Below are 72089 nucleotides of genomic sequence, written 5' to 3'. Positions count from 1 at the left end.
AAAAAGGATGATGTCCCTTTTCTGTTTCCATGCTGATTGTTTTCTAACATGACACAAATCTACACTTGATTTTCATTATTTATAAACAAAGAGCCCTTCCTTCCTCCCATTCTTGCACTTGGCCCATGCATTTAGTTTTCTTACACAACCATTCCCAAAGTCTCATTCCACACATTAAGGGATTTATTTCAGAGCAATCCTGGCCCCCCTTCCACGTGCCAATGCATGTCACAAATCTCTGACATTCACTGGCTTGACTAAAAAGGACACAAATCTCTCAGACACTGCTAGGGGGGATTTACAAAAGGGAATCTTTCATTTGGGTAAAATAGAAAAAAAAATAGAAAAGAATATAAAAATCGATTTTCCCCAGCTGGGGGTTGAACCCTTGTCAATTAGCACTCATAGACCCTGTGAATTGCCCTGTACCATCTGTTCCGAATAGATCGTCTCAGGCCAAAGCCTTTGTGTTTTGGATAAAGGGTGATGTCCTTCTTCTAGGCCCATGCTGTTTTCCTTCTAACATGACACAAATCTACACTTGATTTTTGTTATTTATAAACAAAGAGCCCTTCCTTCCTCCCATTCTGGCACTTGGCCCATGCATTTAGTTTTCTTACACAACCATTCCCAAAGTCTCATTCCACAAATTAAGGGATTTATTTCATAGCAAACCTGTCCCCCCCTTCCACGTGCCAGTGCATGTCACAAATCTCAGACATGCATTGGCTTGACTTAAAAGGACACAAATCTCACAGACACTGCTAGGGGTGATTTACAAAAGGGAATCTTTCATTTGGGTAAAATAGAAAAAAAAATAGAAAAGAATATAAAAATCAATTTTCCCCAGCTGGGGATTGAACCCTTGTCTATTAGCTCTCATTGACCCTGTGAACAGCCCCTGTACCATCTGTTCAGTATAGATTTTTACAGCCCAAAGCCTTTGTGTCTTTGAAAAAGGATGATGTCCCTTTTCTGTTTCCATGCTGATTGTTTTCTAACATGACACAAATCTACACTTGATTTTCATTATTTATAAACAAAGAGCCCTTCCTCCCTCCCATTCTGGCACTTGGCCCATGCATTTAGTTTTCTTACACAACCATTCCCAAAGTCTCATTCCACAAATTAAGGGATTTATTTCATAGCAAACCTGGCACCCCCTTCCACGTGCCAGTGCATGCCAAAAATCTCTGACATGCACTGGCTTGACTAAAAAGGACACAAATCTCACAGACCCTGCTAGGGGGGATTTACAAAAGGGAATCTTTCATTTGGGTAAAATAGAAAAAAAAATAGAAAAGAATATAAAAATCGATTTTCCCCAGATGGGGTTTGAACCCTTGTCAGAAAGCACGCATAGACCCTATGAACTGCCCCTATACCACCTGTTCTTCACAGATTTTCTCAGCCCAAAGCCTTTGTGTCGTGGAAAAAGGGTGATGTCCCTTTTTTGTTTCCATGCTGTTTTTCTTCTAACATGAGACAAATCTACACTTGATTTTCGTTATTTATAAACAAAGAGCCCTTCCTTCCTCTCATTCTGGCACTTGCCCCATGCATTTCCTTTTCTTACACAACCATCCCCAAACTCTTATTCCACAAATTAAGGGTTGTCTTTCATAGCAAACCTTGCCCGTCTTCCACATGCCACACCATGTAAAAAATGTCTGACGTGTACTGGCTAGACTAAAATGGCCACAAATCTCCCTAGACACTATTTTGGGGGATTTAAAAAAGGGACATCTTTCATTTCGGTAAAGTAGAAAAATTAAGGGAAATATTAAAAAAACAAATTTCTCCTTGTGGGCTTTGAACCCTAATAAAAACATATGCGTTTCCCTCAGTAATGACTAGTGCACCATATATAACCATGATGGAGTATACTACACACACTTGTTTTTACAACACACTTTTTCTTCTTCCCATGTGCCACAGCATGTCACACATTTTTTACATGGATTGGCATTACTTAGGGGGCTCTTGAGAGCCAACGAACAAGATTACCGCACTGCAGTGAGGCTCTGATAGCCCATGACCATAAACCGCCAGAATCCTCCTTCCTAAAGTGGCGAAAACTGCCTTTAAACACGTTATGCCCAATGTGGCTCACCAGGGAGCTGATGAGAAGAGTGCGGACTCGCTGACACCGTCTACGTGATCACACGCAGCGCATCCCTGTTTTGCAGCCTACGGCTGTTCATGATGGCGGCAACGTGATTGAGCTAACCGGGTCTGCATCGCCTTGCCCTGCTGTACGGAATCGCTGCGAAGAGACCCCGGCTGTACCACCGCCAGGAACCAGGAGCTGCCCAACGCGGAGCTACACTACGGGGAGAGGGTCGCCCGCTGAGTGAGATCGGGACCAGCTGAGGTAGGCTTGCTCCGACGCTAAGGCTGAGCCCACGCTGCTTCCCCTGAGCTACCTTGGGCCTCGGCTGAGGTGATGGGCCGCTTTAATATGAGTTGCGAGATTGCTGATGCGGCTGGCTCCCCGATCCTCATTTGCACACTCACCTGGGGCGTGAAGGGGTCAAGAGGAGAACCCTGTTGAGACGCGCTGCTAGAAGGATGCTGATAGACCTGTGCGACCTGTACAGCGCCTGGAGGTGGCGCATGGAATGGTGAGTCCTTGATCCTGGGGCACAGAGCAGCCTTGCTGCCTTGTAATACTCGGTACGACAGGCTGAAGTGGACATTACCTGCAAAATCTCAAGCAAGACACGCTGCTTTTTGTGGGCCCGGGCCCTCTTCAGCAACACAGGAATCAGGGCGGAGGGTGAAGAGTTGGGCCGTGGCAGAGCCAGGGCTCACCTAAATAACTGCACAAAGGCACAAACTGGCCTGTATAACTGCCCAAAGGCACAAACTGGCGCATGTTGACCTGAGTGGGATCTGCACACCCTGAGGGACAAGCAGAGCTAGCCGCTGCATCCTGATCTTCCTGAGAGGCATACCGTGCCCGCCCATACCACGTAGAGGGGAAAATCATGGGCCCAACGGATGGCAAACAGGCCAAACTCCAACTCCCGGCCTGGAAAAGCACTACAAATACTGCTGAAGACACAGACTCATGCCGGGAAGAGGAAAGCACAGCATCAACTACCCCACAAGATACAGATATAAAAGAACCTCTCCTCATGATGTGCCAAAGCCTCACTTCCATCGAGTCCAAAATGGACACCATGAATATGCACATGGACTACATCACACAAATGTTGGAGAAGCATGATAGCCGCATTACCAAAACGGAACAGTGGATATCCACCCTCAAAGACTCTTCCTCTGACTGCCGTGAACAACTCCAAGAGATGGATAAACTGTTAAAAATTATTGCTGCAAAGACTGAAGACTTGGAGGGGCGTTCACTCAGGAACAACATGCTTATAGTGGTGATCTGGGAGTCTACCGCAACTGGCTGCATGGTGGATTGTGTAGAATCACTGCTGCTTGGGAACTTTGGTGCGGAGGCAATCTTCAGAGTTCTAGTGGTGGCAGAGCCCATCGCTCACTTGCAGCCAGACCGTCATGGGGAGCGGCTCTGCGGCCCATACTGGTGCGGTTACCCAATTACAAAGACTACAACACGGTGCTGAGACTAGCAAGGGAAACGCAAGAACTGGTTTACGAAGGGAACAAGCACTCGATCTACCCAGACTTCAGTACGGCAGTACAAGAAGCGTGCAGGAAGTTCCTACCAGTTAAACGGAAACTCCAGCAAACCAACATACAGTACTTGATGCTCTACCCCGCCAGACTGCAAATCCCCTACCATGGGATGACACACATCTTTAAGACCCTGCAACAAGTGTAAGATTTCTTAAAAACTGTTAAGAGACGGTCACCCATAACCCGGATGGTGATCCCGGCTCCCGACGGACGCCACCTGCTCATGAAGAAGACTAAGGCCAGGTCATTGTATGGAATTGGTCACCTGCATCGCTGGTAGGACTATGCATTCCTTGTTTCATTGTTAATCGGTTTGAAAATATGCGCCGGCCCTGGGGGAATGGCCAAGCACCGCCTCTGAAGGAGCCTGCATGGGTGGTACTCGCCAAGCAATAACTACTTCCCGGGCATCCTCGCTCCTGCGAGGTGCGCTGACAGACTCTCTGGTGCATTCCCTCAGTGGGAATTCCCTGAATGATGTAGTATGTTGAAGTTATGTTACTAATTGACTAATACGTTAGTATACTGCTTTTACCAGTCTTAGCTTTGTATAAGACACACCTCTTGCATGTTACTAAATTGTCATTAATAACATCCATCCTTGCACAACACTTTAGGCAGAACACATAATGGGGGGTTTGGGAGGGATACTATTTACCTACTGGTTTGGGCTCCAGGTATGGGTGGGGGGCAGACTTACTTTTGATACACACAGCGGTGCTGCACAGACTAATACTGAGCACATACAATTACAAAAGCATACAAACTCACCATGGCAGAACACATTGACCCCTCCGATCTCAGAGAGGACAAGACAGATATAGCGGAGCATAGAGCAGACAAGACCCACGTGTACACTTCCTGAGATGGTTCATTTGAGGATTCTGAGGCCCTCGCAAACGCAGGCAGATCCTAGGATACTTAGAAAGACACCAAGTGCAGGTGGCTATGTTGCAATAAACACACTTGAACCATAAAGCAGCACCCACTTTTGGAAAGAAATGAGCAGCACACAGCTGCTTCTCCTCCTACTCGACATATGCTAGAGGTACAGCAATCCTCATCAAAGATAGCATAAGATACTGCCCTCTAGGGACACTACAAGATACACAGGGCAGATTCATCATCATGTGGGGCAGATTAGAGGGACACACAGTAACCCTTGTTAGTTGCTACACCCCCAACATTGATGATGCCAGCTACTTTGACATAGTATGGGGTCGCATATTAGCAATAGGTTCCACTTTCATTAAATGGGAGCTGATTTCAACTTAGCACTAGACTCTCTTTCCGATTGCTCACATGGCACCTCATCCTCACAGCCGCAGGCAACCAAACACCTCACGGGCATCATGACAGATCACCAGCTATTTGACCCCTGGAGGTCCCTCCATCCATCATGAGGGGAGGGCACCTATTCTAGTGTGCACTCCAGCTGGTCGTGAATAGACCTATGGATACTGTCGAAGGGACTTAACACTTGGATCCAGGCAGTGACGCACTTGGCGCAAACCTCCCTTGGCCATTCCCCCCTGCTCATGAGACTAAAGCCGCCGGACAATGAACCTCCATATCGTTCCTGGCGACTCCAGCCATCAACCTTGCAAGATAGAGCCTTCTGTGAAGAAATACAGCAGGAAATTCTTCAATTCTTCCCTCGCAATAAAAACAGTGTCTCTACACTTGCATGTGTATGGGAAAGCTTCAAGTCACCATTCGGGGGCTATGCATAGCCAAAAGCAGAGGGATCCTACGTTCCATCAGGGGAACACTAAATAGACTATAAAGAGACATCAAAAAAACAGAGGAGCTCCTAACTTCCGCCCCTAGCCCAAAGAGAAGGGTTCAGCTTAAAGATCTAATAATTGAATATTCCAATGAGGCGGAAGGTGAATCTAAATTCCAATCTAAATATCATGTGGCCAGATTATTCGGCGAAGGCAGGCAGCCCGGCAGAACTCTGTCCGAGGAAACCAGAACTCCTAGATTCGCTAATCAGATTTTGTAAATAATAGACGAGGAAAGCACTAGGCATATCGAATCGTAGGAGATCCTTAATACTTTGACTGCCGACTATGCAAAACTAGCACACATAGAAAAGTACCTCCTGACATAGCGTCCTACTTAAAGGACACTGCTCTTGGGTGGACCAACAACTCTCGCAGAGAGTTTCTGTCTGCCGCTATAGCGGAGGATGGAATACGGGCCGCAATAATGGGCCTGCATTCGGTCAAGGCCCTGGGACCACAACATTCGCATTACTACACGACATTGACCCGGAGATCAGAGCAGGAGTTATGGGATTACATGTTCATAATATCGGGTAGAATGGGCATTCCCCAGCCATTTCTGGCATGCATAAAGCTGCTCTATGGCTGGCCTAAGGCCATTACACAGATTAAGGGTCTATACTCCAATCCAACCCCCCGGGCTACACTCTGTCCCCTTTGCTTTTTGCTATCGCCATCGAACCTGTCACAGCCAAGGTACGGCAACATCATGGAAAGCATGCTATACCAGACCCCTCACATCAGATACTAATATCATTATATGCGGACAATGTCACCCTTTATTTACGGGACCCACAGATCAGCCTCAAACCGATCCTAAGAGCGTTCATCAGATTTGGTTTCCTCTCCGGGGTAAGGATAAACTGGAGTAAATCGCAGATTTTCCAGCTCACGCCCAGTACTGTTCAGTTCCCATTGAAATGGTGCGAAATGGAAATAAAATATCTAGGCGTGATAATAACAATAAATAAATAAGAAATGCTTCGCGCTAACTGTGGCCCTGCGCTTGAAACCATCACTAACTGGGTTTCTCGATGGATCGCAATGCCATTCTCATTGGCTGGCAGATTGGCCTTGATGAAAATGGTCCTATCACCGAAATTATTGTATCTATTCAATAATATACCCTTTAACCTGGGACGCCCCTTCTTCGATACTCTCTGGTCATTACTCATCAGACTAGCCTGGGGCGAGAAACAACCCCGAGTGGGATGGCGGACCATGACGCAACCATGCCTCAAAGGGGTTTGAGGCCCCAGTTATGGAGCTATATTTTCTGGCTGCTCAAGCCCACTACACAATATATTGTCTCCATCCGACACCCTTTATGCCACACCTGGCCATTGAGCAGGGATATATGGCTCCTACGCCTATGACCTACTTTCTGGGAACACGTGTTCCTGGAGTAGCCTATCACACAGGACCTGCACTAACCAAGCCTGGGATCGCCTAGCTAAAATAGTGGGCAAACTGACACTGTACTTCCCACCTGTGTCTCTTCCATACCTCTCGTGTGCGCCAGTCACACATGAGGCAGAATGCCGCGAGATGCTCCGTAGGAGAGACCTAAACCGCTGGGGCGACCTTTACCGGGGGGTGAGTTTGGGGTAAGGCAGGAGTTATTGACTGGCAATAATGTCACTCCATTGGAGATATTTCTTTGTATAAGACTGAAACACAAACTTAGGGCCAATGTCCTGGGATTCCCTCAAGAACCCCCAACTCTATAAACACTACACACCCTATTCAAAATGGCTGGACTGGAGCACGCGATTTCCAGCATATACCGGACTCCACTGCTCGAGAAGATCAACCAAAACACGGGGTCAGGGAGGTGAGGGATCATGACCTGGAGCTGGCCTTGATGGATGGGCGGTGGACTTATTGCTGCACACAGACGTAAGCTATTACACCAAGCAGTTGCGTACAAATCATACACTTCAAATACTTGAATGAAACTTTCTATACACCCATGTGGCTCTACCAATACAAATTGAGAACTGACGACCTATGTGAGAGATGTCGTCAAGCGCAGGCCGGCTTATTACACCTTGCATGGCAGTGTTGTGAAGTTCATGGGTATTGGTATGAGTTGATTGCTGCTCTGTCCCAAACGATAGACACCCCTCTTGGCGTGTCCCCCCTACTAGCACTTCTGGGCCACACAGCTGAAGTACAAACATCATATAGAAAATTTGTAGCATTGTGTCTGTTGCTGGCCAAATGGAGGGTGGCGTGCAGATGGGGCAGAGGGCGGATTCCCAAATTTAAGGCAAGCAGGCCTTATTTATTGTAAGGATTAGTTAATGAACTATGCGGAACTCCTGCCAGCCTTGTCTTGCCCAAGAGACATCTGGTGGCCCTTGGTGGATTATCTGAGGGAACACTCGATCTGAACTTGTGCGCTTTGGGTTTGGGTGTACGAACTGGACATTCAGCTGGGGGCCATGCGGGTAGGGAGGAACGCAAGACAAGTGTATTTAATTTGTCTGCCTATGACACCTTTGGGACGATGTGCCCATATCATAGAGAAGGTCTGTGCTTAATTAACAAATGCATGTTAAAATGCTATTGCGTTCCGCTGTAGATACTACATTGCAGAATTACCTCTAGCAGTAGGTATGCTTATTGCCCGTGCCGTGCATTTATACACTACATTGATGTATGTCATGTTTCTATGTAAGTTGAATAACCCAATAAAAACATGTAAAAAAATGGATTGACATAAGTTAATAGGCCACAAATTTCTCTGACAATGCTCGTGAGTGTTTACAAAGACATTCGCTTTCACATCAGGAAAGTAATTAAGAATTTAAAAAATAGATGAGAGGCTAGGACCCTGGTCAAAAAGCATAACAGCAATCTCAGGGCCCTTGTGATAAAATAGAGAGAGAGTAACAAGAGGAAATGACACAAGAAGGACAAAACAAAACTCAGAACTTCCTCAGAGGGTCAAACACTTTCATTATAAATTGGATTTTACATAAATGTAGAAGTTTTGAAATTATTACATTCTGGCAAAATATACTTGAACAGACTGCACTATCTGATGAGTTAATAGTGACGGAACCCTTTGGGGTCCTGATTGTCTCCCTAGAAACGTGACGTAAGTGTTAGAGCGTAATGCATCGATTGCTGTTTCAGTTTTGTGAGTTGCAGTTACACATACACGAATAAAGTCTCCCTGTGTGGCATAGTTATTGGCGAGAAACTGGGCTAGGAAGCCACTGCAAAGAACATATTTTATGATTTCTACTTCTCTTACTATGCTGATTTTTTCCTACATGCCACAAATTCTCAAGATTTTTTTAGAGCTCAGCAGTACTTTCACACAAGTACTTATAAAATATTTCTGACATGCTTTCTTGTATCTAATCATGTAATAAACCTCTCACACTGTGCCAGTTAGTGATTTCCAAGTGCATCACTTACACATGGGTAACACAAGAATTAGAAAAATAAGAAAAGGCTCTGAATTAATTGGTTAACCCTGGCCATAATATATCACGTATTAGTATCTTTGCCGCTGTAGTGATCTGCTGAACACAGAACTTAACTACCGTTCCTTAGCAGTTTTATTGAAACCAATCCATCACACGCATCACCAGGTAGGTGACACTGCCAATAACAGGGGCTGGGTGCACAGGTCTGGGGCAAGTTCCATGATGTAACCTGTGTCACTTTATTTACTAGCATATGGGCTGAGGGTCGATAACACCATAGCCATGACACTAAGGGGCCCAGTACGATACGGCTCGGATGGCGAGCCACATCGTAATGGGCCTGTTGGCTTCCTTTACAATAGCCTCATTTTGATGGAAGAGGTCGGAATGGAATCAGACCAGTCATTCCGGCTGGCTTCCGACTTGCTTGGAGAGCCCGTCTGCCAGTCTGAATGCGGCATACAATCTCAAGGTTGGCTCTATTCACCCTTGAGATTATGATCATGGTTTCTGACATGGTTTCCATGCCGGTCTGTTGGAGATGGAAACATGTTGTAAAGCATGTTCGGGGGCCCCAGCAGGGCCCACTTTGGTGCACGGCCTCCTGTTTGAGGCTGCGAGGATCTCTTGAGGGGCCTACCAGTGGTACAGGGATGAACTACACCTTCTATTTTACTACGGGAGCATGGATTACGGCTGGTTTATGGCCGAAATGCATGCTCCCATAATAAAATATAGGAATGAGACAGAACAGTGTTTGTTTGGTCGCATCCTAATGGGGCGGTCGGGCCGACGACTGGGTGTCCGTCGGTCAAATAACTGAGTCAGTGTCTGGCGGAAGTGATAACGCCCAACATTCTCATGAGCCCCTATATCTTTTTGGAGTTTGGTGGGTGTCCACTGTTCACAATGCTTTTTGTACCTTCATAGGACCCATTGTGACAGCTGTTCCTCTAAAGATACAGAGAAGAGATCATTGCTGGGCTGGAGTTTAACTTTAAATCTGATGTGCTGTAGTTTATCATAGTAGCGTATGAAATTACTTCCACCACTCTGACTGACAGACTACCGCCTATCAAACTATACATTAGGCCCTTAAAGCTCAAAGATCTTTCACTAGTTCAGTTCTGACATAATGCAACATTTTAGTTACATTTATTCTGTAATGAAAGACACAGTCATCAAATGAATACAATGTAGCCTTTTTAGACATGATACAACCAATATTCTCTCTGTTACCGGACTAATACTTCATTCTAGGTGCAAACCCTGAACTTTGAAGAGCTTGTAATGTGCGCTTGGAGCTTTTCTCTTCCTTGTTGTTTTGCAGAAGAGTTTAAAGTTGCTTTGTGCTGGTGTGTGTAGGCAGGATTTAGGACAGCCTATATTAAACTTTCACAAACTCTGAGATTGTTGATAACTCTGAAAATCCAACAGTTGCATATCAGGGTGACAGAATGTAGTGTAGATAAGAACCACATAGAGTACCTGTAAGACAATGAATTATAACTTTTGAGTGGGTAACGGGTCAGCAAAGTAATAAAGTCACAAACATTTTTGGTTCAAGCTAAGGTTTCAGTAATTTAAATCTAAATTATTCCGCTGGTAGATATAGCACGAAGCAAACACTGTCAAATTGAATTTTCAGGAAAGGGGGTGCATGCAGAAAGTGCCCCCGGGCATGCATCCCATGGCCCTGGGGGAACCGGGGGCCCTGTAACCCCCACCAAGTTGCCTCACCGCCACCCTTTATATGCGGGGCTCACCAAAATGTTGGATGTGAGGAAACTAGTAATATGTTTGCCGGTGCTGTAGAGGTACTGTCAGCTTATTGTGGTCCTCAGGCCACCGATCCACCACCAACAGGGATCGCGGATCTCTGGTGGTTGTGACGGCCCTATGTCGGTCTCACTGCCATCCTTGTAATACGGCAGACCAACCACTGGTGTGGCGGTTACTGCACTGCCACAATGGGTTTGACAGTCCATCTAACCACCAAACTCAAAATCAGGCACTAAGTCTCTTTTCTCAGAGGTCAGTATATTCCATCTGACAAGGCTAAAGGTTCTATCTGATGATGAGTTCCTCCAGCCTGGAGACCTATAGGACCAGCAGAAACAGATTTGCTGCTGCAGAGAAGCTCCTTGCATGAGAAACCTTTAGCTTTAAACTAGTGAAGCTGCACTCTTGTGGGATTGGCTCAGATGGGTGCTCTCAGTTCTCCTATGGCTGGAAGTTCAAAACCATTCTATGTCCCAACTTTTCAGAGATTGCAGCAGACGTCCAGTTAGATATACCCAGGTGTCCCACGACCTCAGGGACAGCCCTTAGAAGTTTAGGCTCAGACCTACTAACATTTTTCATTATGGTTGTGCCACTTTTTAGAGCAGCCACACTTCAAAATGATATTTGAGATTTAGAAAGCCACTCAAGGACCAATTTGTGTCACCTTGCGTGGCTCTGTAAAACACACAAAAAGTGAATCACCTTGGTTACACCGTGTCGGGTTGATGTTAAAAGGGAGGACAATGAGCATTGCCATACACCCACCCTTGTATTTTAATGCATTCATAATTTACTGAAGGTAGTACACCTGATTTAATGTGAAAATCGTGCACCTACCTGAGAGAGCAGGAACAGGGAGAAATAGCTTCATTTTGCTTTTTTACTTCCTCTTAGCATTTGTGCTTTATTCTTGAGCTCACATATTCAATCAATCAATCAGGCATTTTTGATGCATGCTACTCACACGTGTACGGGGGGGAGAAACATGCAGCTACGTCTTAGCCATAGATCCAGGTCTTGAGGCTCTTCCTGAAGGCATGCAGAATGGGGGAACATCTGATGCTGAGCGGGAGTTCGTTACAGGTCTTTGCCGCGATGTAGGAGTAGGCTCTCTCACCCGTTCTGGCTTTGCTGATGCAAGGGGTTTCGGCAAGGGCAAAGTCTGCAGAGCGGTGGTTATGATGGAGCAAGGTAGAGAAGCAAAATTTTGTGTACCCTATGCAAAGTCACACTTCCATAACTATAACATGAACTAATGGAATGCTGTGTGAAATTAATCACTCTAGAATAAAATTGCACCTACACAAGTACACGTGGGAATTAATTTTGCTTATGTTGCAATTATAATTAACTAATTATGTGATTTTGTCGTGTCCTAAACAAATAAGCAGCTTTGAGATAATGAAATGCGGCATAAATGTGCTTTTTGTTTACGTATTTTGTGGCAGAAACCAAAGGATAGGTGAGTATATTACGCCTAAATGTTGCCTATTTCGCTAGGTAACTACAAATAGGCAAAACCTTAGTATGGGGGAGGTAAACGTAAGGGCTAGATTTCTAAAATTAATGTTCGTTTGTGTTTGTTTCTATGATAGTTCCCATTTTGATTCGTGAGGCCTACCAGAAAAATTGAGTCACTTGATTATTGTGGCCATGAGAGAAATACGCATGCGCAAATAAAGCCAAGAATGAATGTGAGCTGACTGTGCCTGGACAGTGAGGTTCAAGGCCACCATGCCCCGAGAATACAGATGACTGCCAGCAATTGTGGATTTCACTTTTGTATAATGTGGGAAAATGTTCGAATCTATCAATTTGAGAACGTGACTAGGCCGGACGCTGCCTAAAACAACGACCCTTTTTAAAATTTAGCTGACGGAAGAAAAACAAATAATGTAACGATGAGGTGATGCTCATCCACCCCAATTTGTCCAATCAGAACTTGAATTTATGCTGAAAGTTACTCTTTTAATAGATAGAGCGAGTGAAAAGGTATAAAAAGTGCTGGTTTTAGTGAGAGAAAAACTTCTTTTCGATTTCCTCGAGAGCTGCTGTCGGAATGCTGACTTATCCTGAGATGTAAGACTTTGAATAATTTTATATTTCTTCTGAATGAGATCTGAACTTTAGGTGAGGTCATTAGACAGGGAAGTTAGGGAGATAGGAGAAAATGAATGTGGGAACTATCTGTTTTTGCTAATACTTGTATTTCTGAAATCTAAATAAATATCTATTTCTGAATTTTCCTGATTAAATCAAATTAACAGTTTGAGATCAAATTATTATTCCTTTAAATGTTGTTTTTGAATAAAGAAATAAATGAAGTGAATAAACTTTTGGACATATTAAATTTGCTTTTAATAAAAATTAGATAAATGGAGACTTAAGCTGGTCTTGAGTTTTCCTACGCCTAATTTTTTAATAGCAGATCCGTCAACCTTAGTGGTGGCATGTCTAAATAAATGTTTGTTAATGAAAAACCATGGTAGATTCATTTAAACTGCAGGTGTAAATAGTATAAATATTTAGAGCTCCATTAGGATATCGGGCGGATTGCCTCCGCCAGGGTGGCGGTGGCCACCGCCACCCTGGCCGAGGCAATCCGCCCGACAACCACTCTCGTTTACCCCTCCGCCAGATTAGGATGGCGGAGGGGACAGCGGCGGACGGAAAGACCGTCCGCCACTTTACCGCCGCGGTCGCCTTGCGACCGCGGCGGTAATAGATGTATATGGTGGCGGTGTCCATTGGACACCGGCAGCCATATTACAATGGCAAAATGTGTGGGCCTTTCCGTGGCGGCAATGCCGCCACGGAAAGGCATGCGGTGATTGCTGCGGGGGCCCCCTGCAGGGCCCCCAGGTTGGCGCCACTGTCGTGGGGGCACATTGGGGGTACCTATGGTACCCCCCCATATGTACATATGCTAAGCGGCAGGCACCGCGCGGTGCCTGCCGCATTGCATGTCTGAATGCTGCAACTTATGTTTTGCATGGTGGCGGGCGGTGCAGAGAGCACCGCCCGCCACAATGTAAGACATATGGGATGTGCCCGCCACTGTGGCGGGCACATCCTAAATACCCACAACGGGACCCCCGCCCTTATGGCGGGCGGTCCCGAGCTCCGTTAGGGTGGCGGGCGGACAAAGTCCGCCTGCCATCCTAATGGACCCTTAGTATTGATGTAGACACTCCACTATAATACAGCAGCTCTCCTTTGAATTTCACTGATCCATGAAGTAGGGTGTAAGTGTGTTGTGAGTGACTCGCGGTGTCATGGGCCCCACTGTCGAGTATATGTATCATTTTATACTTCAGGGAAAGGTGTCGTGGTTCTAGGAATTATTTCTGGAGTAGCGCTGCATCAGTTTCTTTAGGGTGCGTAGAAGAAGACTCTTTCGTTGAGGTACTAAGATCCGGTGTTATGGAGGGATTTTTAGGCATGAGCGAGTAGCTTGAAGGTCACTCTCTTCTCGACATGGGGCCAGTGGAGGTTTCGTAGGTGCTGGGTGATGTGGCCTTGTCGTGGGATGCCGGGGACACGTCTGGCAGGGGTGTTCTGGATGGTCTGGAGTCTTCAGAGCAGGGTTTTGTCGATTCCGTCGTAGAGGGCGTTTCCATAGTCTAGTCTGCTGGCTATGAGTGTGTGGGTGACGGTTTTCCTGGATTTGTGGGGATCCATTTGAAGGTCTTATGGAGGATGCGGAGGGTGTTGAAACAAGTGGGGGTGATGACTTTGACCTGTCCGGTCATGGTGATGGAAGAGTCAAGTAAGAGGCCGAGGTTGTGGGCATTGTCCGTAGGCATGGGGGGTTGCCGAGGGTGGTGGGTCACCAGGTTTTGTCCCATGTGGAGGGGGTGGGTCCTAGGACTTCTGTCGTCTTCTCTTAATTAAGCTTCAGGCAGCTGCTGCTCCTCCTGGAGGCAACGTCTTTCATTCCTACCTGGGAGCTTAGTCTAGCGGTGTTGGGTTCCATCGTGAAGGAGAGGATAAGCTGGGTGTCGTCGGCATAGGAGACAATGTTGAGTCCGTGCTGCCTGACGATGGCAATCTACAGGGGCCATGTATATGTTGAAAAGCGTGGGGCTGAGCAATGATACTTGGGGTACTCCACAGCTGATCTCTTTGGGTTTGGAGAGTAATGGCGGGAATCTGATTCTTTGGGTTCGGCCGGTGAGGAGAGAGCAGATCCACTCGAGGGCAGTTCCCTCTATGCTGGCATCGTGGAGTCTGGCGGGGAGTGTGTAGTGGGAGATGGTGTTGAAAGTTGCGGAGAGGTCAAATAGGATGAGGGCCGCCATGTGGCCCTTGACGAGGAGAGTATGGATGCATACACTTCTCCTTCTCTAAACCCACTGCACACAAACTTACACCACACCCCATGCATGAATTGGAGCAATGTCACCGAAGAACACCTCAACTCCACCCTCAACCACGCGCCCCCTCCTCTATGACCAACGTCAACTCTGCAGCTCACAAACTCCAAAAATGGATCACCGACTGCACATACAGGCTCGCTCCCCTAAGTAACTCCAACAAACAGTGCTGGTCCATCCAAAGGAGTTGTGTAGTGTGGCTGAAGGGGATGTTGTTCACTTTTGCGAAGATGGGGGTTGAGGGAGGGTCCTGCCTTGTGGGTGGGGGTGGTGACAAGCTGCTTTAGTTCGAAATTGACATGGTTGTCCAGGAGGGCGGTGGTGTTGGGGGTCGCTGAGTTTGTTGAGGTGGAAATTCAGGTCTCTGAGCAGTATGTAGTCCATGGAGATGATGGTGTGGGGCACGATGAGGTCGGTGATGGTTGCGCTGAACGCGTTTCGTGGTCCAGGAGGTCTGTAGGTGAGGGTGCTGCATAGGGTCATTCTAGGGTTGGTCTGGATCTGGAAATAGATATGGTCTGTGGGGGTCAAGGAGTTGTTTGTGCTGGATGTGGGGAGCCGGAGGGAGTTCTTGTGTGTAATGGCGAGTCCTCCTCCCAGCTAGGTTGAGACGGTCCTTCCTCTGGATCTTGTATCCGTCTGGTATGGTGATAGTGGTGTCGGAGGAGTTAAAATTATTATTCCCACTCCAGTAATTGCAACAGTAGGGAAAGTGTTGGATAGCTGGTAGGTAAAAATTACTATTCCCACTCCAACGAGTTCAACAGTAGGGAAAGTGTTGGATAGCGGGTGGGTTAAAAATACTATTCCCACTCCAACAAGTGTAACAGTAGGGAAAGTGTTGTATAGTGTAACTGTAAATACTACTTTTACCACTCCAGAGAGTGCAAAAGTAGGGAAAGTGTTGGATAGCGTAGAGGTAAGAATTACTATTCCCACTCCAACAAGTGCAACAGTAGGAAAAATGTTGGATAGCGGGTGGGTAAAAATTTCTATTCCCACTCCAACAAGTGTAACAGTAGGGAACGTGTTGTAACTGTAAAAATTACTATTCCCACTCCAGAGAGTGCAATAGTATTGAAAGTGTTGGATAGCGTAGGGGTAAAAATTACTATTCACAATCCAGAGAGTGCAACAGTAGGGAATGTGTTGGATAGTGAAGGGGTAAAAATTACAATTCCCACTTCAAAGAATGCAACAGTGGAGAAAGTGTTGGATAGCATAAAGGTTAAAAATAACATACTTATACATTTTTTTTAAAGTTATTAAATAATGAATTATTAGTAAATTAACAATTCATTAATTAAAAATACCAATAAATAAAAATGTAAAATTACTTTAATAACATTAAATTACTTCCCACCCTATTCCTCAATAAACACACACATAAAATGTCACATAATTAATATAATGATCAATTATTCAATTAATATAAATTAATTACCAATTAATAATTAACAATAAATTAAATATCAATCCCCAAAAATAAAATGTAATAATTACTTAATTACAGTTAATTACTTCCCAGACTATTCCCATTTAAACCCAGAACGTGCACAAATAATAATTAATACAAATGAATTACCAATTAATAATAACAATACATTAATTATCAATATCAATAAATAATATGTAATAATTACTTAATTACAATTAAAATAGTTCTCACCATATTCCCCTATAAACCCACAACACACTCCTAACATATTCACAAATTAATTGTTAATAATGAATAAATAATTAATATGCGTACACAATAAACATAATTACCAATACGTTATCAATTTATAATTAATTAATAATTAATTAACACAATTAACAATATAAATTATTATATACAGAATCAATTATTTATTTTTTAATAAATTAATTTAAATTAAATTACTTTCCACCCTATTCCCCTATAAACCCACAATCCGCTAAGGAATACAATTACCCCAAAATCAATTAAGTTCTAACTAATTAATTCAAAAACATTCTTAATTAATATTTTACAATTAAATTACTTCCCACCCTAGTCCCCTATAAACACACAACCCGCTACGGTACTAAAATACGCAAAAATAATTTCTCATAAAATTATGTTGTTTTAAAAAATTTCCAACATACATTACAAACATTATATAAACTTTTAACACATATACCAACACTTAAAACACCCCCAAAAAATTAGTTATTTTTAACTGTATTATGACTGTCAATATTACTAACTTTGATATTATTTAAAACGATATTTCTTACCTGCATTTCAATATTCTGCACCACTATATTTTTGTAAGTCGATATTTTGGCAACTCGATATTTAAAATGCTATATTTTGGCAACTCGATATTCATAATTCAATATTTAGATTGTTCACCTTTTTGAATGTGATATCTTTAATTGTATATGCAGGATTTTTGGTGTTTTATTCTGATAAATATTGGTTATTTTTCTAAATTGGACTGGTCTACTTTTGTAGTGTTTTCACGGTTGCTGTGTTTGAATGAAAAGATGCTTTACAAATGCTTTACAATTGCTTTGAGTGCTCCAGCCATGCTACCAAGGGGTGTGAGCAGGGGTTTTCTGAGCTGTATAATCACCATACCCTGACTAGAGTGAGGGTCTCTACTTGGACAGGGTGCAAACCACTATCTGACACTGTATTTCTTAACACCCCAGTCCCCTGTGGATTTCAGCTCAAGCTCAAGACCTCTTTTGCACTGTTAGTATTTCAACTTTAACCAAAGAAAACAACAAGCTGTGAAACTTATTTATGTTCCATGTATTGCAAAAGAGTTGATGTTCAGAAATTGTATTTCCAAACAGAGCAGGATTTGTGTGAATCTTTATGCGCTGCTTAAGTATTACAAGCTCCAACATAAATGTACCATGTAAACAATCATATAAATATTGTATTGTATTGTATTGTATTGTATTTGACATTTGTAGAGCGCATGGCTACTCGAAGGCATCCCAGGGCTGCATGTGTACGAAGGGAGGAAAGAGAAGGGATCTATATGAAGAAACAGGTCTTCAATTGTTTACGGAATTTCAGATGATTAAGTTCGCTCCGCGGGTGAAGTGGGAGGGCATTCCATAATTTAGAGACTTTTAGTGAGAAGATCCTGCCTCCACTTCTAGCCTTTTTAATCCTAGGAATCGTTGCAAGGTGGAGTTCATTTGAACAAAGTGCCCTGTTTGCTCTATATGGGCGAATCAAGTCCCTGTTGATTAGTGGCCCGTGATAGTTTAAGGATTTGTGTGCTTTGAAGTGTACACACTGCTGTACTGGGAGCCAATAAAGAGAGTGCAGTGCTGGTCTTGCTGAGCAGCGAGCGGGGGTATCAGAGAGCAGCCTTGCGGCACAGTTCTGTATGACCTGTAGCTTAGAGATGACCTCTTTAGGAGCACCTAAGTAGATGTAAATGTTTGTATTTTATATAGCGCACTTCTACCCGGAGGCCTCGTAGCGCTGTATTCATACCGCTGCGGAACCCATCCTGGCTTTCCTGTGAAATGTCCACTCCTGGGCACCCCCAAGGTGAAGCCAGGCATCCACAGCGCTGCTGGGGCCGTTGTGGAGATTAAGCAAGCTATTGCCCAGAGTCACAGAGTGGGACCCATGATTAGACTAGGCACCGAGGCGAGAAATATCAAGTCCGGGGAAATTGAGCCCAATACCCACCGAGGCAGGAATCGAACCCTGGTCCCGGGCCAGACCTCTGCATCAGGGTCTGCCGCTCTAACCATTGAGCCACACTTCTCCATTGCCATAGTCCAATCTAGACAAGATAAGGGCCTGAGTGAATAATCTTTTTGCGAGAGGTGGTAGAAGGGGAAGGATTTTACAAATAATTCGGAGCAAGCCATAGCAGGAGGCCACTGTCTTTCTTGCCTGGGTTTTAAAAGTGAGGTTCTTGTCTAGCCATATTCCTAGGATTTTTATTTCTGTTTTGGGAGTGGGCAGTGGTCCCATTGAGGGTGGCCAGAGCGTATTTAGACCGGGGCTCGGATGGTCGCCCAGTATCGTGAGTTCCGTCTTCTCACCATTGAGTTTCAGGTGGGAGAGACTCATCCACTTTACTACTTCCTCCAGGCATGGTAGAAGGCCCTTAGCTTATTAACCGGGGTGGCTCAGTGCTATGACCAGTTGCGTGTCAACAGCATAGGTCACCACATGGATTCCGAATGGAGACACTATTTCTGCCAGAGGGGCCATATGTACATTAAAAAGGGTGGGTCTAAGCAAAGAGCCCAGTGGTATTCCGCACCCTAATGGCAAGGTTTGTGAGGTATGTTTGTCTTGGAAGACCTGGAAAGATCTACCTACAAGGAAGGGCTGGAGCCATTTTAGCACTGTTCCTGACACTCCTGCCCTCCTAAGGTGGTGGACCAGGAGAGGGTGGTTGACCGTGTCGAATGCCGCGCTGAGGTCAAGGAGGATGATTGCGGCTGTACCTCTGTTGTGAACCATTTTAGGACACTATTGTAAATTTCCTGATTCATGCCCTTATATAGGTATAAATCACTATGTCCTTATATAGGCATAAGAATCATAACCATATTTAGACATAGCTCATGCAGTCCAAATACGGCAGGGCAACTTCCACTAGTTCCGAAAATCTACAACGATTTCTTAGAAAACTCGGCTACAGCAGCTAGGGACTTTCCCTTGCTCGTGAACTGACTTGTCCAAGAACTCATGGAGTTTTCAAAGAACTGACGGGCAGATTTACAATTACTGGCGCATCCCTGCAAATTAGCAGGGATGCGCCGCAGCTCCGCCACCCATGATGCGCCACATTTACAATGCGGCGCACCATGGGGCAAAAAACGGCACAGCTGCGTCACGCATCTGTGCCGTAAAGGCGGCGCATTGCTGGAGTTGCGTCGCGAGCACGACGCAGCTCCAGCAATGCTCTGGGGGGGCCTATTCTTCTAATGCTGCATCAAGCCTTACGCCTGCTTCAAGCAGGCGCAGGGTTTTGACGCAACATTGTCCTAAAAGTGACTGAGTGAAATCTTGTAGATTTCACGCAGCTACTTTTAGGAGGCGTTCCTGCGCAGGAACGCCTCTCCCCTGCGCCGGAATGCCTTCTTATGGTGCAGGGCTTTACAACGTGATGCATCTCCCAGAGGAAGCAATCCTGAGTCAAAGGCGGGAAAGACCTTAGTTCTGGTTTGTCTGGTTGTGGGGCCTTATTTATGTGTATGTTGGAGTTCATCGGGTCTTTATGAGGAAGGTGTTTAAAGATGTTCTGGATTTTAGAGAGGAAGAAATTAGCCAATTCAGTACAACGGTGATTAGAGGAATCTGAGGGTGCCGGGGGGGCCAGGATTCTTCATTAATTTAGTGGCAATGTTGAAAATTTCTTTGGGAGAGTTACTTGCTGCTAGGATCTTTCCCTCGTAGAAGGAGGCCTGTGCAGCTTTAACTTCTGATTTGTCATGATGTACGGTCGACCTATATTCGAGCTTTTTTGTAGGAGAGAAGTCGCTCCTCCATCTTCTCTCTACTTTTTTGCAATACTGCCATAGGGTACGTAGTTTGGGGGTGTACCATAGTGAGCGGTGGGGGCCCGTTTTCCTTTGACTTTACTGAGCACCAAGTTGAGAGCCCCCTCAATCCAGTTGTGAAAATTGTTATTGTTTATCATGGGGTCCGTAGCAGGACTGGGTTATGATCTGTTCAATTCTAGTATCCATTTCTCCACGGGTGCTTTAGACCAGGGTCGGATTAATGAACGCGGCGGGGGGAGGCAGGGTGCCTTATGGGGGTGAGTCCAAAGAAGGGGTATTAGAAAATAGTCGGACCATGTTAGGGGGGTGGGCTTGTATCCTACCAAATTTCCTAGATTAGAGAAAATGGGGTCCAGAAGGTGGCCTTTTTCATGGGTGGGAAGTGAATCCTTTTGAAGAATTCGGTAGGTTGCCAGGTCCTGGGCTAGTTCTGTGGTGAGTGAGGCTGTGGGGTCATTGAAATGAAGGTTAAAATCCCCCAAGAGGGTAAACTTAGCCGTACGACTAGCAAGAATCCCTACTGTTACTAGTAATGACTTCGCGAACTGTCCTGGTGATCCAGGAGGGCGATAGACAAGAATACCAGAGAGTGTGAGGGAGGGGGTGAAATTGATCACAAAATGGGTATTTTCACAGTCTGATAACGGGCTATCTATCATGTGACTGGTTAGGTGGTTTTTATATAGGATAGCAATTCCCCCCACTTTCCTCTCCCTCTGTCCACTCTCTGGATCGAGTAACCTGGAGGTAGGGCTTGGATTATATCCGGGTCTGAACAAGTATTCAGCCAAGTTTCTGTCAGAAAAAGTACTTCGGGGGCCTCCTCCCTTAGAAGGATTGAAATTTCGGTTATGTGTTTGGGAAGGGATGTGCAGTTGAGCAGGAGAAGTTTGTATGTTGTCTTATGGCAGGGAGGAGGGGCCAAGGGTGAGGGGATCTCAAAATGACACTGGAGGCATCTATTTTGTGACCTTTGGATCGAGATTGAATGCGTGCATTGTGTCTCGGGAGGCCTATTCAGGGATTTGAGCAGTGTACTGGAATCCGTATGCCGGCAATGTGTCATGGGGCCAGTATAGCTTGCCTTCGACGCACCAGTGGTGCGCCAGCAGCACGCGCGCTGCGCGCATCCGCTGTGCGTTTGGAATGGCATCTGTTTTATGTGGAGGGGAGTTGAGCACTAGACCTCTAACTCACGCTCCACCGGAAGTGCGTCGGGCGAGGTCTCGCTCCACTCAAACGAGACTTCTCGCTGTAGACTGGGGAGAGTGCCCTTCGTGTTAGCAGGTGAGGAAATAGAGTATTTAAAATGCGTGGGGTATTAAAACTAGTAATCAGTTTTAAAATAGCTGTGCAAATAACGCAAAATACAGTTTTTAAAATGTACATGTATGAAACTCGTAGTCAGTTCCAAAAGAGCTATGCAAATGGCGCCGGCAAGGTTCACTCAGCGTTCATTTGCATTCATCAATTTCACTCACGTGTACATGGACAGGTAGACAAAGTGAAATGCGTACCCTCTGCCGCACACCTCAATTCCGCCTTAGTATCTCATGGTATAAATAATTGGCCAGACTAGATTTAATAAGTCAAATAGGAGGTAGAATCCAAGTGCTACAAAATACCAATTTGTGCAATCAATCCGGTATTGTGTGTTATTTGTGCAATTTATCATGAATGTGAATAGTTAACAAATCCATGACCATGAACTACAAAGTGTGTCATCATAAGATACTAAACATGCCTAACTGCTGGTGTGTATTATAACACTATGAGATACCATAAAGTTCTATGTATGGGCAGTATACTACAGAACACTTGCTTTTTGAGAGCTGCTGGTGCTCAATCGTTTATTCCCCCATGATAGTTGTATAATACCCAAAGTTAGATTATCCTTCCACCAGTCAGTGCTTAAATAGAGCCAGTGGTTGCCGGTGTGGGGCAGTAGCACTTATTTTTGGGGACCAGCACTTATTTTGTTTCGCATCTGTTGCTTCAAGATGGCAAAAAGTGGAAAGATTGAGAAAGAGAAAAATGAGAACGTCACAAAGGGAGGAAGCAGGATAGGCAAGGGTGAAATAAATGGACAGGTATATGTGTGTCAGTGGAGTTAAGGTGCATCATGAGTTTTGAGACAACCAGCTTTAGAATTTCGCTTTTAATTGCACGGCCCACGGGCTTCTCATAAAAGTTGCAGGTACCAGCACTCAGTATTTTACGAATTATGCGCTGCTACTAGTGCTCTCCTTAGGCTTTTCTGTGCATCACCATGTATCATCATCATGCAGCGGAAGTAAACACCAATTGTGTTCGGTAGTCATGCTTAATTACTCTAACTGAGCACCCATGTCTTATCATATGTGAACGTTTATGTCTGTATACTTGCTAAGCAATTAGCAAACCAAAGCTTTTCTTCATCCTATAGTGATTTTGCCAACTGTAAGTCATGTCTGTTTCATCTACCAACATACACTTCATGCGTCTTTATTTCACTCTTGCAGGTTCCATTTCATATCTGCTTTCTCTCTTCTGTCTTTCTCTTCCTTCCTTGGGTTTTGACCTTTCTCTTTGGGCCAAAACCCAATTAAAAATATTTTACCTTTCACCAAAAAGAGAGTAGCTTTATGCCCCACCTCGTGCCACAGACTTACAATAAGCACCAATGAGCACATTTCAGTGTTCGTTTGACAAAGTGTCTTTGATAGGATCACATTTAAGACATTGACATATTACACAGTAACTACATGGTGATTTGGAAGGTTTTGGACAGTGATCTTAAGGCCCCACAGACCTTGATCCAGGCACATGCTTTAGGCTTACTTTGTCTTAATGGAAGAATGTGGAGTGGCTATGTCAGAATCCAGAAACCACTGCCTCTTTCTTTCTTCTCTCCTCTCTTGCTTCTTCCTGCTATCTCTTTTCCCTCTTCGTCTTGACACCGTGAGGGTGACATATTTGCACCTCGGGTTTAGGAACAGTGTCCTCATTGATTTTGGATTATCAGTGGGTGCATGGACACTAGACCATATTTAGCTCCTGGTCCCCCTTTCTTTTGTTTTGAGCGAGAATCCTGTTTCTGTCAGCAATTCTCCAGGATGAGTGACACAACCGGCATATGAAAGGTGGCACTTTTCCCTGCTTAAGCAGGTAAAAGTGGTAGTTGATGTGGTAGATTATTCCATTGTATGGCAATATATTCGAAAACAACCTCTCAAAATAACTAGAGCTAAACAGGGGTGTCACATGGCATAGAGGAAGGCCTATCAACGAATTACCCTAATACTTGAAATAGAAAATAGACTGCAGTTATTTTAATTTAAAGATTTATAAAGCGCGCAGCTACCCAACAGGGTTTCCCGGCGCCGACAGCGGAACAAGTGAGATCGAAGCTCAGTTGTCATTAGGCCTGGCTAAAAAGAAAAGCTTTGAGCTTCTTACAGAAGGCAAAGAGGGATTGACAATTCCTGAGTTCTAGCAGAAGAGAGTTCCACAATTTTGGTCATAGGAAAGAAAACGAACGGCCACCCATACGGGCCAGCGTTACTCTAGGGACTGATAAAAGGAAAAGATTAGCAGATCTTAGATTGCAAGAAGGTCAATAGGGCTTGACAAGATATGGTATGTATGCTGGGGCCAGGCCGTGCTGAGCTCTAAACATGTAGCAGAGAGCCTTAAATTCTATACGCTTGCCAACCCTGAGCCAGTGGAGTTGATAGAGCAAAGGGGAGACAGAGGCGTGGCAAGGCAACCTATAAAGTAGGCGGGCAGCTGCATTCTGAATGAGCTGGAGACGGCATACAGAGGTCTTGTCCCCACCATGATGCAATACATTACCCTAATCGAGCCTGGAGATCACCAAAGACTGCAGTACAGTCCTCAAAGCAGCAGGTGGTATTAGCCAGAGAATTTTCTTTAACCTCTTGAGGACCACAAAGCAGGCCGAGGTAACTCCCGAGACCTGAGCAGTGAGAGAGAGCTTGCTATCGATGGAAAATCCCAGGTTCTTAACCTTAGGAACCGGGGTGGGTAAAGGTCCCAAAGATACAGGCCAGTGGTTGTCTCCCCAAAGCTCAGGATTGTTCCCCAGGATGAGCACCTCCGTTGTAGAACCATTTAGCCTGAAACCTTTGCTGGACATCCACAAGGAGATGATACACAGACCATGTTTAAGTGAAGAAGGATCTTGATGTTGAGCAGATGATAAAGAAAAAATAATCTGCGTATCGTCAACGTATAAAAAGATGGTCAACCTAGATGTTTCCGAACAACAAGGATAGGTAGTAGTGTTCCCATAGGGAAACGTCCGCACAACTCTCCAAAGGATAGTGTTATTCAATATACAATCTGTACACATTTACAATCTAGTTCACATAAGAGGATGTTTGTAAGAAAGGGTGCTAAAGAAACTCCGGGCACCTATTACCTCAAGGTGCTGTTGGCACACACAAAGTGTGTATCACAGAAGCTACAGGGGGATGAGATTCTAATTACAGCACGAATAAAGCTTCACTTCACCACATGTATGCCTTGATGAAGTCCTTGTGTAGGACGAAACACGTGTTGGCGATTTACGTGCTGGGAGAATATGTTTTATGAAATTTGAATATCAATAAAGAAAAGATTGAAGTAATCAAAAGCTGGACTGTATTTGAACTTCAATGAAAAACTTTTTGGAACCCCCCATGGAATAGAATCGTGTCCTCTGTCCCTTACAGTATTTTGTGTGAAAACTAGAGTGTGGTATACCTGGGGCCTCATGTACGTTATGCCCAGACTGTTATGATATTAATCACTGGGAGTGCTGTAATTAGAATCTCATCACCCTGTAACCTAGATGTTTCCGCAATGTCTGTCAAAGGGCGAACGTAAAGTTTAAAAAGTGGAGTACTCAGGCTCGAACCCTGAGTTAGATTTCAGGGTGTGAGAAAAGACTTGAAAGGAGTGATCCTCCAAAAAGAAATCAGTCACTGCAAGGCTACACCTATAATACCAGAGCTTACGTGGCGCTACACCAGAATGGAATGGGATACCGTATCAAAAGCAGCGCTGAAATCCAAAAGGATGAGCGCTGCTTAGCCACCACAATCAAGCTGCTGCCTAAGGTCCTCCATGACCCCCAACAGAGCTTATTCAGTACTGTGACCAGGACGAAAGCCAGACTGAGATGGATGAAATAGCTTATGTTTCGCCAAATGTGCAGAAAGTTGAGAGTTAATGTGTTTTGCAATATTTAGAAAAAGTGGAGAGAAGAGATATAGGCTTGTAGTTAGACCAGCAGAGGGGATCTAAACCAGTCTTTTTTAACAGTGGAAGCATGAGAGTGTGCTTCAAGTTGCGAGGCAAGATTTAGGGAGGAATTGAGAAGCTGAGCAATCACCTCCAGGGAAGGCTCATCCAGGCATCTGAGCTTGGAAGGAGGCAGAGGATCAAGTGAGGAGCCAGACTTGATGTTTCCAATTAGATTCATCAAAGGAATTCAATCAATTGGGAGCCAAGCCTTAACTTGACAAGATTCATCAGATGCAAAATCAGGGGGAACAGTCACAACATAGGCAGAAAGTTGAGTAGTAGTGGGAAAGATGAAAGATGAAGTTGTCATGAGAATAGGAATCCAACTCAAGCTCACGATAAATAGTCACAACTTTATTATGAAAAAACTGTGCGAGTTCATTGCAATGGTGTAGTGGAAGGGAGGGGGATGGCAAGAACATATTGGATGCAGAAAGTTCGGACACAACTTTAAATCAGGTTTTTGGGCTGAAGTAATGTTATCCATAAAGCAGGATGCACGAGCAGGGGGGGGGGGTGCTAGAGGGCGCACAACTGTATGGCCGCACTCGCGTGAGGCTCCCAAGGTCTGGAATAATTATCCTGCAATTATCCTCCTGATGACTTTAGGTGTGCGTCCGAAAAGTGAGTGATCCGTACCTTGGTGCCTGAAGGGCACTCGGTACAACTTTGGAGCGGAACGGCTGCGGCATACACAGGCAGGAGCCGACTGTAATCTGACCGGCTGCAGAGGGACAGGCTGGCGGAAGTGCACGGCGGCAGGAGAGGCTGGGATAGCCGGGGTTTGAAAAGCGGAAGCTGGGCCCCATGGATGTGCGAGAGGAGCGGAGAAGCCCGTGATCCTGGGTGGAGTTGTGCCTGTTTGGCCGGTGCTGACGCGGGACGGCGTCCTGGGTGCAGCGAGCCAGAACATCGGCGGATGACCCTACAGTCTGGGAGGTGGCGGCGGCGCTGAGGGTAGTCGCTGCACAAAACGCAGCTGCCACTACGTGGCAACATACATATTGGTGAGGCGCGGGGGCCAAGTAACGGGGGCTCATCCTTGTGTGCAGTCGGGGGCCGCAAGACTTGCTGAGTAGCCTGCAGTGAAGGAGGGCGAACGTGAGGCTGCATTGGGCGGCGGCGGAGGCCTCCTGACCCTGCCAGATTTAGTCCGGCTCCCCAGTACCCAACACTACTGTGGGAGAGCCTAACATTGAAGACCTGGGACTCCCGCTCAACCGGAAATACAGCCAAGATCCAGCCGGGTGAGGGAAAGCAGCGGAGAGCAACGAGCGGGGCCAGGAACGATCTGCCCTGGGGCTGTGCGCTTGATGCCCGGCGCTGAGACCAGAGGTCCCCTCCGGTCGACGGTGAGGGCGGCAAGACTGGGCCACCATTGCGCCACGATTGGTGAGAGACGCTGATGCTGCCTGGGGACAGCCACTGAGGACTGGGCCATTGTGGGGGAGTCCCCCCCTCTCCCCCCCTGTGCCTGCTGCCCCGGTGACCACCATAGGAAGCAGAGCCTCCCGGGCGGTGCAGGCAGGGTGCTGAATTTTTCATTTGGGAACACTGCAGTGGTGCCACTGCGCCCCCGGTATTGCCCTATAGACCGACGTTGCAACACACAGCCTGGCCGCCTGCCAGGGAAGAACGCTAGAAGAGACGCCAGGGTGGCGCCCCTACGAGCCGGGCATGGCATCACCAAGTTGAAGTGGCTAGGTGGTTGGGCCTCCTCCCCTCAGGAACAGTGGGTGGCCGTGGTGTCCCGGAAGCTCGCTTGCTGGTTGACACGGTTCGTAGAAGACGCCACGCAAGGCGGTGACACGTCTTGAGTGAGTGGACACACACAACGTAAAAGCTGCGCAGAACTCCCTGTTTCACATGTAGTGAAACGCCCGAGGACACGATGGGCAAGCCAGACGCCAGGCAGCCGAAACACACCTTCGAGACCGCTAAATCCCGCTCCAGAAGCAGGCAGCCTGACACGGGAGCAACAGGGGTAGAACAAGCTACTGGATCGCAAGGTGCGGACATGGAGCACATATTGCAAGAAATGCGACAGGGGTTCACGGTCGTTGTAGACAAGGTGGACCGCATGTCGTCTAGGATGGATGCAATTGCGCACAAATTGGATGCACACGAGGAACGAATAGTGGAAGTAGAAAGGCGTATCTCGGACAATGATGTAATTACAGCTGGATACTCGACTCAATTGGCTCGCATGGATAACATCTTGAGGACTATAGCAGCCAAGAATGAGGATTTAGAAGCGCGCAGTCGGCGCAATAACATACGCGTGGTGAGGATTCCGGAATCCACAAACACTGGCAAAATGGAGGAATATGTAGAGAAGATGCTACTTTCGGCTGTGGGGCAAGATGCCTTCTCCCCGCAATTCATTGTTGAGCGGGCACATAGGTCGTTGGGCCCGCGACCTGTTCCGGGAGCAGCACCCAAACCCATCATTGCACGGCTACTTAACTATCGTGATAGGGATGTGACCCTACGGGCACCCAGAAATAAACAAACATTGACCTACGAGGGAAATGCATTTTCAATTTATCCTGATTTCACCCCCATGGTACAAGAAGAACGCAGAAAGTTCATAGAAGTCAAGAAAAAACTTCGAGAGGCGCAGATAGACTTTGCCCTGCTATATCCAGCTCGTCTGCGTATGACGCATCAGGGCAAACAGAAATTCTTCACCAATCCTGCCCAAGTGGAGGAATGCCTACGATCAATGAAACGGCAACACCGATATCGAGAGAGCCGCAATGGGTCGCAGAGATCATCACCGGCCAGAGAAGACGAACATCCGCATTGAGTGGACGAGGGCCGCACCGCGAGAATCAAAGAACAGGTGGCAAGTATGGGAATGACGAAGCCTAATGACACTGGGACGTAAGTTCGGATGTGCACCAGTTGTTGGCCATTATTGGACTCTGGACCACCTCTCCCGCAGTGGAGAATCCCTGGTGTTTCATCGTGGGGGTCCTTCATGGGAGAGGAGAACTTGTGAGGCCCTCTAGAGTAGGTCCGCGGAGGGTATCAGCCACTAATGTTTGGTAGTGTTCTGGGTTTTGTGGAACTACATTTTGTATGTTCCTGTTGGGTAGGGAAGGGGGGAGGGACGAAGGGTGCTGGCAAGATTGGGTTGCTTCAGTGGGAGGGGGGAGGATGGAGGGGGGTCACGGGGGGTTGTTTGAGAGTTTATCATCTTCAAATTGTGTGGTCCAACGAATAGAGGTCCAGAGGTACAAGTGGAACCAAGAGAACTACAGTATTTTGAGACTGACAGGTGGGAGGCGGGTGGTGGCCCAGACCCTGTTCCCCATTGCTTAAGATGTGGATTGGTAGAAATGATGTCTGGGGCGGGTAACACTGGCCTTAATATACTATCTTGGAATGTGAGAGGCCTGGGGGATCCCCGTAAGAAGAGACAGGTTTTATCATACTTGGATCGTCACCACATACACATTGCTATGCTACAGGAGACTCACTGCCAGCATAATAGGCCAATTACTTTTGGAAGCAAGTGGGCGGAGACTAGGCTTTTTTCGTCCTACTCGAGCTACGCCCGTGGGACTGACATACTGGTCAAGAGGCAGGTACCATTCCAAATTGCAGGCTCCTTATGCGATGAAGATGGAAGATATTGTATGGCATGGGGTAGACTGGGGACACAATCTGTCCTACTAGTGTGTTGCTATGGTCCAAATGTGGATGACCCCAGGTTTTTTGATGGCCTATGGGCCAAGATTTTTGAAATAGAGGTCACACACGTAGTCTGGGGAGGTGCGGAAGGGCGCATACCGGCTAGCCTTAGGCGCAGCCGCCATGGCATGGGTTTAAATAGGAAAAATCCAGACATGCCGCGAGACGTGAGTCTGGCTGGTTTGGGAATGTCCTCCACCCAATCAGCACACAGCCGTGGCGAAACGGGGCGGAACCATGAAGAAAGAAAAATTCCCCAGCGTGTGGAGGTGAGAGCCCATCAAGTAAAAATACAAAAGTAAACGGTAATTAGCCACCAGTTAAAAAGTTAAAAAGACAACGTCATAAAATCAAACATTGGGATAGCATACAGCAACAGCGCAACTGACCTCACTCATGTTATTAGATCCCAAATACTTTAGGCAAAATACAGGAACTAACAGCCTGATTCATGTAGCTAAAAGCGCTCGCAAAAGGGCCAGATTCTGAGAATCTGGCCCTTTGCGAGTGCGATTTTTGCATTTGGTATTCATCATCCCAAATGCAAAAATCGCTATCTATGAATTCGCATATTTGCGAGGAATGGCATTTAAGGAATCTCTAATAGAGATTCCTCAAATGCTATTCATGACACAATAAAAAATTGCGATTTAGCACTTTTGGGCCGCTATTTACCGAGAGGTCAGACCTCTCGGTAAATAGCAAAAACTCAGAAAAATGCTTTTAAAAGCATTTTTCTAAGTTGCATGTTGCACACACACATGTCCTTTGGACATGTGTGTGCGCAACACCTGTTCAAATGTGCATTTTAGGGGTGCTACAGGGTGTCCTTTGGACACCCCTGGCACCCTTAAAATTGCTATCTGATTTGCGAGTAGCAAATTGCTACTCGCAAATGAGGGATACTCCCCATTCATTCCTATGGGCCTTTTGGCCCATAGGAATGAATGGGGAGTTATTCCTTTTTTTGCGAGTAGCAAATTGCTACTCGCAAATAGAGAACATGTAGGAATCGCTATTGATTTAGCAATTCCTACATGAATGCCGTTTTGCGTGTCCTCAATAGCGAGTCGCTATGATTCGCTATTAGGGCCACGCAAAACGGCCCGTACATGAATCAGGCTGTAAGAAGCTGCTTGGTTGTTATCCAGGGTTCTAGACCGACCAGTAGAATGTTTCAAATGCACTTTTCTTACATAATTGAAAACATTTAGCAATCCTATGATAGAGAACATACAGAGAAAAATGAATAGATATTTTGTGGCTAACAGTCTTGAAAAGTAAACGTGTTTTTGAGGCATGTGGTTGAGGATATACATCCCTTAGAACTCGTGACTCCTGAGGCGGAAGCCGGGAGCCAGGGCTTACCATCATAATTTTAATTGATTGTATTGTGATTACTACAATTTTTAAAAATGATATTTAGAACGTTGTGTGATTGGGACACTTCTTTTAAAAAAGGGAATTCACATACCCCTAACCTCCACGCGATCCTCCCGAGGTCACGCGCTCCTTGGTGGCCGATTTAGGGTCTCCTGGACCGCGGGACGAGGCAAGCAAGCATCGTTTTGCACAGGACCCATCTTGGGGCAGGAACGGTCGGCGCTCTAGTGTTTCGGGAGATTGGCCCTCACACTATAACATGCCCTCTCTGCGTCGTACGCGCAGCGGGCGCGACAATGGCGCGCCGGAGGTGCGCCAGAGGTAAGCCCGTCTGCGCCCGTCTGCGCCAGACAGAGCCTAGGACCTAGGACGCCAACACCTATGGCGCACAACATCCTAGTCTATTCTAGGGACTCTCTATTCCAACTGAACAAGCCCCCATTGTCCCCTTGTGCTCATTCTATCGCAGTCGATGGGCCATGGAACCACTGGGCTCATTGCCCGTTTAGGCTTTCCTCTCCTAAGCCCTGCCTCCCAGCCCAGATCGTTTTTAATATGGCGATGCTAAACTGTCGATCCCTACCTAAGCATGCTCAGGAAGTACACATGCTCCTAGAGTAACATAAATTGGAGATTTTGTTTCTTACTGAAACCTTGCTCTCACCAGACTCTGACCCGGATATAGTCCAGGCATTGCCGCCGGGCTATTTTATACAACACTGGGACCGAGTCAAGAGGAAGAGAGGAGGAATAGCCATAATCTATAGAGACAATCTCTCTTGCCGGCTTCACGGCAGTCCTCTTGATGACTGTGAAAATGTCCATTTCGCAATCCAAATATCCCCATGTAAATCTCTTTCGGGAATTTTAATTTACCGACCTTCAGGGGTGATGGGACAATTCGGTAGCTCCCTTGTGGAAACTTCTATGGCTCTGGCTGGCACTCTTCCCAACTTCATGATCCTGGGGGATTTAAATATCCACTTCGACAACAGAGGAGACAACAGAGCATCTGAACTATTAGCAGACCTAGCATCCCATCAACTATACTTGGGGAGCGACCTACCTACCCACTCTGAGGGGCATCTGCTGGACCCCATTTTTTCAAACATTTCAGATATTAAAGTAATGGCATCAATTCCGATACCATGGTCCGACCACATGCTTATTCCATTTAGCTGGTGGATCCCGACTACGCCCCGCCCCAGACTAGCCCCCTATAGGCCAACACGCTCTTGGTCCAAACTTGATCCAGATAAATGGAAGCATGGTCTAGAGCTTCTGTCCCCCCCCATCGAAGCAGATCCCAAAGATCTGGACACCTTATTCGCCCTATGGATCAAAAATTCGCTGAATACAGTCCTCCCCCAAAAAATCTCACCCAAACCACGAGAAAAAAACACCTTACCTTGGTTTACAAAGGAAGTGCGTATTCAGAAAAAACTCTGTAAAAAAGCCGAAAGAGCTTGGAGGAAGGACTACGATCCTAACAGTAAGAAGGAGTACAAACTCAATATTCTCCACTACAAGAAGGCACTCAAAGCGGCGCAAGTAGTGTTCTTCGAAGAAAGGATAAATGCAGCCTCTAGTTCATCGAGGGAAACCTTCCAAATAGTAAAGAAACTCCTAAAAACCCCAGAGCCCTCTCACCTGGTAGACCCCTCGGACGACCAATGTAATGAACTAGCCAAATTCTTTGACCTAAAAATCCAAAATATTGTCAAACATCTTCCTTCTCACAACCCTATTAACCCACTGGACCCGCCTTCAACACAAGCACAGGACCCTAAGACAGGACTGGATGAGTTCACTCCAATCACTGAGGATACCATCCTGCCTATTTTTCAGGCACTCAAGAGCGGATCGCCGCTAGACCCAGCCCAAGTGAAGGCCTTAAAACTTGTGGCATCCACCATTCTGGCCCCAATGGTGAAAGTGATAAATTCCTCCCTCTCGAAGGGCATCGTCCCCCCGAGTTGGAAGAAAGCGGTGGTTAAGGCCTTATTAAAAAAGCCGAATCTAGATCCTCTGGATCTGAACAACTTTAGGCCAATCTCCCTTCTGCCAAGTACCAGCAAGGTAGCTGAAAATTTCATTAATGGCCAGCTGTCTAACTATCTGGAATCAAGCAAACTACTCATGCCCTCACAGACGAGTTTCCGTCCGGGTCAGGGCACGGAGACAGCGATGGTTGCGGTTATCGAGGAGGCCAGGAAGATCATTGATGCAGGAGGATCAGTGGCAGTGATCCTCCTTGATCTGAGTGCGGCCTTCAACACCGTCAACCATCACATGCTGATCCAACGGCTCAGGGAACTGCGCATCTCAGGATCTGCACTATCTTGGTTAAGCTCTTTTCTACTCAACCGCTCTTTCCAGGTGGCGGAGGGCAACTACATCTCCAAAGTGACCCTGATACACTGTGGAGTCCCGCAGGGCTCCTCATTGAGCCCGACGCTCTTCAATGGTTACATGTCTCCCCTGGAAAAAATTGTCGCCTTCAATGAAATCAAACTTTTAATTTATGCTGACGACACTCAGCTCGTTGTATCCCTCAACCAAAAGAACAGCACTGCCACTGATCTGTATTCCTGCCTCAGGGATATAGCTAGCTGGATGGACAAGTCCCAGCTAAAATTGAACAGCGACAAAACAGAGATCCTGGTCTTGGGCAATCAGTCCCATTATCGTCCAGAGACCCTGTGGCCCCCCTGTATGAGTACCCCTCCGATCCCAAAATCTGACATCAAAAGCCTTGGGATTTGGTTGGATCAAGACCTGACACTTAATACCCAAGCAAGGAAGACGATTGGAGCCTGCTATGGTCTCCTTCGGACTGCCCGTAAGATCCTACCTCTGCTCCCCTTTCAGTCTAGGAAACTTTTGGTGCAGGAACTGATTTTGTCCAGACTGGATTATGGAAACGCTCTTTATCTTGGGGTACCAAAGAAGGTTACAGCTAAACTGCAGGTCGTGCAAAACACCGCAGCCCGGATTCTCACAGGCACCAATAATCGCAGCTCGGCCAAACCGGCCCTTAGAGCACTTCACTGGTTGCCAATACAAGAGAGAGTACATTTCAAGGCCCTCTGTATAACCCATAAAATCTTACATGGCAAAGCCCCACCCATTCTTAAAGATCTTATTGCTCCTCACACAACAAACAGAACCCTTCGGTCTACGAATCTCCATCTGGCCTCTATACCTAGGATCAAGAGAGCTTGAGTTGGAGGCCGCCTCTTTTCCTATAATACTTCCAAACTGTGGAATTTTCTACCCTTGGAAATCCGTGCTCAACCCTGTCTAGCCTCCCTCCATAAACTCCTAAAAACCTGGCTGTTCCCTTAACTCTCCTCTTGCTGTTCACGCCTGTTCTTATCACCAGCGCTGGGACGCGCACGGGCAGCCATGCGCTCTAGAAATCCATAAACATAAACATAAACATAAACATCAACTGGAAGCTTTGAGTACACGTTGGGCTGTAAGGATCTTTGATGACTGTTTCCTTTTGGAATATTCTGTTCTTTTGGACTAATCTAACAAAGAAAGAGGGCACAAAATGGTGACTTCCACAGTTACATGGGTAGCTCATATATGATTGGAGCATGTGACATGGGAGGTACAGGGAAACGTGGATAATGTAGTTTGTGTTTTACTTTATTGAGATTGGCTGCTGAAATTAGTAGTAAAAAAATGAGAAGCATATTCCTCACCTCCGTGTCCCCAATAGAATTCTTGATGCATTGACTATAAAAAAATTCATCCACACTTGCTTTTACTGCTTTATTAATAAATAACCCTCCTTCTCTTTCATTCTGAGACCAGTCGCATAAATATGTTTCTCACAAACTCTTTCTGTATAGCTTCTGCCACAATTTTTTATGTATTTTGCATGCCTCAAAAACACTTTTACTTTTCAAGACTGTTAGCCACAAAATATCAGACATAATAGCATTGTGAGCTTGCCCCGAAAGCTGTTTGCACGACAAGTATTTGTTTGCAGGGCATTGCTCCAAGAATTTGAGAACAACATTCACGCCCCAAATGGGTGTATACTTGGGTCTTGGAGGGTTGACCATACGGATACCTTTCATCCATTTGCAGACTAGAGTGTGGTCATCTAATAGTTTACCCTCTACTGTGAGGTGTCCTGCGGAGATTGCTGATCTGAAGTTATGAACTGTTTGGTATGCTAAATCTGAAGATCCTAGTTCTGATAGAAATTTTATTACTATACAATGTTGTGCCCGCACGGGATCAACACTCCATGTGTTGCACCAAGCACACCATCTCCTCTGAGCTAAAGGATATATTTTATGGGTGTTATCTGGCCAGGCCTGCCTGATGAAGGATGCAGCTTACTGTGAAATGCCTTGTGTATGCCATTTTTGCCGGAAACCATCCAAGCCATCAGCTTGAGTTGACCTGATAGATTCAATGGGTGAGGAATACCTTCCGGGTCTAGGAGGAGATCCGACTGAACTGGGAGTAGTACTGGAGGCTCACTCGCTAGAGTTAGAGCTACTGGGAACCAAGGTTGCGCCCTGCAGTAAGGTGTCACCAAAATGAATTCTGCTCCTTGTCAACTGATCTGTGACAGAACACAGGGAATCATGAGGAATGGGGGAAAGGCATAGCCTCGGAACGGATCCTAGTCCTGCATAAATTCATCTGTCGCCTGGGCATCTGGATCTGGGCGCAAGCTCAAAAAATGTGTCAGTTGCGGATTGAGTCATGATGCAAACAGATCTATTTCACACGGGCCCCACAATCTGTTCAGAGCTTGGAAAACTGAGCTATTCAGTTTACAGTCGCTGAAATCTTGTAAGTGTCTGGAGTTCCAGTCGGCTATGGTGTTCCTCTTGCGTGGTAGATGCTCCACTATGAGGGAGATGCGATGACTGAGTCAGAAGGGACAGAAGTCCTTGGCAATCTTGTCTTGTTGACGTAGCGGACTGCAGAGATGTTGTCCATTCTCAGTAATAATTAATAGTCTGTCTTTGTCAGGGAGAGACTTCTGATAGCGAAAGAGCCTGCCAGGAGTTCCAGGCAATTTATGCGGAGCCTGAGCTCCGCCTCCGACCACCAATCCCCTGTCGACATCGTCCCGCACCTCACTCCCCAATTCAAATGGCTGGCTTCCAATTCGATCCCTATTTCTAGCGAGGTGCTGAAAATGGCTCGACCATTCTAGGATTCCATTTGGTCCAACCACCATGTTATCTCTGATCTGGCTTTGCCCATCAGTGGGACTTGTTCTGTGTAAGATAGACCCTTCCATAAGAGTAGGATTTTTAATATCTGAAGGGGTTCTGTAATGGAGGGGGCCTGGAAATATGGTTTGTATCGATGAGGCCAGGAGTCTCATGATTCTGGCAATCTACCTCTATGATACAGTCTTTTTGCCCAACGCAGACCTCAATTCCCTCTGGATATTGCAAGTCTTTTGGGTTGGAAGGAGCAATTGTACTCGGGCTGATTTTATCTGGAAACCCAGAAATGCCATTTGCTGGACTGGCGACAGGACTGACTTCTGGGTGTTGATCAGGAATCCCAGCTTCTGAAGAAGTTGTATAGTCCATGATAGATGAGTCCTGAGTGTCTGAAGGTCCTGGGCCATCAACAGGAGGTTGTCTAGTCAATTAGACATTCTCCTCAAGCCCTCAGTGCTTCTACGACTGGTCTCATCAATTTAGTGAAACACCACAGGCCTATGAGAGACCGAATGGAAGGGATTTGAATTCCATGCACTGTCCTCGTCATATGAACTGTAGAAACCATCTGTGAGGTGGGAATATGGGGATGGAGAGGTAGGCATCCTCTAGGATCAGACTGACCATCCAGTAGAATTCCTGTAGAATATCTCTTAGCAAGAGAATTTCTTCCATTTTGAAATCTCTGTACAATATCCAGACATTGAAATCTTTGAGGTTTAGGACTAGTAGTGACCTCTGCCCTTCTTTTCTAACAGAAAGATGGGTCTCATGAACCCTTTGGGGTGTGGAGTTGTCAGGCATATTGCCCCTTTGTCTAGGAGAGTTTGAATATAAGATCTTGTTGTGTTTGGAAAAAATACATTTGTCTTGGGGGGCCAGACTGAGTTGGAGATTCTTAAAATTCTAGTTTGAAGCCCTGATTGGTCTCCAGTACACATGGGTCCATGGATATGCATTTACAGTTGTGGTGAATAGCGACACTCTTCCTCCCAATATCACTTCTGAGAAGGGAATAATTCATACCAGTAGATCTTGTATCCTTCATTGCATTCTATTGTCCGTGTCCGGATCTGTGGCAGAATCTGGGGTGGCGACCTCTGGGTTAAGTGGGATAGAATGTGGGATCTGGTTGGTCTCCATACCAACCACCTTTACCGTAGGCATAGTAGCTTTGTTGAGAGCTTTGGTAGGTTCCACAGCCTAGCACACCCTCCATGGCACCCGGCCCTGACAAAAAGGCCTCTCCGGAATACTCTTTTTAGCGACATTTGGACCTTGTATATAGTCGAGTAGGTGGCACAAAATCTGGACAGTTCCTTAACAAAGGAGCCCCCGAATAATTGGCTGTTGGCCATTGGGCTGGCTTACGAATTGGATAGATCATTGAGTTTAGGATCTATTCTCATTAGTATGGATCTCCGGCGTGCCATAGACATGGTGCTGTTGGCGTTTCCTAACATGCAGACTGCTCACTGAGCCCAGCCAATCAGATTGTCAGTACTTACTAGGGAGTTGGACTCTTTGACTTAGTATGCTAAGTCTAAGATCTTAGTCAAGATTGTTGTCAGGTCAAGCAGTTTATCTTGACACATCTGACATGAGCGATCCAGGCCCTTTTTTAGATCCCTTGCGTATTTTTTCAAAAAAGTGACCATGATAGGATCTACCTCTGGCATGTCTGCAACCTTACCCGCCAGGTCTGGGCGGGGGCACTCCATGTGGAGGCATGCATGTACCTCTTTATCAAAGCTTCGCCATAAATGGGTATGGAGGTATTCCGCAACCCCTGGAGGGGGAACCCACCCTACCGGAGGCAGCCCACCCTCATGCGACAAACTGGCTGCTTTCTTCACTGAGAAATCAAGGCTTATCAAAATTGAACTCGCCTCCAAGAAGGCGCTTCTGCCATCCTCCGGGTCTGTTCCACCCCTTGACCTTTTAGAACACCGCAAACCTATCAGTCTGGTCACCAAGAGCAATGCATCATGGGGCACCTTTACCCCTTTCAGTGAAAAAGACATCAACAAGATTCTTCAGAATATCAACCCTTCTAACCATTTCAGCAACCCCCTGCCCCCGGCCATCTTCAAAGAAATCAAGAAGTTCTCATCCCTACCTGAACAAGGATTGTAAATGCTTCACTGTCACAAAGTAAGATCCCAGATTGTCTAAAAGCAGCTCAGGTAGCACCGATACTAAAAAAACGAACGCAGATAATGCTGACCTCAATAACTTACGCCCTATCTCCAACATCCCCACCCTAGCCAAACTCCAAGAAAAATGCGTACAAACCCAACTTTGTGCTCACATTGAGAATTTCAAACTCCTGAACCAGCATCAATCTGGCTTTCAGAAGGGGCACAGCACTGAATCGGCTCTCACTCACGTTATGGATGACATTTTAAAAATTCTTGACCAAAAGGAATTCTGCCTCCTAATCCTCCTCGACCTTTCCTCCGCATTCGACACGGTCATTCACGACAACTTCCTATCCATTCTAAAGAACAAGATGGGCTTTGGTAGGGTATTACAATGGTTCTCGTCCTTCCTCCACCATAGATCACAAAGAGTTAAGGCAAACCACTCTCTCTCCCAGACCTCCCCAGTTCTCATGGGTGTACCCCAAGGGTCCTCCCTATCTCCTATACTCTTCAACCTTTTCCTGGAACAATTAGCAAACTCACTAAATTTCATGAACATTCTCTTATATATGAATGCGTTCGATACACAACTCTATTTGAAAATCTACCCCCAGATAACATCATCTCACTCAACTCTACCCTATCGTATACTCAAAATTGGTTAACTGAGAACCATCTCCTGCTCAACATCTCAAAAACTGAATTCCTTCTCCTCTCTCCTCCGAACCACATCCCCAAACTAGACCTTTGGATGAATCGCCTCACGGCTTTCAACTGCACCCCCCTCATTATAGGCTCAGCCAAGTCTCTCAGAATCACCCTGGACAAGCACCTGAACATGAATAATCATATCAGCAACATGTAGAGGAACAAATCACTTGATGAGGACACTTAGAAATATCAAACCATTCCTTCCACAAACGGATTTCATGCAGTTCAAACGCTCGTCTTACCGAGATCAGACTATGGTAGTGCTATGCTCTGTGGCCTTCTCAAATACACCATGGCTCCACTAAGGGCATCACTGAACGTTGCGGCCAGACTGGTTACTGGTACTAAACGAAATGTGCACATATCCCCAGTTCTAAAATCTCTTAAGGGGTTACCCTACGAAGCTCGGATCCAGTTCAAGATTGCCGCTCTGGCGCACCAAGCCCTACACTTCAAAACTCCCTGGTACCTAACGCAAAAACTTGAATTATCCTGCGGGGGAGAGCCTCAAGAAGCACTAACACTTTCCTCTTGAAACCTCAAATCTTTAGGAAAAAGAGAACTTGCCTGAGAGACTTCTCCGGTGCCGCGCCAAAGATATGGAACTCTCTGCCACCGGAAATACGCAGAATCTCCTCAGTGGTTGCTTCAAAACGGGAAGTCAAAAGATTCTTAATAAACAAATTCCTACCTTAATTGGGTTAAGGTCACCTGCACTAGGTCATTGATCATACAACCATTGGACCATCTTTGGATGATGCTGTTCTTAATCTCATAGTGTGCCCCCCGTTTAGCCCGCTATGTACCTGCTTACTGTATTACGCCACTTTGAACAATTCTTCTTGTAATTATGTGATTATTATTCTTGCTTTTATTCCTACTTAAGGTCGATATTGTATGTATTACCCTCCTTCCATCCTCATCCTTCCTGTAAAGCACTCAAATATCCTTCGGGATCCTGTTCGCGCTATATAAAATTTCATAAATAAATAAAAATAAATAAATTGACTCTCTGGGGTGAATTACTTCATTGGGCTCGAATTGGAGCATCCAAGGGGTATGGACTGGAGCCCATTTCCTCTTATTGGGTCTTGTCTTTTCACCCTCATCACTGTCTTCAGTGTTTGAAGAACAGTCTGAGTCTAGGGCCTCTGCGTACTGTGAGCTGTGAGACTGAGCGGACTCTCCCTGTGGGATGGCGCTATAATAGTGTTCAGTGTCTCTCTTGTGCCTTAGCTTTTCAAAAGCATCTCCATGTACCTCTGGCTGTGATTTACTCTTGACTTTGCTCTTTTTTGATGGGCCCACCTCATTGTTGGCTAGAGGAAGTTGGGGTTGCCAGCCTTGTTGGCATGCAGACTGACACAGTTGCCCGTGAAGGGACCTAGTGCCCGTACTAGGGACTTATTCACAGATTGCTGTACAGCGCAGTCCAGTGCATCCACAAAATCCAGCTCTAGCTGGTCATCACCTTGTTCATAGTAGATGTCTTCCTCCACCATATAGGGATTCCATTGTACAATTCTCTCTGCATCCATACTCAATTTACTGGGAGTTAAGAGAGTAAGGGGAGAGTAGAAAACACCCTGCCAGGCCAAGGAGTGTGCCTTAATTTAAATGTGAAGGGAGCTGCCTGCACCAAAAAACCCACTCTATTCAGAGCCTATGCAAATGTATAAAGCCCTGCACACACTTGTGAGAAAGGGCTTAGGGGGAGCATTCACCCCTGCCACCACATATAGAGACGGGTCACGATGTATGTAGAAAAAGCCAGCAAATGCGCTGATCAATATCCCTGAGTGTCGCATTCGATTTCTGCACATGCATGTTGTGTGGTCCTTGTTCACAAGTAAAAGATGCTGCACACATCAGCGAGACGTGCGCTGTCCACTACCCACTCCACTGAGGCAGCAAGCAGCGTAGGAGTCCGACCGCCGTAAGTGTTCAAAAAATGAAGGCAGTGACCTAGCGATGTAGCGCACGCAGTGGGTGATTGGTAACCTTACCACTCCTGCCCTCATAAAACTGCAACACGTAGAAAGCATGACATTCACAGCAAATAGAGGTATGAAATACCTATAATTACGGCATAACAAGCATATAGAAAAGAAACATTCTATGTGATAGAGATATGAGATATCTATAATTACGGCAGTACAAGCCTAAATAATTAAACTGCACTTATCTGGCTGCGAAGCAGCAAAGAAAGAGGACACAAAATGGTGACATCTACAGTTATATGGGTAGCTCATATATAATTGGAGCATGTGGCATGGGAGGTACAGGGAAACATGGGTTATGTAGTTTGTATTTTACTTTATTGTGAATAGCTGCTGAAATTAGTAGTAAAGAAATGAGAAGCATAATCAGAGCCTCCGGTCATGACATAGCATTTGTGGCATGTAAAAACAAAATTACATAGAAATAGAAGAGTGATGGCAACACTCCTTCCATGACAAAATGGCTTTGGGCCAAAATATTCTTTTAGGACAAAAGATGGTACTGTGGTAGCTCTTAGTGGGTATAAGTGCTTTTCAACAAATGTTCAAACCACAGTTGGGAAAATTTGATTTTTATATTCTTTTCCATTTTTTTCTATTTTACCCAAATGAAAGATTCCCTTTTGTAAATCCCCCCTAGCAGTGTCTGTGAGATTCGTGTCCTTTTTAGTCAAGCCAATGCATGTCAGAGATTTGTGACATGCACTTGCACGTGGAAGGGGGGGGGGGCAGGTTTGCTATGAAATAAATCCCTTAATTTGTGGAATGAGACTTTGGGAATGGTTGTGTAAGAAAACTAAATGCATGGGCCAAGTGCAAGAATGGGAGGAAGGAAGGGTTCTTTGTTTATAAATAACGAAAATCAAGTGTAGATTTGTGTCATGTTAGAAAAAAAACAGCATGGAAACAGAAAAGGGACATCATTCTTTTTCCAAGACACAAAGGCTTTGGGCTGTGAAAATCTATGCAGAACAGGTGGTACAGGGGCAGTTCACAGGGTCTATGAGTGCTAATAGACAAGGGTTCAAACCCCAGCTGGGGAAGATTGAGGTTTTTTTTTTTCTCACAACAAATTTTTTTCTTTTTATTGATTGATCAGGTAAAAGCATATATACAGCTCTCCACAGTCAGGAGATCACTGCCAAGTAGCATGACATGTCTCAGTATTATTATAAACCTAATCAATAAAAAAGGAACAACCCTCCCCCAATTTCCCCCCCACCTACCCCAGCTACCCAACAGCCCCTCTACCCACCCCTTATCCCTCCCTAACCCGGTGCACGTGATCACAATAAGCCTTCATTACTCGGTTGTATTTTGCCAGGCATTATGCGCTTCCCTAGGCCTGAAGGTCCTCATCCACATGTAGCCCATCTTCCGGTTCTGCTGGAGGCTCCAGAGTCAAACCCCTATAGTCTGCCCACCTTTTCCATATTTTGTAATGTTTTCGGGGGCATCCTCTGGCTTCAAACACTGGGCGCTCCAGCCCCATGAAATAGTCCAGTCCAGCCTTCCATGCGCACAGTGGGGGGGCTCGCTCACCCTTCCATGCCCGGGCCTGGTCCCGTTTGGCAACAACTAGCCCTAATAACAAAAGATGACGCTTGTAGATATTCCCTCCCACGCCCTCCAATACATGGAGAAGTCCCAAACGAGGGGTGCGGGGGAGATCCCATCCCAGTACCTCAGACAGACAGCTTCAAACACCATTCCAGAACCGAGTCAGGCCAACACAAGACCATACCGTATGCAGCAGCGTACCCCTCTCAGCTCCACAGCGCAGGCACTCCGGGGACACAATCAGGCCTGCCTTCCACAGCCACTCCCGGGTGTAGTAAGCCCTGTGTAAATATTTGAATTGGATTAGCCGGAGTCGCACCGCAATAGCAGTCCCCCGCGGGGGATAGCAAGGCCTCCCTCCAATCATCCTCGTCTAGGGGTCCAACGTCCTTCTCCCAGGTATCCTTTAATGGAAGTAAGGAAGAGGAGCAGTGAGTGACTAGCATTTGGTAGATTTGGGATACCTTCTTATCTCCGAGGTCTCCCATGAAAACTTTTGCTTCCACTGGGCTGAATTCCGGTAGCGACTCCAAGTCAGCTATGCTAGGCGCGAGCGCGTGACGAAACTGCAGGTACTTGAAGAATTGGGTCTTGGGCATATGGAACTCGGTCCTAAACTCCTGGAATGACTTGAGAGTTACCCCGGTCAGAATGTGTCCAAGCAAAGAAATTCCGATAGAATCCCATCTGCCAAACCCCGCTAGCGAGGCCAGTGTGGGGAGCCGCCCGTTCTTCCTCAACGGGGTCTCTGCTGTTAATCTACCCCACCAGCCCATGCGACGCAGCACTTGTCGTCAAATCACAAAGACCACTTGAGTGGCACGTGGCAACCTCCTCCGCAACCTGGCCGAGTACAGGATCATGTGCAGCGTGTTGTCACCCATCAGCGAGCGCTCAAGGGCATATGCCGGGTCTCCTCTATCCCCGTACCACCATTCGTTTAGTACTAGCAGATGGGAGGCCTGATAATAGGACAGTAGGTCCGACGTGGCCAGACCACCACAATACTTGGACAGGAAGCATGTCTGCAGCGCCACCCTGGCGGCACCTCCAGCCCACAAGAAGCGGCCTAGAACAGAATTGACCTGCCGAAACCACTGAGGTGCGATCTGGTGTGGGTAATTCTGCAGCTGGTATAAAAGGCGCGGAAGTGCGACCATTTTAAAGATCGCAGACCTACCGAATATGGTAAGAGGCATCCGGGACCATGTTTTGACGTCCGTCTGGACCCTCTCCCACACTGGTACCACGTTGCGCTCCCATGTAATTTCTGCGGACTCGGACAGGAACACTCCCAGGTACTTCAATCCCCCGGCTGCCACCTGCAAAGCCGACGCCCAGGAGCCTGCACCTGCCCCGTCACCCAGCACCCATAGGGTGGACTTACGCGGGTTAAGAGAAAGGCCCGACACCTCGCCAAATATGCGCATGATTTCCAAGACTCGGGGGCCCGATCTATTTAAATCCGTAAGGAAGAAGAGGACATCGTCCGCATAAAGTGCGATCCTGTCGGTGAGTCCCCCACCCCACACAAAGCCCCGTAGCTGCGCGTCAATACGTACCCAAGAGGTCAGGGGCTCCATGGCCAGTGCAAAGAGATACAGGGATAGCGGGCATCCCTGTCGGGTCCCTCGACCGATTGGAAACCTCTCGGAGACCGCCCCGGAGACACGCACGGACGCCGTGATATCAGTATATAGCAGTTTGATGTATGAAATGAACACCGGACCCAGATTAAGATAAGGCAGGAGCGCGAATAGATAGTCCAACTGACAGAATCAAAGGCTCTATCAATATCTGCTAACAGTAGAGCTGCCCGCTCCCCAGTGGCCCCCATGGCGTCGACCGCCGCCTGCGCCCGTCTGATGTTGTGCCGCGTCGCCCTACGTGGCATGAAGCCAGCTTGGTCCGGGTGGACCAGATCAGCCACGTATGGGAGAAGGCGGTTCGCCAACGCCTTAGCCAGCAGTTTAGCCTCGATATTGAGCAGGGATATGGGGCGATATGAGTCATGTCTGTCTGGGGGTCTACCCGTCTTCTGGAAAACCACAACCTCGGCGTGTCGCCAGTCAGCTGGCAGTCTACCCTGTTCCCGCGCCGCCTCCAGCGCGGTCCTGTAGTGGGACCCCAATTGGAGTTGGAATTTCTTATAGAATTCACACAGAAAGCCGCTCGGCCCGGGCGCCTTCCCTGTGTTGAGCTGCCCCAACGGTCTCCCAGCTCCTCCGCCGTTAGAGGGAGGTCTAGCGCTGTTCTCGTCTCAGCGGAGACTGCCCTCGGGGGCAGGTCAGCAATGAATTTATCGATCGCAGACAATCCTGCGGTGCATATTGCTCCATATAATAATGGGCAAAACTCGCCGCTAGTACGGCTGGGTCTGTTATAGCTACGCCATCACCACCCGTGAGACCCGGTAGTGTAATTGGTTGCAGGGTATGTTGACAAAGCCTATGGAGCATAGTACAGGACTTATCCCCCCACTAGTAGACTCTACTCCGCGTGGCCAGCCATGCCTGTCGAGCCTCATCAATTAACACAGACGCATAGGACTGCTGTGCCTGCAGGAGCAACCGCACCGCCACATCATCACCCCCTCTCTGGCACCGCTGTTCTAGAATTTCTACCTGCGGCGCAGCCGCAACGATGGCCTCTCGACGTCGGCGACGGGTCGCCGCGCACCATGCTATGTCGATTTCCCTCAAAGTGGGCTTCATGGCTTCCCAGACCACACCCGCATCTATGTTCTCTACCAGATTTTCCTGCCAATAATGGGCAATCGCACCCCGCATGTGCTGGATGTAGTCAGCCTGCTGAAGGTGCCACAAGGACATCCTCCACCGGAACGGTTGTCGTTTCCTATGCAATTCGACCCTGACGGCCACCGGGGAGTGGTCAGACAATCCTCTAGGCTGACGGCCACCGGGGAGTGGTCAGACAATCCTCTAGGCAAGATCCCCGCCTCCCGTACTCTATTCAGAAACGCACTGGGCACAAAAACATAATCCAGCCGCGAAAAGGAGCCATGCACAGCAGAAACATATGTATACTCTCGTACTTTAGCATGCATGTGTCGCCAAACATCCACCCAGCCCAATCCTTCCACCAACGCATTCAGCCGGGTAGGGGCAGCGGCTGTCAGCGTCCCCTGCAGTCTCTGGCGGTCCATACGCACATCCATTACATCATTCCAATCACCTCCCTGCACAGCCAGGGACTCCGGGATGTCCGCCCACACCGCAAACAGCCTCTCAGCCAGGGACCACTGTAATGGGGGAGGGGCATATATACTCCCAAACACCACTGGTTCAGTACCCACCATTCCTTTGATAAAAACGTATCGGCCCTGCGGGTCAATCCACTGTCGCTCATGAATGTAGGCCAACCTGCGATGGACCAAAATGGCAACCCCTCTGGAACCCCTAGAAAACCCAGCATGAAAGACCTGTTGGTAGCCAAATCTCTGCAGGCTAAGCACTTTCGTTCCCATCATGTGCGTCTCTTGTAGCAGTAAAACATGAGCAGCCTCTCTCTGCCCCCATTGCATGATCGCCCCCCTCTTGATTTTGTCAAGCATCCCCCTGACATTTCAAATCTATGCAGAACAGGTGGTACAGGGGCAGTTCACAGGCTCTATGAGAGCATTTTGACAAGGGTTCAAACCCCAGCTGGGGAAAATCGATTTTTATATTCTTTTCTATTTTTTGTTCTATTTTACCCAAATGAAAGATTCCCTTTTGTAAATCACCCCTAGCAGGGTCTGTGAGATTTGTGTCCTTTTTAGTCAAGCCAGTGCATGTCAGAGATTTTTGGCATGCACTGGCACGTGGAAGGGGGTGCCAGGTTTGCTATGAAATAAATCCCTTAATTTGTGGAATGAGACTTTGGGAATGGTTGTGTAAGAAAACTAAATGCATGGGCCAAGTGCCAGAATGGGAGGAAGGGAGGGCTCTTTGTTTATAAATAACGAAAATAAAGTGTAGATTTGTGTCATGTTAGAAGAAAAACAGCATGGAAACAGAAAAGGGATATCACCCTTTTTCCAAGACACAAAGGCTTTGGGCAAAGTAAATTTAGGCAAAACTGATGGTAAAGTGGTAGTTCATAAAGACTATGAGTGCTTTTTGACAAGGGTTCAAACCCCACCTGGGGAAATTATTTTTTTATATTGTTTTTCTTTTTTTTAAACAAATTGTTTATTTTAGCAGAGTGAAAGATAGTCCTTTGGAAATCATCAACTGATAATCATGAAAGACCATGTAAAAAATCGGTGGCATATGTCACATCAGCTGTGGCATATGCCACATCACAGAGTGACACGTGTCACATGCCAGGAATGGGCTCCAACCCTTACTGCTACTGGGAACACCAGGCACGCAGTAGCTGCTGACAGTGCACAGTGAGAAGGCAGAATCACCAGGATGATGTGCACAAGTTATGTGCAAGTTGTGACAGCCGGGTGAGCGGAGGCAGCAAGCAGAAATGCCAAACAGCGGGAGGCCCAAATGGGCACTTCCAGCCCGCTGCCTCAGTGCGGACACCCTTGGCAAGTAAAAGGAAGAGTGGAAGCCAGGCTTCACATCCGGCCTTGAGAGAGGTGCTGCCTGCTCAGAACTGTTTATGCGGGGGCAGAGGTGCCGGTACAGTCAACATGAACATTAACTGAAAAAGAGCTGGAGTAGAGGCCCTGCCTGCATGGTGTGAGATCCCGCGAGGGTCAGGGTGAGAAAAAAGGAAAAGAATACACTTCCTGTGCAGCAGGAGGAGAGAGAGGCTGCTGTCCCTGCTGTGTGTGGTTGTTGTGTGGCCGTCGGAGATGGTGCCCCACCCTCGCAGGAGGGGATCGTGGTTAGCGGGAGTGCTGCGAGTAGCATAAGGTTCAGAAAAGGGGGTGGTGATGAACAGAGTGCCTGAATTAAGCAGACCACTCTTACCCAGTCCAAAGATCAGGGCTTGATCCATCACCGTTTTTTAGCTCACTGCACCATCCCAGCTCAGAACTTGGCTATATGCAAATTAGTCTGTTCCTGTCCCAGTGCATGATGGGAACAGGGCAAACCAAACTACCAAGCCAATTCTTGTACTGGGAAGGAAACAAGCTTCCGGGGACCGGTTTCTGCCATTTCAGGCGTCTTCGGCCCGGCTTGCTTGAATCCTGATGGTGCAATGAGCAAGGGACTCACATCTGAGTATACCCTTCCACGCTTATGGTGGACAAAATGATTCAGAAAAGGGGGTGGTGATGAACAGAGTGCCTGAATTAAGCAGACCACTCTTACCCAGTCCAAAGATCAGGGCTTGATCCATCACCGTTTTTTAGCTCACTGCACCATCCCAGCTCAGAACTTGGCTATATGCAAATTAGTCTGTTCCTGTCCCAGTGCATGATGGGAACAGGGCAAACCAAACTACCAAGCCAATTCTTGTACTGGGAAGGAAACAAGCTTCCTTAAAACATCTGAGTATACCCTTCCACACTAAGCGTGGAAGGGTATACTCAGACATGAGTCCCTTGCTCACTGCTCCATCAGGATTCAAGCAAGCCGGGCCGACGACGCCTGAAATGGCAGAAACCGGTCCCCGGAAGCTTGTCTCCTTTCTGGTGAAGAATTGGCTTGGTAGTTTGGTCTGCCCTGTTCCCATGATGCACTGGGCCAGGGACAGACTAATTTGCATATAGCCAGGTTCTGAGCTGGGATGGGGCAGTGAGCTAAATAACGGTGATGGATCAAGCCCTGATCTTTGGACTGGGTAAGAGTGGTCTGCTTAATTCAGACACTCTGTTCATCACCACCCCTTTTCTGAATCTACGAGTAGCATAAGGGCACCCAGCTGGGGACTGTGGGTGAGGGTGCCCGGTGTCCTTGGGGTTTCCAACGTGAGGCCGAAGCGTCAGGAAAGCTGCAGCAACCGTGCTGGGAATAGTGCAATGCTGCCACCTAGTGGCAGTATTCAACAACAGCGCCAGACGAAAAAACTCCTTGGAAGGGACAGTGTGAGGGGAAACACACAGCAGCACAGGGACAGCTGCTGCATCTTAAAGTTGATGGGTGAAAGAGAATATGCAGGGACTGAAGTGGCAGCCACCCCCCGCCACCCCCTAAGACCCGGTTATGCCATGAAGAGGGAAGGACTTAAATCCCAGTCAGCAAGTGAGCCCTAAAGAAAACTAAAAGAGGGAAGGCTGCTGAAGGTCAATGACAATGGAAAACAGAGTATAGAGAAGTGGACTGCAGCACAGAAAAGGCTGCTGCTACCACCCCAGCGGAGTTGAGTTGGACACTGGCAAGAAAGGAACCTTGAGGGAAAAGACTTCTGGGGTGTATTAGGAGGAATGCAGTGACATCTAGTGGCCATTTATTTATTTATTTATTTGCAGGTTTGTATAGCGCTAGGAATAGACTCCCGGAGGAGTATCTCCGCGCTTATAACAGCCGCACTAATGAGCTATGTAGGTAATAGAGATATTAAATTTTGTTTGTAATAGATAAATGATCAGGATCCGGAGAGAGGAGAATTAACTAAGATACACTAAACAAAAAAGTTTTCAGGTCCTTTCTAAAGCAGAGATGGTTGGAACATTGTCTCAAAGAAAATGGGAGCGCATTCCAGACATTAGGACCCACCACAGACAAGGCCCTGCCACCTAACCTAGTTTTGCTGATTTTAGGTACATTCAATAGCAACTGTTCGCTGGACCCATGGGTGGTCACTGCAGCAGTAAGGACACCAGTGGTTACTGCACCTGGATGGCAGGTGTGGTACAGGGCAACAGTCCCAGGCAGTAGGTCCCCAAAGGACTGAGGAAAGTGCACAGCATGCCCACCAAGTGGCAAAAGGATGCCACTGCAAGTTGAGTTCTTAAGCGCGCAGGACACCAGAAGTAGGAACACCCTCAAGTGACATATGCAGGGCGTACAGTCGAAGTGCGCCAAAAACCGGATCAGTGAAGATGATGGTCGGGCTGGAGCCTGAGGGTGAGAGCCCTGCGAGGAAGAGGGTCCAGGTTGTCACAGGGAATGACTGACCATGCAAAACCTACCTGAGTAGAAGCTGCAGAGAGAGAGCCACGTTGGCGTAGTATTAAGGCACCAGGAGTACGTCCTCAAGAGAAGAGACCTAGAGGTCAGAGAAGTTGACCTGCAAGAGGTCCGAGAAGTTGACCAGTGAGAGCTCTTAGAGGTTGACTTGTGAGGGGTCAGAGAAGATGACCTGTGAGCGGTCAGAGAAGACTGACCTTAAGTCAGAGGATTAAGACCTAGGAGACGTCATGAAAGGAAGGTCACGATGAGAGGTCTGGTCACTGGACGAGGAGAAAGTTTTGTCCTGGTGGTAAGACCTGGCCTGGGAGACCTGTGTGAAGTGTACATCACATGGAGAGGGCTGGTCAGAGAAGAAGAGTAAGACAAGGTGGGATCAGACCGTGTTGAAAAGTTAAAGAACAAGAAAAAGGAAATTGTGTGGCATGAGGCCTGTGCAGGAGTCCAGACAAAGAAGAGAAGAGAAAGAAGAAGACAAAAGAAAGAAGAGAGGAGTGTGTGATTAGACTTCTGGCACACCACAAGGCACAGAAGAAGACTGAGTGTAAGAACATCAGGAGCGAAGCACAGTACCTAAGTAACATCTGTGACACCATGAGAGGCTGGCTGTCCAGAAGTCTTCAGTTACATCAAGCCAACCTGGCGCCTACAGGTGAGAGCAAACTGGACCATTGGTACCATCAACCTTTGAGGTCGCATGGGAGACTGGACTGTGGTGCTGCTCAGATGTCCTGAGTGACCTCGGATATAGGGTCTAGAAGAAGGATCCGACAACTCCACACCAGACCGTGGCAATCCAGGGGCAGGGCCTCAAGGACGGCCAGTAAGAGCGGGCTCCCAAAAAGAGAGATGAGTCTACAGCAGCTTCCCAGCAGGTCCCTGGAGGATGAAGATCTCGTGTCATAAGCTGATTCCTCCCAAGACCATCCTATCAATGCTGGTGCACTAGAGTCCGGATGGCAGCAGTAGCCTAATCCGGAAACAACTACCTTCCAGGTGGACTGAGGGACTTGAAGGTGGGACTTGTAGAGCTTCCTCCACGAGCCTAGAGTATGGTGTTGGAGTGACACGGTAAAGTACACCCAGTAAAGTGGAAGCCCGGTGAAGAGGACATCAGGGACATCCTGTGAGAGGGGCATTCTGCTGAAAGGATGCCTGTGATTACTCCACCCTCCTGCAGTTGGAAGCGATGCTGCCTCTCCGTAAGACTCAGCAACAACCAGGATGTCATCCGTCATCGGAGGCTGGAGGTTCATGGAGCCAGGACATGCTTGTGAACACGTAACATCCTCCATATTCAAAATCGCTCCACATGCACCATCCCAGTAAACTGTGCATCTTGACTTTGGTTGTGAAGTTCCATGCTTTCAGCAGTCCTCTTGTCCCAGCACAGCTCACCTTTGTCCTTTCAGCGGTAGCATCCTCTTCGGATATCATTTAACTGTACCACAGTGAGGGTGGGGGCTGCTGCTAGGCTGATTGCTCTCCTCCCAGCACACTGTAAATGGTGAATTAGAGAGCGCATGAGTAGCTGTATGAGTGAGTGAGCAGGTGCATAAGTGTCTGTATGGGTGAGTGTGAGGGTACATGAGTGGCTGTATGGTTGTGTGAATGGGTATATAAGTGGGTGTATGGGTGAGTGAGCGGGTGTGTGAGTGGCTGTACGGGTGAGTGGCTGGTTTTGTGAGTGCCCGTATGAGTGAGTTGGTGTGTTTGTGGACCTATGCATGAGTGAGTGGGTGCATGAGTATATGTATGGGTTTGTGAATGGGTATGTGAGTGGTTGTGCGGGTGTGTGAGTGGGTGTATGAGATGTTGCAAAGGGGTATGAGTGGGTATGTGAGTGGTTCTGTGGATGATGTAATCAGTGATGTCATCAACCATGTCATGAGTGATGTAACATGGGAGATCATAAGCAGTGGATTGCGGGGCATATGTTATAGTTAGCTCAGGTAACTATAAGTCCTGAATGCCTATGGTTTTGTACAAGTGAAATCTGAGCCTAACTATAATGCCCCTATAACCCTTTTTTTCAGTGAATTTCTAAGGTTTTTAAAATTATATTTCCTAACTAAGATGTCCCTGCAACCTTTGTTTTTTATTGTTATTTCCTCACTGTAACTACGCCTGGGCGGAGACTCTGCAGCGCTACGCAGAGTTCCGCGAGTAGGCAGACTTGCCTGTCCCCAACGTTTGAGAGATGTTTCTGATGTTTGGCATCGCAGATTGCGTTTTCGGGGGAACTATTGCACAAACTTCACCATACGGTCGAACCTGGGAGTAGACATCTTGTTTTTCTTGTCTGTTATGGTTCTGGGCCTGTTTTTTTTAATCCTCCCTAAATCTTTGCAATCCTTTGTTACTAAAACTTTTTTTCTGGTCTGTTTTATTTATTATCTATCCCTCTCTCTTCTTAAGTGTATATTTTGCAATTTTTTCTACTTTGTGTGTGTTTTTGCGTGCATTTTTGTATTATTTGTCTATTACTTGTTTTTTTTATTTACTTTTCCACCCCTTACCCCCCAGAATCATGGCTAGGACTCAGAGTCAGAGTGCGACCCGCCAAAAGAGGAGCCACCTTCCTTGCGGAAGGCATCGCCCAGAAGGGTGCAGCCCTGGGCCTTGTTTTTGGAGGTGGAGTTGGCTGCACTTTTTTATGTGCAGCGCCACCTCCCCTCCACCCTAGGAGCAGGCGGCAGGCCTGGGTCTGGGTACAGGCTCCGGGAGCGTCAGCAGCGGTGGGTTGGGTGAGGGTGCGCTTGGGCAATGTATCGCTGCTCTGGGGTCCGGCACACCCATAACCAAGTGACGCACCGGTGGTCCGACATCCTGGACCGAGAGCAGGACCTACTGGCCCTGCTAGGTGTTGAGATTGCGGGGCTTGGTGAGTACTAGCTAATTGTAATTATTATTGAGTGTTCTGTTATTGCAAATATAATTTTTTTCCCAAATAGCAAGAATGCTGCTACTGACATGCAGGTAAGTTATGTTTAAAAATCTTATATTATGTGATCTTTATTCTAGACAGGTGCTTCGCGCTACGTAATTGTACATGTTTGCCACTTTGCGCTCATTTGGGTTGATTATGTAAGAGAGAGAGACTCCTTTCCTTTGTCCTCTCACTAAGATAGTGACAGTTAGTTAATTAGTTACTTACTTAGTAATAGTTTGTAATTTAGCGGCCCGCGTGACGCGTCCTCTCACGTGACTTCAGTCCTTGACTCCTCCTTAGTAATTTTAGCAGAACCTTTTGTAGTTTGTATAGTGAGTGAATAGCAACAAATCAATTTGGTGTATGCAATTATGCATCCGTCCATTTATGCATTTCACAAGACTAAATGCATACTTAGTGAATTGGCCCGTCCAAGGGGGTTGAGAAGGATGATTGCGAATGAGATCGTAATTCGGAACTTAGCAGCAAATATAATTTTTTTGCAATTCCTTCTATAGTCTTTTGAATAGGTGGGCTAGGTAGGTTTAGGATTCAGGAATCGGAATGGAACTGTGGAAAAATAAAGATAGGTTGGTCCACGCCTGCGATACTAGTCTACTACTAGTTGATCTGATTTAGGAAAGGTCAATGTGATTGCCGTTTCCTGTCAAAAAGCTTTTGGAAGCAATTATTTAATATTTATTTGAACCAATTTTTTTTGTCTCTCTAATTATGTCTTACATGATCAGTATCCGAGGGCAAGAAGAAGACTGGGGGACTTCCGAGGCGGGTGCGGGAGCTGGAGGTGCCTTCGAGCAGGAACAGTGCTCCTCTGCAGATGGCAATGCTGGCCCCAGTAAGTCCTTCTGTTGTTAATATTTATATAGTTCCCTAACTTTTGCCGCTCCTTATTTTTTTGAACTATTATTTCCGTTGATCTATCTGTTTCTAAATACTTGTTATCCCTGCATTACCTACCAACTTAGTTATTTATATATTTCTAGTGCCTTTTTATTTTTTTTTACCTCAAATTCAAATTGCCTCTGTTCTGACTCTTATAGTCTGTCTGTAGCTTGCTTTCTTCTGGTTTTTCAGTTAGGTTCCCCTCTCCCCTTATATATTTTGTGGACTGCCTGATACTGTAAGACTCAGAGAACCCATTGGTTCTTATTAATACTAGTATTAGTAGCACTATGACTCTGCTGTGCAGATTGGAATCACAAGTAAGGTATTCTATGCATGTTTGTTGAGATGAGAAGGCTTTCTTTTCTTTAACTTTCTCATCCTCAATAAGTAAATGATGGTCATGCTCACGTTGGACACCCCAAAGTTGTGTATTTTACTTTTTCTCGTCTAGGCCTAGTATTATTTTTATTAGCAGCAATTAATGGTGAATAACTGATTACCCTGCACCATAGCTGGAAGGAAGGAGGAGGAGGAGGACGGCACCATTATATTTTCCAACCAAGAGACCTCATGTCCGATTGGCCGCCCAGCTGGCCACTCTTTTTCTTATCAAAAAATCAGATTCACTAATAGCTTTAGCCACTGAGTCCAGTCCTTTGGGTTGTCCTTTTCTTGAGAGCTTTTCAAAAATTGCCACTAACAAAATGCCCAACCGGACATTTTATTATTTTTGATAGGACATACTGTTTACTCTACTCTAGTACCCAAATTGTAGTGATGTGTGTGGTGTATGTATTATATTTACAATCTTGCTAGTGAAAAAATATAAATAGGGGGAAGCTTATATGGCATCTAAAAAATTTGAAATGTTTTTTCTAGGCGTACCGACTACTAGTGCTGGGGCCAGCGGCGAAGGCGACACCAGGAGGGAGCTGGTGCGGCAGCTGCAGGGGGTGAGCCAGCAGCGGTGGCTGGTGGTGGCAAGTCATATTCCTTCATTATTGACAATACACTCTCTGCAAGGGTGTACATTGTACTGTTGAGATTAAGTTGTTGTAAACAGTTGAAGAAGACACCCTTTACTTAGCATTAGCAGGAGTTGAGTAACTAATGGCCTCTTCTATCTTCAACTCAGCAGGGAAGTTTTATGAAGAAGACTAGGAGTCAGACGACCTTGATGCGTTGATGGAAAAGGGGAAGAAGGATAGAAGGAGGAAGGACGTGTGACATGTAATATATGACTGGCAGAGAAGAATGCGTGGGTGAATGAAAGGAGCCAGGGATGCATATAGGTGGCTGATAGGATGCATGGGTGGTTGAAGGATGGGTGAAAGGGAAAGAAAGGATGCCTGCCTGATGGGTAAAATTGTATGGGTGAAAGGAATCCTCCAGGGGATTTGATGGTTCAAACTCCAATACAAGCAAGCAAGGCTGCATGGGTGGTTAAATGACAAATATATGTTGTTGGTGAAAGCGGTTTGTTGAGAATGATAGCCATGTTTGGATGGATGGAGGCCTTGATGGTATCATAGGTGAAGACTGGATGAAGGGAATGTAAAAGAAAATTAAACAGTGCCAGAGTAGCAAAGCCAAGGGTGGAGAATAAAAATAATGGTAGAAGAGCAATGCAATGATAAATGGAAAAATCACTGGAAAGAATAAACAAGGACTTTTTTTTTTCAAGGTTTTTGATTCAAAGGTTTGATGTTGTATTTTTTTATCATTTCGAGGCTGCACACGCCACGCAGAAGCGGGTCTCAGAACGCCGAGCTGCTCCATCAGCATCCGCTCATGCTATCAAGCCTATACCTCTACATCTGTCTGAGCCTGCCGCCTAAACCATTACTAAGTTGTTTTATCAGCCCCGCCTTTCACATATCCGGGTCGGAACCTAACAACTATCCCAGCTTGCCGTCTCAGACACCACGCAGCTGCACACACTCGAACCCTGAGCAGCTCACCAGTTGCTGTCTAGCTATCAAGCTCCCATTTTAACTACCACACGGGATCATCGTCCTCGCACACCGTTATAGACTTGCCGACCTCTACAAAGCCATAGTGGCTGTCTCTCTTTGGAACAAATACTACATTGAGCTTTTGGCAGGAACTGTTCAGCAGCCCACCGGAAATTTCTAAAGTCCTAATGAATTAATTTCAAACATAAGAGCCACTATAAACACCTTTGTCAGATGACGCAAAGACTTTGATCGGACTGATTACTACACGGATAATTTCATCAATACCCAATACCAACCACATATGCTACAAGATGGTAGCGTCCTGAGGTAGACACTTAGGTGTTGAAACGCGTAGACGAAAACCATCTTTCCTTCAGATCATTGGGAACATCTACACACAAAACAATGCATATTTATTGATTCTCTAATGAAATGAAAAATATTTTTATTGTTAACTGCTAATTTTGTCTATGTCATTGATTATCCTTATGACTATTTTTATCACTTTTATCAAATTAAATTTCTAAATGCTATTTTTTGTGCTTGATCTTTGTTATCATTTTCTATTTTAAATTGTTATTGCTTGAACCCTGCCAGTACATTTGTTTTTTGCCTGGGCACGTTACCTCTTCACATAGTATTTCAGAATACTCCCTTGACTCACAGTAGTTTGCAAACACAACATATATATACCCACCCATCATCAATCGCTTCCCTCCAACTCCAAGGCCCCCTCCCGCTCCCTGCCCATGTCATTTTGACCGTGTCAGCCATGGGTGGCCTATCGCTGTCGGCTGCATGGTTACAAGCAAACAATAGTAGTACCTCTCATCATGTGATGTCATGACAGATATCATCAATCATTCATATTAGTAATCATATCATCTGCCTTGTTGTAGTTCTCAGGTGAAAGTGAAATTGAGCACTTAACATTGATTTAATAGAGTATGGGCATAATGGAAAAAATAGGTAATTGTCATCATCATCAAAATACTTTATTGCGGCTATTACAGCCATAAAAGCACATTTATATTTACAGAACAATAAAAATGTAATCCAGGACAGTAGACAAAAATACAAGATCGTAGAAAACACTGGTATATGCATATGCGGGGATGCACAGGCCTCATTGATTATATGACGCTAGAACTTCATCATTGTTAATAAAATTATAGAAAATAAAAATTGGTTTAAAACCATAATTTAAAATAAAAACTTGTAAAAGCATTACTAAACACGTTCAATAGGTCTAAAACATCCATTGTCAATGAGCCCGCTGGCAAACAGATAATCTTGCACTCACACATAGCTAGCTCCCATTGTCTAACTGGTAGAATAATTATAGCAAGACGTGTGTTTACATTTGGCTAGGAGCCAGTCTTTAACAGATGCCTTCGTTTAGTCCACATAGCATGAAGATATTTAGAAATTACAACAACATAGACTGGATCAGTATCAGATTTTAAGATCCTAAAGAATACGCGGTAATTCCTAATGCCCACATTTATGCACAATTGTATAATCCATTTACACCTGCCTGTTTTTATGCCAATGCAAAAAACACAGTTGATGGACAGAATGTAGAACAATGTCATACATTCACCCCAGTACAAGGATCTGGGCCTAAATCCATTGTTTTTTTGCACTCCACACCACCCTGGGTTAGACACTGGCTATATGCAAATCAGCTCTGGACCTGTGCCTCATGGGAACAGTCCAGTCCGAACTACCAAGCCATGTCTTTCCCAGACCGGAATCAAGCATCCACGGACCGGTTTCTGGCTATCAGCCTTCATCAGCCTGGATAGCTTGACTCCAGTGGTGTGGAGAGCCTGGGACTCACGTCTGAGCATACCCAGCCCACTCGGGGTGAAAATTGCAAAAAACACAGTTGATGGACAGAATGTAGAACAATGTCATACATTCACCCCAGTACAAGGATCTGGGCCTAAATCCATCTTTTTTTGCACTCCACACCACCCTGGGTTAGACAATGGCTATATGCAAATAAGCTCTGACCCTGTGCCTCATGGGAACAGTCCAGTCCGAACTAGCAAGCCATGTCTTTCCCAGACCGGAATCAAGCATCCAAGGACCGGTTTCTGGCTATCAGCCTTCATCAGCCTGGATAGCTTGACTCCAGTGGTGTGGAGAGCCTGGGACTCACGTCTGAGCATACCCAGCCCACTCGGGGTGAAAATTGCAAAAAACACAGTTGATGGACAGAATGTAGTACAATGTCATACATTCACCCCAGTACAAGGATCTGGGCCTAAATCCATCGTTTTTTTGCACTCCACACCTCCCTGGGTTAGACACTGGCTATATGCAAATCAGCTCTGACCCTGTGCCTCATGGGAACAGTCCAGTTCGAACTACCAAGCCATGTCTTTCCCAGACCGGAATCAAGCATCCAAGGACCGGTTTCTGGCTATCAGCCTTCATCAGCCTGGATAGCTTGACTCCAGTGGTGTGGAGAGCCTGGGACTCACGTCTGAGCATACCCAGCCCACTCGGGGTGAAAATTGCAAAAAACACAGTTGATGGACAGAATGTAGAACAATGTCATACATTCACCCCAGTACAAGGATCTGGTCCTAAATCCATCGTTTTTTTGCACTCCACACCACCCTGGGTTAGACACTGGCTATATGCAAATCAGCTCTGACCCTGTGCCTCATGGGAACAGTCCAGTCCGAACTACCAAGCCATGTCTTTCCCAGACCGGAATCAAGCAACCAAGGACCGGTTTCTGGCTATCAGCCTTCATCAGCCTGGATAGCTTGACTCCAGTGGTGTGTAGAGCCTGGGACTCACGTCTGAGCAAACCCAGCCCACTCGGGGTGAAAATTGCAAAAAACACAGTTGATGGACAGAATGTAGAACAATGTCATACATTCACCCCAGTACAAGGATCTGGGCCTAAATCCATCGTTTTTTTGCACTCCACACCACCCTGGGTTAGACACAGGCTATATGCAAATCAGCTCTGACCCTGTGCCTCATGGGAACAGTCCAGTCCGAACTACCAAGCCATGTCTTTCCCAGACCAGAATCAAGCATCCAAGGACCGGTTTCTGGCTATCAGCTTTCATTGTTAGGCGATTTAAATCTCCATCTTGACTCGGACTCAGACTTAAATGCATCCTGTTTTAAAGATTTAATGAACATATTAGGACTGACTTTACTTACACGGGACCCCACCCATAAGGCAGGACATGTATTGGATTGCATATGTACAAACCTAACATCCTTGAAGGTCAAACCACCCTGTATTTTGACCTGGACCGATCACATGCTCATCCCTTTTGATCTATTGGTGGAGGGGAAAGTGGTCAGAAAGGGTCCTCCCAAGGTCGGTGTTCGCATGAAACAAGACTGGAAAAAAATAAGTAACAATCCAGACTTACAGCGGATTGCTGGGGAACTTAAACCCATACCGACCGGGGTCACGGAGACAGACAATAAGAACTTTAACCATTGGATTACGGAAATCTGTGGACCACCTAAGGTGATAAATCCTAGCAAATCACACCACAACAAAAAGTCTGCACCTTGGTTCTCACTCTCCTTAAAGGAGAAACATGCTGAGGTTAGAATATTGGAGAGGAAATGGCGCCGCCTATACACTGCAGAAGATCTCAGCCACTATAAAGAAGCTAGGAGGCAGTATCATGCACAGATTAAAAATGCCAAAAAAGACTTTTACCTAAAGGCAATTAATTCCTCCAATAACACACAGAAGGAGATATTTAAAATAGTCAATGACTTTATGAAGCCAAGTTTCCTCCAAGTAGAGATTCCTCCCTCCTTTACTTTATGTAACTCAATTGCAGATTTTTTCGAGCAAAAAATACTAGGTCTCACTAAAGACTTCCCTGAACATTCTAATGTTATGGAAGAAGAGGAGGCAGAAATAGTTCCTGGAATGGTGCGTTTCAGTAACTTCCTGCCCATTAGTCTAGAAGATTCCTGTCAGTTGATTTTATCTACCAAATCTGGTTCTCCATTTGATCCCTGTCCCCCTATGCTGTTACATGCCCTGGTAGATATGGTAAACCCTATTATCAATAACATTATAAATTCATCCCTGTTCTCTGCCGGAATTCCACCAGAATGGAAACTGGCGGCTGTGAAACCGCTGCAAAAGAAGCCCTTATCAGACCCCTCAACACTTTCTAATCTTCGCCCCATTTCCTTGCTTCCGCTGCTTTTTAAACTTACTGAAACAGCGGCAAATAAACAACTGACCAAGTTTCTGGAGGATGAGGACATTCTGCATCCCAATCAATCTGGTTTCAGGGCCTCACACTCCACAGAATCTGCTCTTCTGTATACTGTGGAGACTTTAAAAACCACCATGGACCAAGGGAAGAAGGCCGTCCTCATCCTGCTTGACCTATCGGCGGCCTTCGATACGGTGTCACACTCCGTACTGATTGGCCGCCTAACGGCAGTAGAGATAGCAGGAACTGTGTTGGACTGGTTGAAGAATTTTCTCAACCATAGGAGGCAGGTTACAGTGCTGGGGGAATATTGTTCTGATGAAAAAAATCACACAAACAGGGGTGCCTCAGGGCTCCAGTCTGAGCCCGGTATTATTCAACCTATACATGACCCCCCTGATTGAGCTGATTGCATCTTTTCGCATCAGCACCATATCATACGCTGATGACACTCAGCTCATCCTTGTACTAGATGGGGAAAAGGGAAAGGCAGAGGAAAATCTAAGGGACTGCCTTACCGCAACCTTCGCCTGGATGCATAAAAACCATCTAAAATGTAATACCGGGAAGACCGAAATTATACCGTTCGGACCACAAAACCCTTTCTCCCCTAGTCTATGGTGGCCACTGGATGCCGAAATCCCCCCAAACACCATCGACACGGCCCGCAACCTAGGGATAAGGTTCGATGGAGCACTATCTTTTAAACAGCAGGCAGGGGGAGTGGCAGGGTCCTGCTTCAACATCATTAGCGGACTCAGAAAGTTTTTTGACTTTCTTCCATTGACAGCTAGGAAGACGGTGGCAGTAGCGCTCATAACATCACGTCTGGACTACTGCAACAGTTTATATGCAGGATTAAATCGATCAGTCCTGCATAGGTTGCAGGTAGTCCAGAATGCTGCCGCCCGTCTGGTCCTAAACTGGCCGAGGAGGTCATCTGCCTCGGCTGCGCTTAGGGCCCTGCACTGGCTGCCTGTTCATAAACGTATACTGTTTAAGATTTTGGTGATCACCTTCAGAGCATACCACCAGCAAGGACCTAAATACTTCCTCCCCGGTTTAAACGTTATGTACCAACACGCACCCTTAGATCGGCCAATATGAATTTGCTGCTGACCCCTAAATTCAGGCTGACCACAAAGGGAGGAAAATCCCTAGCAACACTGGGCGCTAAAGCCTGGAACAAACTTCCACCTAACCTGCGCCTCATCTCCGCTGAAAATAATTTCCGAAAGGCTCTGAAAACCTGGATTTTCGACCTTTCAGACACAGTATGTATGACTCTGGTCTAGATATGGGGAGATTAGTGTTGACGAGTCTGATGTGTGAGTTGATTCTTCCGGCCTTTCCATCTAGGCTACGGGCTACAGCGCCAAGATACTCCGTGGAGTGATAGTTGCGCTTAATAAATACATATTTACATTACATTACATTACATTACATTACATCAGCTTGGATAGCTTGACTCCAGTGGTGTGGAGAGCCTGGGACACACGTCTGAGCATACCCAGCCCACTCGGGGTAAAAATTGCAAAAAACACAGTTGATGGACAGAATGTAGAACAATGTCATACATTCGCCCCAGTACAAGGATCTGGGCCTAAATCCATCATTTTTGCACTCCACACCACCATGGGTTAGACACTGGCTATATGCAAATCAGCTCTGACCATGTGCCTCATGGGAACAGTCCAGTCCGAACTACCAAGCCATGTCTTTCCCAGACCGGAATCAAGCATCCAAGGACCGGTTTCTGGCTATCAGCCTTCATCAGCCTGGATAGCTTGACTCCAGTGCTGTGGAGAGCCTGGGACTCACGTCTGAGCACACCCAGCCCACTCGGGGTGAAAATCGCAAAAAAAACAGTTGATGGACAGAATGTAGAACAATGTCATACATTCACCCCAGTATAAGGATCTGGGCCTAAATCCATCGTTTTTTTGCACTCCACACCACCCTGGGTTAGACACTGTCTAAACTGGGGTGGCAGAGTGGGCTAAAGAACGGTGATGGATCAAACCCAGATCTTTTGACTGGGTGTGAGTGTTTGATTGGTTTAGATGCTCCGTCCATCACCACCCCATTTTGTACCACTTTGGCTGCCATAAGTGTGGCAGGGTATACTCAGACGTGAGTCCCTTGCTCGCTTTGCCACTGGATTCAAGCAAGCCGGGCTGAAGACGGCTGCAATGCCAGAAACTGGTCCTCGGAAGCTTGTTTGCGGTCCAGTGAAGGCATGGCTTGGCAGTTCGGGCTGGACTGTTCCCATGAGGCACAGGGCCAGACTGATTTGCATATAGCCATGTCTAAACTGGGGTGGCAGAGTGGGCTAAAGAATGGTGAAGGATCAAACCCAGATCTTTTGACTGGGTGTGAGTGTTTGATTGGTTCAGATGCTCCGTCCATCACCACCCCCTTTTGTAACGTGTTTGTATGCCAAGCAGAAGAACAGTACATGTATGACTGTTTCCTTCTCCGCTAGGCATCCAAGGCAAAGACAATGGGTATCGCCCGACCACTTATTAGTTATTGTAAAGAGCGGAAGAGTCCCATATCTGAATTGCAGAAACAACTTCCTCGCAATAGTAGGTGGATTGAATCTAGCACCTGCTCAAATTGGTAATGTGACTTAAAATCCAAGAACCCGTGCGTTAAACTCAAAGCTTTGACTGCCTGGATCAGGGTGGTCAGTTTAAACTCTTTTACTACTTTGGCTAGAGTTTTTGGGGGAATAGCTACACAGGATTCTTCTGGAGTAACCCACAGGTCCTCTCTACCCATAGCACGGAAAGAGTCCCTGACAAAGGACAGCCAAGGTATACTGCCCACAGCCCCCAGTAATGACATTATTGCTTTCAATTCCTCCCTGTAGTGTCTCAGCTCAGGTGTTCTTCACAGCCGTCGCCAGTACAGCAGTGGTCGGGTCGAGATTAAGTCCACCACTGGGAGGATACCCAAATCCATCCTAAATGGTACTAGAGGTGTGTTTATTGGCAAAGCCAGAATTTGTCTAATGAACTTGTTTTTGGTGAGGGTCAGAGCGTTAGTTGAACAGTGCCCCCAAAGTTCAGCCCCATATAAAGAAGCCGACCGCGCTTGTACTCTATATATTTCTAGAGGAGGGCTTATAATCTTTGAAACTCAACTCTTATGGACTTTCAATATTCCCCCTATTGCCTGAATAACTTCAAATTAGCCTTATTCGTTTGGTTGCCCCATCCCATCTTGTCATTTAGAGAGAGGCCCAGATAATCAAAATTGTGGACCCGCTCAAGCGGCCTGTCGTCCATCATTGGGTGTGGGCAGTTGAGAGGATTGGCGTTGAAGACCATATATTTAGTTTTGTTAATGTTAACTAGAAGGTTCCTCTTTTTACAAAAATGGCTCAATTCCGTTAACAGTCGCTGCATCCCCATGGGTGACTTCGAGAGGAGCAGGGTGTCATCCGCAAACATTAATGCGGGAAATTTGTGGGATGATATCTTGGGAGAATCATGGTACTTCGTGGCAATTAGGTCGTCAACTAAGCCATTTAGGAACAGGGAAAAGAGGGTAGGAGTGAGAGCGCAGCCCTGCCTCACTGCCTTTCCAACTGGGAAGGGGGCTGTCAATTGACCATTTTTGCCGTTTCTTACTCTAGCATAAGTACCCTTGTGGAGGCGTTTGAGTTGTAAACAAAGGTAGGGTGGAACTCCCATATCCAACAGGATACTCCACAACTGGTCACGATCTACCATATCAAATGCAGATTTCAAACACACAAAGGTAAGATACAGGCTCCCCCCTTCAAGGACCATGTGCTTTCAGTATAATAGCTGGAGCCTAACCAGCTGGTCTACAGTTGAGATCTTAGCTCTGAAGCCTGCTTGCCATGGGGTTAATACATCACGAGCTTCCATCCAATCCTGTAATCTACCTAATAACACCCTCCCCAAAATTGTTTGGGAGACATCAATAAGGCTAATTGGCCTATAGTTAGCTGGTTCAATCGGGACCCTTTTTTGTAGATTGGGATGATCTCAGCACCAGCCCACGTGGGTGGTGCTGGAAGGCCATATAGAATTGCATTAAAAAGTGAAGGAAATATGGGGCCAACACTGTCTTTTCATTTTTAAACAAATCCCCAGGGATTCTGTTCAAACCTGGTGCTTTATTGGGTTGTAGTTTAACCAAGGCGGTCTCCCCTTTAACCTTAGGCACGCCCCCACAGAAAGCCAGTTCAGGAAACTCTTGAAGACCTGGTTCTTCCTCCAGCCTGACTCTGCGGTTCTTGCAGCCATCTGATCCTCGCCTCTTCACTTTGGTTCTTCTGCTTGCCCAGCGCCAAGATGCTCCTTCCGGAGCGATAGTCGCGCTATACAAGTGTCAATAAATATCAAATATCAAATATCAAGGCGGCTAGAACCTCAGTCATAGTACATGATGGTATGTCCCATAGACGTTCAGAATTGAAATAATACCCTAGGGTCTTACTAGTACTTGGATCGATAGAAGAGCTTAAGTATAATTCCTTGAAGTATAGGTGCCAGGCTTCTTCATCAATATTTGGGTCAAGGGTAGTCCTGACCACCAAATTCCCTGACTGAATGAGGTTCCAGAAGCTCCTACTATCTTTTAGATCCAAAGCCTTCTTTTTTTTAAATATATTTCTTTTTATTGAAAACAAACACAAGGCAACCACAGAATACATGAATGCATAGACAGATGAGGGTCGTCCACATTATCACATTACAATGAAATGGAATGCAATCGATGGGGGGGGAGGGAGGGGAGGGCCCACTGTAGGAGATCACGGGGAAGATGGGACAGAATCAGTTGCGGACACAGGCGGCACACAGATATTTCCCCTATAACGATTCCAAGGGCTCCAGATATTATTCCATTTACGTGGGCGGCCCCGAGCCAGATAGACAGTCTTTTCCCGGAACATGCACCAATCCATGTTTTCCTTCCATACCTCGATCGTGGGCGGCCTTTGGGACCCCCACAGCTGCGCTATGTTCCGTTTAGCATTCATAGCACCCAAAGTCACCCATGGAATCTGTGCTGCGTTAAGATCAGTTGGCTCCCAAACATTTAACAAACATCTCCTAGCTTCTGGTAAAAGAGCCACCCCTGTCACATTTTGCATCACTTCATGGACCTTGCCCCAATATTCGACCTTAAACCGGCACTCCCATATGATATGTAAGAAAGTGCCCAATTGACCACAACCCCTCTGACAGAGCCCCTCTTGTGTAAAACCCATTTGAATCAAGCGGGGACCCGTGACATATACCCTGTGCAAGATTTTGAGTTGTACTAATCTGAGACGTGCGGGAATTGCAACCTCCTTCGGAGAGGAGATCGCCGACTGCCAGTCCTTGTCGTCAAGCTCAAGGCCATCTCGGGTCCACTTTTCACGTAACAATATCAAAAGGTCAGCCCTACAATTAATCAGCTTTTTATAGACAAGGGAAATGGTACTATCCGGCAAGTGACCATCCAATAAGCGGTCCTCTAAAGGGGTCGCCTCCCGTGTCTTTCCCCCCTCAGGGAATGCAGACATCAATGCGTGACGGACCTGTGCATAACGGAAGAATTCCGTTCCACTCAGCTCGTACTCATCCTGAAGGGCTGCAAACGTCTTAATCTGTCCCTTCCCCCAGAGGTCCCCAACTTTAGAAATGCCAAAGAGGTCCCATTTGTCAAAACCCTTGGTGTTCCATAGTCTGCCAAGCCTCTCAGAACCGAAAAGGGGGGTCGCTAATGTTAAACAATCTTTGCATCCAAGCGAAGCAGTGGCATCATGTCATATGCGTACCGCCGCTCTGGTGGACCCGGTCAAACTCCTCTCCACTGACCTCGTGTATAGTGCTCTATTATAATTGCCGCCGGGAAGTATCCATCTATCCATGGCAAAGCCGGGATCCGAGTCAGTCCCGTATGTACCATGGTTAATAGCCCCCAGTTGTGAAGCCCAATAATATCTTTTTATGTCCGGGAAATACCAAGGGAGCGTCAGTTTAGCTAACGATATACGCGGTCTACCATCCCACAACAACTTACGTTGCAAACCTTCTAACTCACGAAAATAGCTAGCCGGGACAATATCAAGAGTATTCTGGAGGGCGTAAAGAAAACGAGGGAGCGACATCATTTTGAAAAGAGCAGCCCGTCCCAGTAGAGAGAGAGGAAGCTTTCGCCAGCCCGCTACGTCACGCTTCAATAGAGCCAAGGGAGGGAGAAGGTTTTTTTCGTATCTGATCAAAGGATCTTCGCAGATGTATATCCCAAGATATGTAAATCCCTCCGTAGCTAACTGCATCGGACAATTACGAGGCAGGACAGGCGCATCACCGCTTAGAATGTATAGAAAGGATTTTGCCCAATTTATGACTAGTCCTGAGTTCCTCCCGTAAGAGGCTAAAACGTCACACAGCACGATCAATGATTTTCTGGGGGAAGTCAGGTAAAGCAATATAGCGTCCGCAAGAGATGCAGTCTTCAAATTACAGCGACCAACGAATACCCTTAATCGATGACTCCCAGCGAAGCCAAGCAGAGAGAGGTTCGAGGGCCAGTGAGAACAAGAGCTGGGAAAGCGGACAACCCTGTCGGGTGCCCCGCCCAAGACAAAGCGGCACCGAAACATGACCATTACCAACAACCCGAGCGAGGGGCTCCGTATAGAGAAGATGCACCCAATCGATAAAGACCGGACCAAAACCAAATTTAGCCAGAACCGCCCACAAATACGGCCACTCCACAGTATCAAAGGCCATCGTGGCATCCAGCGACGCCAATACGGCTGGCTCACGCAATGTAGAGGCCCTCGCGAGAACCCCGTGCAGACGCCTAAGATTCAGCGCCGTATTCCTATGCGGTATGAAGCCCGATTGATCCGGATGAACAAGCTCACTGATGACCTTAATCTACCTATTTGCCAACACTTTTGCCAAAATCTTGGGTTCTGAATTCAACAACGAGATCGGCCGATAGGAGGTACACCTATTCCTAGGCTTCCCTTCCTTAGGAATCAACACTATCGAAGCAATCCTCTGATCTCGCGGGAGAAGACCGCACTCTCGGTATTCCAGGAACATGTCTCGCAAATAAGGGGCAATCTTATCTGGCTTAAGCTTGTAAAGCTCAATTGGGAGACCGTTGGGCCCCGTCGCTTTACCAGCATTCAGTGAACGCACCGCTAGGGCTACCTCATCCGCAGTGATCCCACTGTCCATGAGGTCACGATCCTCCACAGTTAGGCACGGGAGTGCTATGTCCCGCAACAACAAACAAGAGTCGCTTTCCGGCCTATCCGACACAGAAGAATACACAGTACGAAAGTGGTCGGCAAAACAGTCCACTATCCCTTGCGGTTCAGTTATGCAAGCACCCCCCTCCGTCTCAATCTCAGGGACCACTCGGCTAGCTCTATCCTTTTTATCCAACCAGGCTATTAATTTACCTGCCTTGTCGCCGACATCATAAAGGCACCCTTGCTGTTCTCTACTCAGGACCTTTGCCTCGTCAGTAACCAACGTTTTGTACTCAAGCTGCTTTAGCTGCAACACGTGAAGTCTGGTGCGGGTCACCTCGATTTCTCGGTCCTGCTTTAATGCAACTATCTCGGCCTCAACTCTCGCAACATCTTCCTCTTTTTGTTTTTTGACACTGCCAATAAGGGACAAGGCCTGACCCCGGAGTACCGTCTTAAAAGCCTCCCACAGCGAGACCGATGACGAAACCGAACCCACATTGTCCTGGAAATAATATTCCAACATCTTCACCAATTCGCTACGAATCTTAGGGTTACGTAAATACCAAGGGTTAATGGGCGCTATTCTACTACACAAGCCAGGAGCCAGTTTGAATCTAAGCCAGAGTGGGGAGTGATCAGAAATGCCCCTAGCCAATTGCGTGACCTCAGCTACATACGGAGCCTGAGCCGCCGGGACTAAAACATAGTCTATTCTCGAAAGACTACCAGGAGCACCAGAGTGGAAGGTGTATTGTCGCTGGTCAGAGTGAAGGGTATGTAACTGTTACCACGCAACTTTTAGCACGAAATACTTTTACAACGAAACTATTACCACGCAGGACCCTTTACCACGAATACCTTTACAACGTATTACACTAAAACGCAGATACTATTACAACGCATACCGTTACAACGTAAGTATAGGTAAGTTTATCTTTTTTTTAAAACATTTATTAGGGGTATTGGGTTTGGGTTTTGGGGCACAGGGGTATTTTTAGGTTTCAGGGATGGGTTTGGGTTTTGGGGTACAAGGGTTTTTTTAGGTTTCAGGGTTGGGTTTTGGGGTACAGGGGTATTTTTAGGTTTCAGGGATGGGTTTGGCTTTTGGGGTACAGGGGTATTTTTAGGTTTCAGGGTTGGGTTTGGGTTTTGGGGTACAGGGGTATTATTAGGTTTCAGGGATGGGTTTGGGTTTTGGGGTACAGGGGTATTTTTGGGTTTCAGAATTGGGTTTGGGTTTTGGGGTACAGGGGTATTTTTAGGTTTCAGGGATGGGTTTGGGTTTTGGGGTGCAGGGGTATTTTTAGATTTCAGGGTTGGGTTTGGGTTTTGGGGTACAGGGATATTTTTAGGTTTCAGGGATGGGTTTGGGTTTTGGGGTACAAGGGTATTTTTAGGTTTCAGGGTTGGGTTTGGGTTTTGGGGTACAGGGGTATTTTTAGGTTTCAGGGATGGGTTTGGGTTTTGGGGTACAAGGGTATTTTTAGGTTTCAGGGTTGGGTTTGGGTTTTGGGGTACAGGGGTATTTTTAGGTTTCAGGGTTGGGTTTGGGTTTTGGGGTACAGGGGTATTTTTAGGTTTCAGGGTTGGGTTTGGGTTTTGGGGTACAGGGGTATTTTTAGGTTTCAGGGATGGGTTTGGGTTTTGGGGTACAGGGGTATTTTTAGGTTTCAGGGATGGGTTTGGGTTTTGGGGTACAGGGGTATTTTTAGGTTTCAGGGATGGGTTTGGGTTTTGGGGTACAAGGGTATTTTTAGGTTTCAGGGTTGGGTTTGGGTTTTGGGGTACAGGGGTATTTTTAGGTTTCAGGGATGGCTTTGGGTTTTGGGGTACAGGGGTATTTTTAGGTTTCAGGGTTGGGTTTGGGTTTTGGGGTACAGGGGTATTTTTAGGTTTCAGGGATGGGTTTGGGTTTTGGGGTACAGGGGTATTTTTAGTTTTCAGGGTTGGGTTTGGGTTTTGGGGTACAGGGGTATTTTTAGGTTTCAGGGATGGGTTTGGGTTTTGGGGTGCAGGGGTATTTTTAGGTATCAGGGTTGGGTTTGGGTTTTGGGGTACAGGGATATTTTTAGGTTTCAGGGCTGGGTTTGGGTTTTGGGGTACAGGGGTATTTTTAGGTTTCAGGGCTGGGTTTGGGTTTTGGGGTACAGGGGTATTTTTAGGTTTCAGGGCTGGGTTTGGGTTTTGGGGTACAGGGGTATTTTTAGGTTTCAGGGATGGGTTTGGGGTTTGGGGTACAGGGGTATTTTTAGGTTTCAGGGTTGGGTTTGGGTTTTGGGGTACAGGGGTATTTTTAGGTTTCAGGGATGGGTTTGGGTTTTGGGGTACAGGGGTATTTTTAGGTTTCAGGGTTGGGTTTGGGTTTTGGGGTACAGGGGTATTTTTAGGTTTCAGGGTTGGGTTTGGGTTTTGGGGTACAGGGGTATTTTTAACATATATATTTACAAATTAATAAATAAAAATTAATATAATTAATTGCAATATTTAATATTAAAATAATAAATTATTAATTAAAAAAAATATTAATAATAATTACATTATTTTAACATATTATATACTTACCTATACTTACGTTGTAATGGTATGCGTTGTAATAGTACCTGCGTTGTAGTGTATTGCGTTGTAAAGGTATTCGTGGTAAAGGGTCCTGCGTTGTAAAAATTGCGTGGTAATGGTCTGGGTGCTAAAAGTATGCGTGGTATCAACATATATCCCAGAGTGAAGTAACCTCCAACATTCCAACAGGCCCAATGTTTCAATAAAGTCCGGCAGCCAGCCGTGAGCCTTTCTAATATCCCTGGGCGGGTATCTATCCAGCACACCGGAAACCACGGCATTAAAATCACCACCCAGAACCAAGAAACCCCCAGGAAGATCCAGTACCATCCTTCCCAGGTCAGCAAAAGTTGTGGATTGTAGGCCCGGAGGAACATAAATCGACACAAAAGACTAAATACGGCCCTCCCAGCGCCCCGATACTGCCACATAGCACCCCCTTTCGTCCAACACCATAGATTCCACCTCGAACGGGAAAGAGTTCCTAAGGAGGACCCCAACCCCACGGGACCCAGATGTAAACCCTGCATGAGCCACCAATCGATAACCCTTCCTATTCATCGCTTTGCAAGTATTCCCTACCAAGTGGGTTTCTTGAAGTAGCACCACATCTGGCGAATGCCGTTTGATAAGTTGCAACACCACACTACGCTTGATCTTATCCGCCAACCCATTCACATTCCATCTCATCACCCTCAATCTCCCACCCCCCATCGCGAAAGAGAAAGAGGACCCAATCCCTCACCAAGTCCAGCACAACAATGGAACATTCTCGTGATACGGTGCCTTGCCAAAACAGAAACCAAACAACACAAAAAAACAACGCCCCCACCCCCCCCAAACATCCCGTTACAACACCCCCCACCCCGCACCCCTGCATACGACTAAAGAGCCACCCCAACTCGCAGTGTGCCTGTCTCCACCACATCTAAACTAGCACTACAAAAAGTAGATATGAGGAGGAGAGAGACCCGCTGAGAGCTCGTTGGCCCCAACATAGTGTGTGCTTCAATAAACCGTTAAAAGAACCAGTGCAATAATCATATCCCCGGTGACCCCGGATACCCGAGCCACAGCGATCATTCCTGCTCCTGCGAGCCCCCCTCCGCACCACCACCCTGTCTCTCAGGTTCTTGCTGGGCTGCCAGAGTGTCCAACCAGTCAGCCGTGTTTAGTTTAGTTTAAAGGAGTTTGTAGAGCGCATGGTAACACCTCCCGGCGTGTCCCCGCGCTATAGAGAAAGACAGCAGCAGCAGAGGAAGGAAAGAGAGAGCCATTTCACACAGCAAAGAGGCAAGTTTTCAGCTTCTTCCTAAATACTAATTCATTACTCTCCAACCTAATCTCTAGAGGCAGGAGGTTCCATTGCCTGGCGGCTAAGGTGCGGAATGATCTGCCACCCATTTTCGCTTTTTTGGGGCAGGTAGTTTTAAGTAGACCCATTCCTTTGGATCTAAGAGATCTGTTGGGTTCGTACACAGACACCAGATCAGACATATATGCCGGCGCTCTGTGATGAATTATTTTATGGCACCATAGCATTGCTTTAAAAGCAATCCTCTTACTGATTGGTAACCAGTGGAGGGCTGCTAGAGAAGGACGTGAGGGGGCACGGCGGGGAAGCCTTAGCACCAGGCGAGCTGCCGAGTTTTGTAGAACCTGTAGTTTGTTTATGTTTTTTACTGAAGTACCCATGAGTAGTACATTCCCGTAATCAATGCGGGACGTTATTAATGCCTGTGTCATGGTGCGCCTGGAGTTGGTGGGTAACAGGTCGAGGGTGCGGTTGAGGGTTTTCATCACCCCGAAACATTTGCCAACAGTCCTCTTTACGTGGCTGTCGAAGGACAGTTTATTGTCCACCCATACACCTAAGTTCTTCGCTTCTTGTGCGGGCGTGGGCAGGGGACCCAGACAACTGGGCCACCATTCTTTCGTCCATTTGACCTCATTTCCTCCCATAATGAGGACCTCTGTTTTTGTCCCATTTAATTTCAAACAGTGTTCATTCATCCACATAGCTAGTTTGGACATGCAGGCGTTGAAGTTATCAGCTTCCTTAGAAGGGGCATGGGTCAGGGATATGAGAAGTTGAGTGTCGTCGGCGTAAGAGACAAGCTCTACGCCGAACGATTGCACCACTTCCGCCAACGGGGCCATGTAGAGATTGAACAGGGTAGGGCTCAGGGCAGAGCCCTGAGGAACCCCCTGTTCTAGCATCACCCTGTCGGAGAGGAAAGTCCCTCTTTGAACCTGGAAGGTCCTGTTAATCAGGAAAGATTTCAGCCAACCCAGTGCCTTGTTGGTGACGCCCGCTTTATTTAGACACTGTAGCAAGATGGTGTGTGCTACAGTGTCAAAAGCGGCACTGAGATCCAGCATGATAAGGGCCATTGTCTTTCCCTTATCTGCACCTTCACGTAGGGTTTCAGTGGCCCTCAGGAGAGCTGTCTCCGTAGAGAAGCCAGTTCTGAAACCCGACTGAGAATTGTGGAAAACATTATGGTTCTCAAGGTGTTCCATAAGTTGACTGTTAGCGATTTTCTCTGCTAACTTGGCCACGTAGGGTAGCAGGGATATGGGTCGCAGGTTGTCCATTATGTCCAGGCTGATGTTTGATTTTTTCTTAATGGGTAATACTATTGCCTGTTTCCACTCCTCCGG

Source organism: Lissotriton helveticus, chromosome 6, assembly GCF_964261635.1.
Source record: "Lissotriton helveticus chromosome 6, aLisHel1.1, whole genome shotgun sequence".
NCBI lineage: Eukaryota > Metazoa > Chordata > Amphibia > Caudata > Salamandridae > Lissotriton > Lissotriton helveticus.
This window is presented reverse-complemented; position numbering follows the sequence as displayed.